The sequence below is a fragment of the Phyllostomus discolor genome, chromosome X (genome assembly GCF_004126475.2).
Source record: "Phyllostomus discolor isolate MPI-MPIP mPhyDis1 chromosome X, mPhyDis1.pri.v3, whole genome shotgun sequence".
NCBI classification, from domain to species: domain Eukaryota; kingdom Metazoa; phylum Chordata; class Mammalia; order Chiroptera; family Phyllostomidae; genus Phyllostomus; species Phyllostomus discolor.
Window position 1 is genome coordinate 45,200,736 of NC_050198.1, and position 72,089 is coordinate 45,272,824.

The 72,089-nt window shown below is 37.3% G+C and overlaps 1 long non-coding RNA gene across 1 annotated transcript; it reads left to right on the top strand.

The window, feature by feature from the left end:
- Nucleotides 1-25,045: 25,045 nt before the first annotated feature.
- LOC118498495 lies at nucleotides 25,046-48,919 on the top strand. The gene is made up of 3 exons (XR_004900978.1): nucleotides 25,046-25,187; nucleotides 40,240-40,246; nucleotides 48,909-48,919. It is a non-coding gene; the product is annotated as an uncharacterized LOC118498495 (long non-coding RNA).
- Nucleotides 48,920-72,089: the final 23,170 nt, after the last annotated feature.

Genomic DNA, 72,089 nt, shown 5'->3' on the forward strand with positions numbered 1-72,089 from the left:
TTCAAAAGTCAATGGCCATTTAGCATTCATTTTTATTATTGAGATGTAATTAATATATAACATGTGCAAGTTTAAGGTGTACAACATTTTGATTTGATATACATATATTACAAGAGGATTATCACCTTAATGTTAGTTAATACCCCCATTACATCACGTAATTAACATTCCATTTTTGTGGTGAGAATATTTAATATCTACTCTCTAAGCAACTTTGAAATATATAACACAGTATTGTTAACTATAGTTACAAAGTATATAGTCACGAACATGTATAGTTACAAAATGTACACAAGCAAAAAGAAAAAGATAAGAATTATCTGCAATTCTACCACCTAGAGAAATACTAGTAACATTTTAGTGCATATTCTTCTACAATTTTTCTATGCAAATACACAGAAAATAGAGTCACATGTGTTCTACTACAAAACCTGTTTAAATCTTTTCAAACTTGTTATTGGATATGTCTTTTTCAAACTTGGATATTGTTTATGTCTTTATATTTTCTTCTGCATTATGTTAATGGTTGGATAATATTTTATTATTTGAATGTACCAAAATTTAACTATCTTCCCAATGATAGATGTTCATATTGTTCATGGTTTTCTTTATTAAAAACAATTTTTGATGCAGTTATTTGATTATTTTCATAGTAATGAACTTCTAAAAGAGGAGCTACAAGGTGAAAATTATGTATATTTTAAATCATGTTATACTTCTTACCAACCTACTCTGATATAAGACCTAAAATTAGTGACCAATTTTATGTGCTACCAGCACAGCTGATAAAAATCAAGAGGACTTTGACAACTACAAGTTCCCTTCCCCACTCTGCTTCCATTGGTAAGATCCCCTAGCCAAATAACTCTCTTTATCACAGGGACCAAGTTCAGTTCATGCTTATCCATGAGCATGGGTTTCATCTCCTTGCCAACCCATGAAAGTATTCAAAGGAGCAAATCACACCCTTCCATGGCAGCCTGGAGCACCCTACCCTCTGGACTGTACAAATTCTGCCTTCTACAGCCATGTTCACTCTGTTGCCAAGTGCTAACCTTGTGTGGCCTTGCATGGCATGCAGTGTCCTCCCCTCCTGGGATGTGAGTATAAGTAACTAATAAAATGCTGATAATTTCATCTGTCCAGTGTCAAGTGTTATATGCTTGTTTTATCCTAGGACAGGGATCCCTTCCTTATCAATGGGGTGAAGAGGAGGCAATTAAAATACCTAGGCTTCAGTAACATTTAATTTATTTTATGATGGTTTTCTGAAGAATTTGGGATCATGAAACCTATACACATCTTGTAAAATTCAGAATCCTATTTTCAGAAAAATGAACTGGTGATCAAACATACATATTTTGCATACAATTTCAGGGATCTTCTGAAGAACTCATTTGACTGTCCTCATGATTTCATCAATTTTTGAATGATAACAAATTGTGTAATTTTTCTTGCTTACTTTAAATATAAGTCTTATTCATTTTCCATGTGGAATATGCTTCCAGTTGCTTACATTCCAAGATTTTTTTGTAATATTGTTGCTACATATACTACTGTCAGATGGACTCAACATTAGATATGTGGAAATAACATTAGATATACAAAAAGAACATAGGACTTATAGCTCCTGTTATCCAATCAAAAGAATCTTGTTTGTATTGTTTTTTGAAAGACAGCACTAAAAGAAATTTGAAAGGCAACAGGCATTTCACTTTTTTGTGTGTATACTTTGTGTCAGGTCTTGTGCTGAGCATTTTATAAACGTTAGCACCTTTAATCTTTCAAGGAATGATAAATGTAGATTGTCTGCCACTTAGTAGGCATTCCATTAATTGAAAAACACTGAAGTGTAGTATGTTGTGTTTTGACAATAGGGAGAGCTGAACATGAATTTTGATTTTTCTACAGCATAACTTTAGGCAATTTACTTATCTGAGGTTCAATTATCTTATATGTACAATAGCAATAACAACAACAACAATAATAATACTTTCTATGCTATATGGGTATTAAAAGCCCTAATACATTAAGCATCTGGTTTAATGCACAGCATTAGTTAGGCCTCAATAAGTTTTTAATAATACCACCTCTCTTTTATAGATGTGGAAACAGGTCTAGAGAGGTAACTTGTCTGAATGTCACATAGTAACTTGTAAAGGTTATAGAACTGATATCAGGATATGAGTCAAGTGACAAATGATTGTACTCAGGTTGTAATTATTTTAATTTTCAGAATGTGCAAAATTTTCTATAATTTCTATTAGTATATCAACATTCATCAACATAATGGAAGCTTGGGGCTGGGGATTAAGGACATGATATCTGATGAGAAATAGCAGAACAGCTATAGCTGTAACATCTTGATAATGTTCAAGGAGCAAAGGCTCAATGAGAAACCACTCAGAAAATTTGAGTTAATAACTTTGCTGTCTGAGTTTCTGCTGTCGTGTTATACTCTGGTGGGGGCTGGAGGGTGGTCCGCTACAGCCATACAACCGTGCCTAAGGGGTATTTGCTGTAATTTCAGACACTGGTATTTTGTATATATTTTCTCATCTGAGTCCCACAACTAAAGAGGTATGCTTATCTCCATTTTACATATAGTGAAATTGAAGCTCTGGGAGGCTAAAGAACTTGGTCAAGACCACCAGTTAACTGAGAAGTAGAAGAGGCCAAAATGCAATCCAGAACTGGGTGACTGGTCTTACCTAAAATGGTTGGGGAGTAAGAGTATTACAATTAAGTAATAATTATAGCTACTACTATTATAATTACCAAGTATTGAGTGTTTAATGCATGATAGACATTGGGTTGGCAGTGGAAGTGAGGCATTTCATTATCTTCACTAGACATAGATGGAATTATTACCTACATAAGGAAGAAGAAACAGGTTCAAAGAGGCAAAGTATTGAGGTGGCCAAAATATTGATTTTTTCCCATAAAATAAAAGACATTTTTCATTTTCACCAATAACTTTATTGATTTAGACATTTTGAGTATATCGGCTATCTCCCATGTTGTAGAACATTGATTGTTCTCAATTAATGACTCAATTTCATTGCTATCAACTTTAACTCCTTTACCCGACCATGGAGTATCGTACAGTGAGAAATCTCCAGCGTGAAAATTCTCAAACCACTTTTGACACAGTTGATCTGTCATAGCATCTTCTCCATACACTGCAAAAATCTATTTTTTAGGTTTCAGTTGTGTTTTTACCGGTCTTGAAATGATAAAGCATAATATGCCACAAATGCTGTGTACTTTCTTCCATCTTCAATATTAAAATGGCTACACAAAAATTCACCGATTTGGCTTAGTTTTTAAAATGCACATTGATATGAGAGCTGTCACAATACAGTCTAACAAAATTGTTTCAAATGAAATTAAAGACAACAAAAAACTCACTACTAGAGATACCGTATGGGGAAAAAAAAAAGGAAATGTTTGGCCAGCTGAGTAACTTATTCGGCCAGGATCCCAGAGCCAGGAAGTAGCTGAGCTAGATTACAAATTCACATATTTTTACTCTAACAATTAAGTACAGGTGAAAACAGAGGTGATTTAGACTTGAATAGTAAGAAAATTTTCATTTAAAAGTTATTATTAAAATAAGTTTTATATAGCATCAGTGATTTAAAACAATGCAAACTTTACCCACTACTTAAACTAAATGCCCATTATAAATAAAGCTAAAGAATATTTACCATCTCATCTACTTTACCTAAAGAATGCTATAGAAATAATAGGCTATAAATGTATTTCAGTTTTATCTTTTTGCTATGAAGTATATAATTTATATACAGAGACATAAATATACAGAATTGTGAATACTTATAAACCACAATCTGTGTAACCAACAATGAAGCAAATAAAAAAAGAACATCTCAAAAATAAATAATGCAAGTACTGGTACCATTCAAATAAATAAATACATAAATAATAAACGCCATCACAGTGAGAGATATCACCAGCACATACATGCCTCAATGCCTCAAGAAACCCTTCTGACTATGGACTTTATACACACACACACACACACACACACACTTTAGACTTTTTCATGGCATTTGTCTGGATTTTTTTGACCTTTTTATATTCTAGATGAGTCCTTTACTGAGTATACATATTGCAAATATCTCTTTATATTTTATAGTTTGTCTGCTGTGTTTTTGTTGGACTGAAATTTTTCATTGTAAGGTAGCTTTATGGAAGAGTTCTATGGAACTTTAAATTTGGAAGAATTTATCATTTATTTATTTATGCTTAATATATTTTCTGTCTCTTTTAAGAAATATTTCCATACATGTTGTTCTTTTATGTTATATATGTATATGTGAGAAAGTTTTTTTTTAAGATTTTATTCATCCATTTTTAGAGAGGGAAGGGAGGGAGATAGAGAGAGAGAGAGAAACATAAATGTGCAGTTGCTGGGGGCCGTGGCCTGCAACCCAGGCATGTGCCCTGTCTGGGAATCAAACCTGCAACACTTTGGTTCACAGCCCGTGCTCAATCCACTGAGCTACGCCAGCCAGGGCTGAAAAAGTTTTATTCTTTTGCCTTTTCATGTGTAAGTTTGTAACCTACCTGGTTTTGATTATACAAGGGATGAAGTAGAGGTTTAATTCACTTTTTCCACGTAGATACACAATTACCCCAGCACCATTTACTGAAAAGATTATCCTTTCACTACCTTTACTATGATTCATTCCATTTTATTGGTGAGTAGCATTCAGTTGTATGGATGCACCGCAATTTGCTAATCACTGAGGGGTTTGGGGTAGTTCCAATTTTTGAAGATTATGAAATATGTTATATAAGCTTTCATGTACAGGATTTTGTGTGAACCAAAATTTTCATTCTTCAGAAGTGAGATCGATGGATTGGTCTTATGTAAGTATGTGATTAACTTTATAAGGAAGTGCCCAACATTTTTTTTCCCAAATGGCTGTATGATTTCGCATGTTCACTAGCAATGTAACAAAATTCCAGTTGGTTTGCAACCTCACCAGCATTTGGTAATGTCTTTTTTGAAAAATTATTGTTGTATGTTCTGTGTGTACTATCACTGAGATTTTTATCTTGCATTTGCCTAAAGGCGGATGAGGTTGAGCATCTTTTCTTGTGCTTATTTGCTATCTGTATAACTCATTTGGTTAAGGGTCTGTTAAACCTCTTATTTTTAAATTTTTGCTTTCATATTGTTGAGTTTTGAAAATTTTAGTGTGTATCTTTGATAGAATTCTCTATTGAACTATGTAATTTACACATATTTTCCCCAGTCTGTGGTTTGTCTTTTCATTCTTAGTTGTGTCTTCTGAAGACATAAAAAGTTTTTTTTTTAATTTTGAAGTCTAATTTACAGATGTTTTTGTGTATCATGCTTTTGTTGTCATATTTAAGAACTCTATGCGAACCCAAGGTCCCAGAGGCTTTTTCCTTCAGAATTTTTCTATTTTACATTTAAGTTCATAATCCATCTTGAGTTATTTTTTTAAATAAGTAGTGATAAAAAGAATGGGGCTCTTTTTGCAGACAAATATCCAATATTCCCTGTAGTATTTGTTGAAAAGACTATCTTTTCAATATCGAATTTGGTTTATTTATATATTCTCTATTCTGATTTTTTTTTTTAGTGTTCCATTTTAACATATCCATTTGCATTTTGGCTACATCTTTTTGTAATTTTTTAGTGGTTGCCATAGGAATTACAATGGGCCTAACTTTTCAAAGTCTACTTAGAGTTAATATTTTCCACTTCAAGTAAAATGTAAAAGTTTTACAATCATGTAGATCCTTTTGCCTTTCCCACTTTATGCTAAGTTTTCAGGGGTATTACATTTATATATATTGAAAACTAGACAGAACCAATTTTTGCTTTCAACATCATAGACATTTTAAATTAAAAGGAAAAAAGTATTATATTTACACAGATATTTATCACTTTGTTGCCTTTCCTTCATTCCTGAATTTTCAACTTTTACTCTAGTATAATTTCTCTACAGACTCCAGAAATTTCTTTAGTTCTAAGGCAGATATTGTAACAAATTCTTAGTCTTCTTTTATTTGAGAATATTTTTATTTCCCTTTAATTCCTGAAAGACATTTTTTTCTTGGTTACAGAATTCTGTGATGATACATTTTTAGTTTCTGCACTTTAAAGTGTTATTCCATTGTCTTCTGGCCTTCATAATTTCTGGTGGAAAAGTTTCATCATTTGAATTAGTATACCCCTACCCCTAATATATCAGTTATTTTCTAGCTATTTCAAGATTTTAGTCTTTGTGTTTTTTAAAAGATTTTATTTATTTATTTTTATACAGAGGAGACAGGAGTGAGGAAGAGAGAGAGAGAAATCAATGTGTGATTGTTTCTCATGCACCCCACACAGGGGTCCTAGCCTGCAACCTAGGCATGTGCCCTGACTAGGAATTGAACCAGTGACACGTTGGTTGGCAAGCCAGTGCTCAAACTGAGGTACACCAGCCGAGGTTAATCTTTGGTTTTTAGCAGTTTAATTATAACATGTTTTTGTATTTTTTTTTTACTTTCTCTTGCTTTGAATTAACTGAGATTTATGTAAATCTACATTTTTCTATTTTGTAAAATTTAGGATTTTGTTCAGGGATTTTTTTCTTCAAATATTTACCTACCAATTTCTTACTCTTCTTCTCATGGAATTCCAATGATATGAGCGCTAGGTCATTTGATATTGTTCTACAGGTTTTTTAGTCTCTTGGATATTTTTTCTCTTTTCCAGGTTGGATGATTTCTATTTGAAATATATATAAAATGCACACATGCATACTATTGGGAATACACTCTACACTCTTTGCACCACAGGATCCTACCTTTTTTCCACATTTTTTTTCTAGTGAGAAGTATTGGATTCTCCCATAGTTTCCACTGGTGTCATACTGTAACAGGGTGCAGCCAAGGGGGGTGCAAATAGGGATTTGTAATGGGGTCCAGAACTCGGTATCCAATAAATATTAGAAATATATGTATACATGATGTCCTCACATCCACAAGTCTGAGCTGGGGGATGGGACATATGGAGCAGGGCCATTGAGAGTTGTTTTGAACAGCAACAATTTTGCAGATAACCTCTAGAATGGTCATTTAATATATTTATAACCTTTAACTGGTTTCATAGTTTTTTTATTTATTTTTATTTTTATTTTTAAATTGTTGTTCGAGTACAGTTTTCTGCCTTTTAGCACATCCCAGCCCACCCCCACCCTCCCCCCTCCCTCCCATTTCCACCCCCCCTTGTTATTGTCCATGTGTCCTTTATACTTGTTCCTGTAAACCCTTCTTCCCCTTTTCCCCTGAAATTCCCTCCCCTCTCCCTTCTGATCACTGTCAGCCTGTTCTCAATTTCAGTGTCTTTGGTTATATTTTGCTTGCTTGTTTGTTTATTTTGTTGATTAGGTTCCTGTTAGAGGTGAGGTATCTTAAATAGCTGTGGCCAAGCTTTGAGCCAGGGGGATGGGAGTGACTTCAACCCATGATGTAACTGGGAGACAACTCCCCCTGGTTACAGAGACTGCATAAGAGCTTGGAGATGATTGGCTACACACCACAGGGCCACGCCTGCCTGGACTTTCTCTGGCAGCCCAGTAAAGCTGGAAAAATATAGGAATGCTGGCAGCTGTGGCCAATTGTGGGAGGAGTTGGAAATGATGTGGAAAAGGAAGATTGGAGCTGGGATTTAAACCCAGGCATGGCAGCCATGCAGCATATTTTTGAGACCATGTGGCTTGGGCAGAGAAGAACCACAGACTTCTATCTCTTTTTCTGAGATACAGTATCCCAGACTGGGTAAAGGGGGAAGGAAGGACTGTGCATTTGTGGGTATTCTAAAGGGCTTTGGGATCTCAATGAAGACATTAAGTCATTACTCTAAAATTTGTATAACTATTTAAATAAATAATCCCTTTTCTTTTCACTGATTTCTGGCGTTGAGAGATGTCTTTCCCTGGTGGTGGGCAAAGTAAACCTAGATGGGGTGAGGAACCCCCCAGAGCACAAGTGTGGGTCCATTCAGTAATAGTATATAATTCACCACACCATTGGCTTCCCTCCATTTGCCCAAGGGAAAAAGATGGTAAAAAATATGAACTATAAAATGACAACATACTCAAAACTATCAACAATTGAACCTAAAAACAAAATCAAATTAAGCAAACAGCTAGAATAGGAACAGAATCACAGGAATGGAGATCACATGGAAGGTTACCAGTGGGGAGAATAGGGGAAAAGGTGCAGAGAATAAGAAGCATAAATGGTCTGTACAAAATAGACATGAGTAGATTAAGAATAATATAGGAAATGGAGAAGTCAAAGAACTTATGTATATATGATCCAGGGACATGAACTAAGCAGGGCATGTGGTGGGAGGGGCTTGCAGGTCAGAGGGAAATAAAAGGGGGACAAATGGGACAACTTTAATAGCATAATCAATAAAATATATTTAAAAAAGAAAAAAACTTGAAAAAAGAGACTTTCCTCTTTTTCTGTTGGCTCATTTACTGAGTTTTATCACCAAAACATTAAGACTGAATTGAGACTTGTGCCTATCCACATACAGAATTATAAGATCCCTTCTCTAGACCTGTGTTCCCCTCACACTCCCTACCACACCGGCCTCTTTTCTTGGTCCTTTGACAAAAGGCAGACTTTCTCTCAGGTTTTTATCTGCCTTCTCCCAGTACAGTTCCATGACTGAGACATAATTTTTGTCAAAGCCAGAATATGAATGAGGAAATAAATCTGAGAATGTCAGTTCTGTATCAGTTGCTTTTGTAGATTTGAATCACCTCCCCAACCTGTCTTATATTCTTTACTTTTCAAAATCCTCTGCTAGCTTTTTTTTTTTCTCATCCAGGGTTTTTAGTTGTAATCAGTAGGAGAGATATGGTTTTGGGGCTTACTCCATTTTGGCTGGTATTGTTGTGATTTTGATTGTGTGTGTCTTAAATATCTACATCAGTTTGTGGAGAACTGACATTTTAAAAATACTGACCCTTCAAATTCTTGACCATAACATATATCTTCATTTATTTATATCTTCTAAATGTCTAAAAATGTTATAATCTTCCCCATTAAAGATGTTGTGCACCGATGTGTTCAATTTATTACTAGGTTAATGATATTTTATGTTATTGTTCATGGTACTTTAAAAAAATCTTTTTTAAAAGTTAGATAAGCACACTTAATTATTTCATTTTAATACTCTATTGAGGAAAATTTGTAAAATTATTTTTAATGACTGTTGCAATTTATCAAGTAGCTTTTCTGCATCTATCAATGTGCTGTTTTGTATTTCTCTTCTAACCTATTAATGTTGCAAATTATATTTCTCATTATTCAATGTTAAACCAGCCTTGAATTCCTAAAATAAACCTAACTTGTGCAAAAAGTATAATTACTTTAATTTCTTCTTAGACTTGGTTTAGGGTTATTAAGACTGGTTTATAATTTTCCTTTTTAAAATCATATTTTCAGGTTTGCATATCAAAATTATATTAACTTCATAAAATGAGTTAGGGAGTGTAACTTTACCATCTGTATTATATTTTCTGGAATAGCTGGGCAAGATTGAAATTTTTCTTCCTTTATTGATTAACAGAACTTGATAACTGAAAATTGGAAATTGACAATGAAGTTGCTACTACTATTTAATATGTGCATGCATTCAAATGAATGTGCGATAGTTATAGGACTATTCATATGTTCTAGTACTTCTTAAAATGCTTGTTAATGTAAAAAAATTCAGGATCTTGATAATTTTGTCTCATTTTCAGACATATTGGAATAAAGTTATTCTTAGTAACATCTATTTGTCATATCATATTTGCAGTCATGTCCTCTTTTAATTTCTTACATTTAGTAATGTGCTTTTTCTTTTAATCATTCTCACCATAATATTGTACATTTTGTTCATTTTCTTTCAAGAACTAACTTTTGGTCTTTTTATCCTCTGTATTTTGTGTTTAATTTTTATTTTGTTATTAATGCTTCCATTGTTTTGAGGGTATTATTTTGCTTTCTTACTTAATCTTACTTATTTTCAAATCATCTTCTTTTCTAACATATGTTGTTAGGCAATATAGTTTTTCCTATGTACCAATTGAACTGCATACCATGAGTCATGTTTTAAATATTTTATTTATTTATTTTTAGAGAGGGGAAGGGTGAGAGAAAGAGAGGGAGAGAAACATTACTGTGTAGTTGCCTCTTGAGTACTCACTACTGGGTACCTGGCCGACAACCAGGCATGTGCACTGACTGTGAATTAAACTGGTGACCCTTTGGTTCACAGTTCAGCAATCAATCCACTGAGCCACACCAGCCAGGGCATACCATGAGCCATGAAATGAAGTATTGTTAATGCAGGGTAATTCCAAAATATTTTAAATTTCCATTATCATTTATTCTTTGAATATAGATTGTTTTTTAAAAGATTTTATTTATTTATTTTTAGAGAGGGAAGGGAGGGAAAAAGAGAGTGAGAAACATCAATGTGTGGTTGCTGGGGGCTGTAGCCTGCAACCCAGGCATGTGCCCTGACTGGGAATTGAACCTGTGACACTTTGGTTCGCAGCCTGCACTCAATCCACTGAGCTATGCCAGCCAGATAGATTATGTTTTTTAAAACTTTTATTTTATTCTATTACCTTCCCCCCCACTTTTCCCTCCTCTGCCCAGCCCACACTGCACTCCCGCATTCAATTCCCACACTGTCATCCATGTCCATAGGTCAGATATATATATTCTTTCAATAGCCCCTTCCCCTTCTTTCCATTATTATCTCCCTCACCACTCCCCTCTTGCTTCTGTCCACTTCCTCCTTGTTCCCATGACACTGGTTTCATTATGCTTGTTAGTTTATTTTGTTCATTAGGTGAGATCATATGGTATTTATCTTTCACCAACTGGCTTATTTCACTCAGCATAATATTATCTAGTTCTGTCTATGCTGTTATGAAAGGTAGGAGTTGCCTCATACTTTCTGATGTGTAATATTCCATTGTGTAAATGTACCATAGTTTTTTGATTCATTCATTTACTGATGGGCACTTAGGTTGTTTCCAGCACTTGACTATTATAAATAGTGCTGCTATGCACATAGGGGTGCATACTTTCTTTTAAATTGGTGTTTTGGGATTCTTAGGGCATATTTCCAGCAGTTGAATCACTGGGTAAAAAGACAGTTCCATTTTTAGTTTTTTGAGGCAATTCATACTGTTTTCCACAGTGGTTGCACCAGTCTGCATTGTCACCAAATATGCACTAGGGTTCCTTTTCCTTCACATCTTCACCAGCATTTCTTTGTTGATTTATTAATGATGGACATTCTGACTGGTGTGAGGTGGAATCATATTGTGGTTTTAATTTGCATCTCTCTGATGGCTAGTAATATTGAGTATCTTTTCATATGTCTGTATGACATCTGTATGTCCTCCTTAGATAAATGTTTATTCAGGTCATTTGCCCATTTTTTAGTTAGATTATTTGTCTTCCTGGTGTGGTGTTGTACTAGTTCTTTTACTATTTTGGAGATCAAACCCTTGTCTGAGGTGTCATTGACAAATATGTTCTCCCATATGGTCCATTCCCTTTTTATTTTGATGATGGTTTCTGGTGCAGAAATTTTCTAATTTGATACAGTATCGTTTGTTTATTCTTTCTTTTATTTTCCTTGCCTATATTGGCAAGAATATTGTTACATGAGATATCTGAAGTTTTACTGCCATGACTTTTAAGGTGTCACAACTTATATTTAAGTACTTTATTGATTTTGAGTTATTCTGGTGTATGGTTTAAATTGGTATTGTAGTTTCATTTTTTTTTTTTTTGCATGTAGCTGTCCAGATCTCACAACACAATTTGTTGAAGAGGTTATTTTTACTTCACTGTATGCTCATATTCCCTTTCTCAAATGTTAATTGACCATAGAGACGTGGGTTTATTTTGGGCACTCTGTTCTGTTCCATTGATCTACATGTGTGTTGTTATGCCAGTACTAGACTGTTTTTAATTCAGTGTACTGGTAGTATTTTTTGATATCAGGTATTGTGCATCCCTCCAACTTTGTTTCTCTTTCTGAAGATTGCTGAAGCAATTCATGGTTGGTTTTGTTCCATATAAATTTTTGAAATATTTGTTCTATATCTGTGAAAAATTCCATTAGTGTTTTAATAAGAATTGTAGATTGCTTTGGATAGTCTGATTATTATAATGATGATAATTTTTCCAATCCATGAACACAGTGTATCTTTTTCAATTTCTCCATTTATTTGTATCTTCCTCAATTCCTTTATTCAGTGTTCTAGTTTCCCTAGTATAGGTCTTTTACTTTCTTTGTTAAGTTTATTCCTAGGTACTTTATTTTTCTTTTTGCTATAGTAAATGAGGTATTTTCCCTAGCTTCTCTTTCTGATATTTCATTGTTGGTGCACAAAAATGCCCTCAATTTCTGAAAATTGACTATCCTGCTATGTTGCCAAATGTACTTATTATGTCAAATAGTTTTTTGGTGGCAGATATGCAGGGTATTCTATGTAAACTGCCATGTCATCTGCAAGTAATGAGTTTTATTTTTCCCTCCAATTTGGGTACTTTTTATTTCTTTTCCTCATCTAATTGTGCTGGCTAGAACTTTCAGTACTATGATGAGTAAGAGTAGTTAAAAGCAGACACCCTTCTCTTGTTTCTAATATTAAGGAAAAAGCTGACTTCTAGCCAAGATGGAGGCATAGGGAGACAAACTGTACAACCAAAAGAAGGACAACAACAAATTTAAAAACAATAAACAACAAGAACTGACAAAAATTGAACTATATAGAAGTTCGAAAACCAAGGGGTTAAAGAAGAAACATTCATCCAGACCAGCAGGAGGTATGGAGATGGACAGCCAGGCAGAGAGGACTCATGTCAAGGCAGTAACTGGAGGTCTGGGGTGGGCAAGGTGGTGGCTTGTGGATATGGCAAGGTGGTAGCTGGCAGGCTGGGTGGTCCCACATTCGCTTGTGGGAAAAACCAGGAGGAATAACCAGGGAGTAGGACAGACCACACAACCCAGGGTTCCAGCACAGGGAAATGAAGCCTCAAAGCCTCTGATTGAAAACACCTGTGGGGGTTGACGCAGCAGCAGGAGAAACTCCCAGCCTCGCAGGAGAGTTCATTGGAGAGACCAACAGAGCTCTAGAACATACACAAGCCCACCTACCCAGGAATCAGCACCAGAAGGGCCCAATTTGAATGTGGGTAGCAGGGGAAGTGACTGAAAACTGGCAGAGAGAGGAGCAAGCACCATTGTTCCCTCTCAGACTCCTCCCCCATATACAGCATCACAATGCAGCTACAGGGGTTGCCCCACCATGGTGAACACCTATGGCTCTGCCCCTTACTCTGTAACAGGTGTATCAAGACAAAAAAATGCCCAAAAAAGAACATGTCAAAGCTCCAGAAAAAAGACAACCAAGTGATGAAGAGATAGCCAACTTATCAGATGCACAGTTCGAAACACTGGTGATCAGGATGCTCACAGAATTGGTTGAATATGGTTTCAAATTAGATGAAAAATGAAGGCTATGCTAAGTGAAATAAAGGAAAATGTACAGGGAACCAACAGTGACAGGAAGGAAACAGGGACTCAAATCAATGGTGTGGACCAGAACAAAGAAACATTCAACCAGAACAGAATGAAGAAATAAGAATTCAAAAAAAAAAAAAAAAACTGAAGGGAAGGTTAGGAACCTCCAGGAGATCTTTAAACATTCCAACAGCTGAATCATAGGGGTACCAGAAGGAGAAGAGAAAGAGCAAGAAATTGAAATCTTATTTGAACAAACAAAGAAGGAGAACTTCCCCAATCTGGCAAAGAAAATAGACTTCCAGGAAGTCCGGGAAGCCCAGAGAGTCCCAAAGAAGTTGGACACAAAGAATAACACACCAAGGCACATCATAATTACATTGCCCAAGATGAAAGATAAGGACAGAATCTTAAAAGCAGCAAGAGAAAAGGAGAGAGTTACCTAAAAAGGAGTTCCCATAAGACTGTCAGCTGATTTCTGATAAGAAACGTTGTAGGCAAGAAGAGGATGGAAAGAAGTATTACAAGTCATGAAAGTCAAGGACCTACATCCAAGATTACTCTACCCAGCAACACTATCATTTAGAATGGAAGGGCAGATAAAGTGCTTCCCAGATACGGTCAAGCTAAAGGAGTTTATCAGCACCAAGCCCTTATTATATGAAATGTTAAAGGGACTTATCTAAGAAAAAGATCAAAACTATGAAGAGTAAAATGACAACAAACTCACAGTTATTAACAAGGGAAACTAAAACAAACAAAACAAACTAAGCAAACAACTAGAATAGGAACAGAATTACAGAAATGGAGATCACATGGAGGGTTATCAGCAAAAGAGTGAGAGGGGGAAAAGGTACAGAGAATAAATAGCATAGATGGTAGGTAGAAAATAGACAGGGGGAGGGTAAGAATAGTATGGGAAAAGTAGAAGCCAAAGAACTTATATGTGTGACACATGGACATGAACTAAAGGGAGGGAATGGGTGGGAGTGGGTGTGCAGAGTGGGAGTGGGTGTGCAGGGTGGAGGGGTATAAATGGGGGGAAATGGGGCAACTGTAATGGCATAATCAATGAAATATTAAAAAATTAATAAATAAATTAAAAAAGGAAAAACATTTTGTTTTTTGCCCATTGAGTATGATGATGCCTCTAGGTTTCTCTTATATGGCCTATATTATGCTGAGGTACGTTCCCACATTTCCACTTTTCTGAGTTTTATCACAAATGGGTGTTGTATTTTACCAAGTGCTTTTTCAGCATCTATTGATATGATTATGTGATTTTCCCCTTCATTTGTTTATGTGGTGTATTACATTTTTTATTTGCAAATATTGTACCATCCTTGCATTTCTTGGATGACTCCCACTTGATCATGTTGTATTATCTTTTTAATGTATTGATAGATCCAAATTGCCAATATTTTGTTGAGGATGTTGGCTTCTACATTCATTCAATAATATTGGCCTATAGTTTTCTTTCTTTATTGTTTCTTTTTCTGGTTTTGGATTTAGGGCAATACTGATCTCATAAAAATAGTTTGGCATTCTTCCTTCTTCTTGAATTTTTGTAATAGTTTGAGAAGTATATTAGTTAGTTCTTTAAATGTTTGTTAAAATCACACCCCTGGCTTGTGTCGTTCAGTGAATTGAGATCCAATCTGAGACCAAACGGTCACCAGTTTGATTCCCAGTCAGGGCACATGCATGTAGTGCAGGCCAGGCCCCCAGTAGGGGTGCTCAGTGGGCAACCACACATTGATGTTTCTCTGTCTTTTTCTCCCTCCTTTCCCATTTATATAAAAATAAATAAAATCTTTTAATTTTTCCTGTGAAACCCTCTAGTACAGGTTTTTGTGTTCCAGGAGTGTTTTGATTACTGCTTCAATTTCACTAGCTGTTATTAGTCTGTTCAGGATTTCTGATTCTTCTTGATTCAGTTTTGGAAAATTGTATGTTTCTAGAAATGTGTCCTTTTTATCCAGGTTGTCCAATTTCTTGGCATATATTTGTTCACACCATACTTTGTATTTGTGTGGTATTGGTTGTAACTTCTCTTTCATGTCTGATGTTTGGTTCCTCTCTCCTTTTTTTCCCAATGAGTCTGGTTAAAGGTTATCAATTTTGTTCATATTTTCAAAGAACCATCTCCTGCATTCATTGATCCTTTGAATTGTCCCTTAGTCTCTCTGTCATTTAATTCTGCTCTGATGATTATGTTCTTCCTTCTATTCACTCTGCCCTTTGTTGTTCTTCTAGTTCTCATTGATGTAGAGTTAGGTTCTTTCTTTTTTTTATATATATATTTTTCTATCTTCTTTCAGTAGGCCTGTATTTCTATGAACATCCCTCTCAGGACTGCTTTCACTGTGTTTTACAGGTTTTGGACTGTTTTGTGTTATTTTTCATTTGTTTCCAGATACTTTTCGATTTCTTCCTTGATCTCATTATTAACTCGTGCATTGTTTAATAGCATGCCATTCAATCTCCATGAGTTTGTGGGTTTTTTTTTTTTTTTTTTCATTTTTGCTGGGAACTTCCCTGTCTAGTTTCAGGAGCTGTAACCTCCCCAATGGCTAAGGCTGAGTGAGTGACCTTGGGACCATAAGCCACTAAGGAGACAAAGCTTATCTCTCTGGCAGGGATGCTGCCTCTGCTCCTTTTACTTTACCCAGCCTGCCACCCAATGCTTGATCGGTTAGCCAATGATGGGTAAGACTCTTCAAGGGAGAGGTGACCTAAGACAGGCATGATCATGGAGGGGGGGCCCAGGGAAGTACTTGGGGGGCTATAGCAAAAGAGGGTGATAGACCCTTGCCCCTTGGCTTTGACATAACCTGAGTCCTCATTCTGTCTGTAAGAAGTCTCCTAATCTCTTGGCTGCCTTACTTCCCCTGCCTGACTTAAGCCTGAAACAATGACTTAAGTATAAAACAATGCTGGAGGTGGGTGCAGCCTTGTGCTGGAAAGGATGGGTTCCCTAGGGCAATCAGGCCTAAGAAAGAATGCATAAAATCCTATGAAACCTACTTCACTAATACCCTCAATTTAAACAATAAGTGATCAAGCAGGAAATGAGTTTTTTCCCCAAAGTTTTATGGTCCTGTAACTATCTGACCCTGACTCAGAATAAGCCCTCAAAGTTCTTTGATTGTTATCTATTGTTTAATCATTTCTGCCTGACAATGATTGATGAACTTTATTCCAGTGCAAATTTAACAAAATAGAAGCTTGTCGAGGCAAGGGTTGGGACACTCTCCTCTTGAAAGAGTGGCTGAGGCACTTTGAGGTACTCTCCTTTTGATATAGTGGCTGTGCCATCCTTTTCCTCCACAGGACTCAGTAATCTCTGTGAATTTGTCATCTCATCCACAATGTCGTGGACCCCACAAGCTGGGTTCCACATCAACTTTTTCCTTGGGGTTTGTTTCTAGTTTCAGGCCCTTGTGGTCTGAGAAGATGCTTCCTATGATTTCAATTTTCTTGAATTTGTTGAGGCTTGTTTTGTTTCCTATTAGGTGGTCTATCTTTGAAAATGTTCCTCGTGAACTTCCGGCAAGATGGAGGAATAGGTGGACGCACCGTGCCTCCTCGCACAACCAAGATTAGAAAACCAATAATTTACAACAATAATTTACTATCAGAATAACACCCAGATCCGGCAGAGGATTTATCTGAATGGAAGTCGGGCAGCCAAGAAGTTGAAGTAGACGCGTTCACCCGGACTGGTAGGAGAAGACGAGCCGGCGGGTGCGGGGCTGGTTCGGGTCGGTGGCGCGCGGAGGTCGGGGGAAGGTTTGGCGCGAAATCGGCGCAAAAGCCATCCGGCGCGCAAGAAGACAGCGGTGATCCCTGAGTACGCAAGCTGCGGCTGGCAGACCCAGAGGGGTAGCGATTGTGGACCAGGGCAGAACTCGCGGCCCAGAAGCCCAGACAAGGGTCTGAGTCCAGGGGAATGGAACTACCGCCATTGTTTTCTCCCGCCCCGCCCCCACATATAACGTCACAATCTAGCGACTGGGGTGCCCAGCCCCGGTGAGCACCTAAGGCTCTGCCCCCCACCGTAACAAGAGCAACCAGACCAGAAAAAAAAAAATAAGGAGAGACAGGGGGAAAAAACAAAAAACAAAAAACTATGTTTTCAACAGAGCAGATCAGTCCCCCAGGACTCATCCTTTTGAGCGACCAAGAACTAGCCAATCTATCAGATGTGCAGTTCAAAACACTGGTGATCAGAAAGCTCACGGAACTGGTTGATTTTGGATGAAATTTAGATGAAAGAATGCAGAGTACCATAAAACAGATGCAGGAAGACACGCGGAGGAGAGCCAATAGTGAAAGGAAGGAATATGAGTCTCAAAACAATACAGTGGACCAGAAGGAAGATAGAATCAACCAAGCAGGAAAGCATGATGAAATAAGAATTCAAAAAATTGAGGAAAAGATTAAGAGCATCCAAGACACCTTTAAACATTCCAATATCCGAATTATAGGGGTACCAGAATTGGAAGGGGAAAAGCAACAGATTGAGCACATATTTGAACAAATAATAAAGGAGAACTTCCCCAATATGGCAAAGGGAACAGTCTTCCAAGAAATCCAAGAAGCTCAGAGAGCCCCAAAGAAGCTGGACCCAAGAAGAAACACACCAAGGCACATCATAATTACATTAGCCAAGGTAAAAACGAAGGAGAGAATCCTAGAAGCAGCAAGAGGTAAGGGGACAGTAACCTACAAAGGAGTTCCCATCAGACTGTCAGCTGATTTCTCCAAAGAGACCTTACAGGCAAGAAGGGGCTGGAAAGAAATATTCCAAGTCATGAAAGACAAGGGCCTACAACCCAGATTGCTCTATCCAGCAAAGCTTTCATTTAGAATGGAAGGACAGATAAAGTGCTTCTCAGATAAGGTCAAGTTAAAGGAGTTCATCATCACCAAGCCCTTATTTTATGAAATGCTAAAGGGACTTATCTAAGAAAAGAAGATAAAGAAAAAACATGTATAGTAAAAGGACAGCAAACTCACAATTATTAACAACCACACCTAAAGCAAAACCAAAAGAAACTAAGTAAACAATTAGAACAGGAACAGAACCACAGAAATGGAGGGCACATGGAGGGTTAGCAGCAGGGGGGTGGGAGGAGGAGAGAGGGGGAAAAGGTATAGAGAGTAAGTAGCATAGAATGTAGGTTGAAAATAGATAGGGGGAGGGCAAGAATAGTATGGGAAATGTAGAAACTAAAGAACTGATAAGTATGACACATGGACATGAACTAAAGGGGGAAATGTGGGTGGGAGGGGGGTACAGGGTGGAGGGGAGAGAAGGGGGGAAATGGGACAACTGTAATAGCATAATCAATAAAATATATTAAAAAACAAAAAAAACAAAAAAAAACAAAAAAAAAGAAAACTAAATAAAACCAGTTATCATAGATTCCACAAAAAAAAAAAAAAAAAAAAAAAAAAGAAAAAAGAAAGAAAGAAAATGTTCCTCATGCATTTGAAAAGAATGTGTATTTTGCTTCTTGGGGTGAAAGTTTCTGTACATATCAATTAAGTCCATTTGATCTAGAGTATCATTCAATGCTACAATATCTTTGTTGATCCTTTGTTTCGAACACCTATCCATTCTTGACATTGGGTTGTTAAAATCCCTATGAAGACTGTGTTGCTGTAGATATCTTTCTTGAAGTCCTCTGAGATTTTCTTTATACATTCAGGTTCTCCTATCTTTGGTGCTATATGTTTATAAGGGTAATATTCTGTTGTTGGGTCACTCCCTGAAATATTATGTAGTGACCTTCTTCATCTCTTCTTACAGCCTTTGTTTTGAAGTTTATTTTGTCTGATATAAGTATTGCTACCCTAGATTTTTTTTTCATGTTCCTTTGTTTGTAATATATTTTTCCACCCCTTCACTTTCAGTCTGTGTAGATTTTTTGTTCTGGGACGAGTCTCTTGTAGACAGCATATATACTGGTTCTGTTTTCTATCTGTTCTGCTACCCTACATCTTTTGATTGGAGCATTTAATTCATTTACATTGAAGGCTAATATCGATGGGTACTTCCTTATTCATTACCATTTTCCCCCCTTGTACATGTTCTCTCTCTCTCTCTCTCTCTCTCTCTCTCTCTCTCTCTCTCTCTCTCTCTCTCTCCTCTTTCTTCATCTTCTTATAGCAGCCCCTTTAACATCTCTTGCGCTGCTGGTTTGGTGGAGATGTTCTCTCATAGCATTTTTTTTTTCGTCTGGGGAGCTCCTTATTTCACCTTCCATTTTAACTGAGAGCCCTTCTGGGTAGATTAGTCTTGGTTGTTAGCCTTTGCTTTCATTCTTGTAATTTTTTTGCTATTCCTTTCTGGCATATAATATTTCTTTCCAGAAATCAGCTAATAGCCTTATTGGAGTTCCCTTGCATGTTATTAGCTGTTTCTCCCTTGCTGACTTTAAGATTCTCTCTTTGTCTTTAAATTTTGCCAGTTTAATTATGATGTATCTTGGAGTGGGATTGTTTTGGTGTATCTTGATTGGGGCCCTCTGTGTTTCCTGAATCTGTGTAACATGTTCCATCAGCAAGTTAGGGAAATTTTCTGTCCTTACTTTTTCTTTTTTAAAAGTTGTTGAAGTACATTTGTCTCCATTTTCACCCCACCATACCCCCTCCCCCACCTATCCCCATCACCTACCCTCAGGTTCACCCCCTTTGGCTTTGTCCATGTGTCCTTCAGGCAAGTTTCTTGATGCCCCCCATTATCCTCTATTAACCCTCTCCCTCATCCTCTGTGATTACTGACAGATTGTTCTTTATTTCAATGTCTCTGGCTGTATTTGCTTGCTTGTTTGTTTTGTTGATTAGGTTCCGTTGTAGGTGAGATCATATGGTACTTCTCTTCCACCACTTGTTTTGTTTCACTTACTTTTTCAAACAGTTTTTCCATCCCTTGCTCCTCTTTTTCTCCTTCTGGTGTCTCTATGATATGAAAATTACTACATTTAATGTAATCTTTCAGGTCTTTTCAAATATCTTCATTGTTGTTGAGTCTTTTTTTCATTTTGTCTGGATCTTTTTTTACCTTGTCCTCCAAATCACTAATTCAATCCTCTGCTTCATCTAGCCTCCTTTTAACTCCATCTAGTGTATTCTTCATTTCAGATGTTGTATTCTTCATTTCCTCCTTATTCATGGTTTCTATGTCCTTTTTCTTTTTTTTAAAGATTTTACTTATTTATTTTTAGAGAGGGAAGGGAGGGAGAAAGAGAGAGAGAGAAACATCAATGTGTGGTTGCTGGGGGTCATGGCCTGCAACCCAGGCATGTACCCTGACTGGGAATTGAACCTGCAACACTTTGGTTTGCAGCCCACGCTCAATCCACTGAGCTACACCAGACAGGTCTATGTCCTTTTTCATGCAGATGTTGTTACCAGTAAGTTTCTGTAGCTTCCATAGAGTTCCTTTCAGTTGTCACTGAGCTCCTTGAACATCCTTTTAACCATTATTTTGAACTCTATGTCAGATAGATCACTTGCCTCAATTTCATTTAGCACTCTTTCTGGGAATTCCTTCTTCCTTTTTGCTTGTATGGTCTTTTTCCTTCCATTTCAGGTTACTGTTCTTATTTCTGCATATTAGATTGATCCATTTGACTTCCTGTGTTCATGGGGTGGCCTTCTCTTCTAGGAGGCCTATGAAATTCAGTGGTGTAGTGTTCTTGATCTCTTGAAGAGATGCTTGGATGCTTTGGGGATGCCCATTACACCATTAATGTGAGATCTCTTATTGTAATTGGGTTTGGTTGGTCTTGAGTCATTCTTTGCTGGATTTTTCCCTCTGGCTGGGTAACTGAGAGACACTGTCCACCACGTGTCTTATGTTTTTATGCAGGTGCTGCCCAAACAAAACAAAACAACTCAGTAAACAAAATCCAAACCCATAAAACTATCCCCCAACCACAACCACGATATCAACAACAAATGAACACATATTAATAATGGTGGAAAGAGATCAAAATTATTATAAGAAAGGAAAAAAAAATATGAGATGACAGAGAGAAAATTGATATTGAGAGGGTAGAGGGAGAAAAATAATAAGAGTAGGGAAGAGAAAGAAGGTGAAGGAAGGAAGAAAATAAAATTTACTTCATAAACAAGGAAGGGAAGAGGACAAAATAGAGTAAGAAAAGGGAAAAGTATAGTATAAGGTTTAATATTTTTAAGTGGTAAAACAATCAGAACAAAATTAAAAAAAAAAAGTTCATCACAGCAATATCAAGACCAGGAGCAAAGATTAATACGGGTTGATAAGGAATAAGAAGGAAAAAGAGAAAACATTTTATGAGATATATAAAGGAAAGAAGAGTGATTTTGAGAGGACAGAGGAAGAAGAAATAATAATAGTGAGGAATGAAGCCAGGCTAAGGGAGGGAAGAAGTAAAGATTAAAATGAAAAAAAAAAAGAAAAGTCAGGCAGGTGGCAAAATGGAGTAGGTGAGGGAAACAGTAAAATTTGAGATTTGGAATACAAAAATAGTGAATATCTAGGAATAAAATTGAAGAAATGCAACAACAACCACCATATTAACAACCAACAATTAAATTTTAATAAAGGTGGAGAAAGAATATGAATATTATAAGAACAAGAAAAAGAATATAAAATATCTAATGACAAGAAAAATAGTTTTCAGAGGCTGGAGGGAGGAGAAATAATAAGAGTGTAGAATGGCGACAAAATGTAGAAAGAGAAACAATAGAATTTAAAACATAAATAAGAAAAGGAAGGAAGAAGGCAAAATGAAGTAAAAGAAAGGAGGAGCAAAATATGAGATTTAAAATAAACTACAATAAAAATAGTGAAATAATAGTAACAAGCTTGAAGGAAAAGAGAAAAAAATGTTAAAGAGCTGTGAAGGAGAAAACAGAAATAATTAAGAAGACCAAGGTGGAGTTTGTCTCATCAGAGTCTACCATTTTTCACTGTGTTCTCTTTCTGGATCTTCCCCTGATAATGTCAGATGGTGTCCTAGTCTATACCTAGGCAGCCTGTTCAAGAGTGCAAGTGATTTACAGTCTGTGATTGTCACCTTCAGGCCTGGCTGCTCCCCACTCTTTTGCCCTGCCTGCTTTCCATCAATATCCTGACTAGCAGTAGTTCATTTACTGTCTGAGAACACTGCCAGTAACATCTCCACCCACCTCCAGAAGGAACCCCTGGCTCAATTGGGAGGGTGGGTGGAATCCCTGAATCACCCTTGGGGGGCACTCTTCAGTCTTCACTGAAGATGGTAGGAATGTTTCCCTGCCTCCTCATAACATGTCTTGCTCTGTCCTAGATTATTTCCAATAATATATGGTTTCTGGTGAATTAGCTGCCTGTTTCCTGCAAAAGGCCAACCTGTGTAAAAGAGGCAGTTCTTTCCTCCTTCGTATTGATGACAGCTCTACCTAAGAGGTGAGGCTGGGAAGAGTCCTGAACACCACTTTTTATACCTGTCTCTAATCTTTCCTCTCTGCTGGTTTCGATGGATCAGGGCCTGAAAAACCACAGTAGCACGTAGTGTCAGATAGAAGTTCAGAAAGGGCCCTTTCAGAGCCTCTCCTTTACTGTGCAGATACGCAATAAGCAGGGGGATCCTCAACCCGGCCTCACTGATCAGCAGAACCTGCAATCCTGAAGATGGAGGCTGGGCATGTCTGACTGTGAGGGGACCTGTCTGGCTGCAATGAAACCCAAGCATTCAATTCCTGGTCATCCAGTCCCCACCCTGCTGCTATAGTAGAAGTAGGAGACTGAGGCCTGCACTCTCTGGTATGGACAGTCCCCTGCTCACCAGCTATGCTGGGTTGTATCCCACAGTCCTTTTAGTGTGGCACTTTCTACTCTTCCTATTCAGCTTGACTCAGTGGGGCTGAACTGCACTTTCACTCTGTTTTCTTTGTTGGTAGAGCCACTGTGCATGTGCACACATGAGCACAGGCTCCTTGCCAAATCTCAAGTCACATCTTAGCTCCTTTTTAAAAAAGTCTTAATGTGGCCCTCTGACTGCAGCACAGAGCCCTTGCTGGTTCTGTGCATGTTCCACCTCTCCAAACAGTACCAAGTCTCTCTTGGTCAGGGCTGACCACAGCCTTCTTGTGCCCCTGACAGTTTTAAATAGAGCTTCTCTCTAGAACTCTCCCAGATGGTGCTGCAGCTATGGACATGCTGCTCTCTGTGTGTGTTTGGACTTGGTCTCCCAGTCTTTATATATCCTTCCAATTCTCTCCTGATTAGAGTTGGTGGTTTCCCTGAGTGGAACCAGGGCCCCACTCTAGGAGGAAAGGAATCAACCAAGCTTCATTTCCTAATTGATCTTTCCTTGCCTTCAGGTGCCTCACACAGGTATTACCCCTCAACTTATAAAATCTCTTACTGAACAGTGCAAAGCATCCTTTCTACTCCTTGGCTTCAAAAATTCACACCAGATGAGATTCCATTGATTGTTCAGGTCACTCATTAGAAGATAAGATGAAAATCCATTCTGGGGGCACAAGTGGGTGGCCTCAGCTTCCACCTACTTGGCCGCCATCTTCAGACTATGGATTGTTTAAAAGAATATTTCTCAATACTCTAATGTATGGAGGTTTTTCTATTTTTTTAAATAAAAACAATGATTTGTCTCTTTTTTTCTATGTAACTTTTTAAAAAAATTTTTCAAGTACTATTGTCTCCATTTTCTGGCCACCACATCCCCCCACCACACCCACTCCCACCTCCCACCCTCAATCTTTCCATCCTTTGGTTTGTCTATTGGTCTCTTAAACATGTTCTTTGATGACCCTTCCCCTTGTTCCCCCAATTTTATCTCTTAATTTGTCTTAATCTTATGTGCATAAGATTTCAGTGCTCTAAAATTTGCTGAGACTTGCTTTATGGTCCCCAATATCATACTATTTTTGGTAAAAAGGCTACATATTCTTGAAATGAATGAATATTTTATAGTTGTTTTCTACAGTGACATAAATATTTCTACTAGGTACTTTTTGTTTATAAGATTGTTAATGTGTTTCTATATTATTACCTGTTGATCTTCTATCAATTGCTGAGAGTTATGTGTTAAAATACATAAGTATAATTCTAGATCTTTCTAATTTTCCCTGTAGTTATGATAAATTTTGGTTTATGTATTTTTAGTTTGTTACTAGTTGTATACAGTTTCTGGATATTTCAACTTACTTGCTGTCTAAAACTTTTATTAGTAGTAAGAATCTTTATTTTTTTTAATGAATTTGCCTTAAAGTTTGACTAACAATATAGCTATTAATACAACTTTCTATTATTAGTGTATGGATGATACCTTTATCTGTCCTCGTGTTTTCAAACTTTTGATGCTTTAGATTTGTTTCTTGTAAGCCGACAATGCTGGTATTTTTTAATCCCAGAAAAGAAAATAATCCCAACAATTCCACTGCTGTGATTATTTCCTAAGAACCCTGAAACACCAATCCAAAAGAACCTATGCACCCCAATGTTGATAGCAGCACAATTTAGAATAGCCAAGTGCTGAAGCAACCTAAGTTCCCGTAAGTACATGAATGGATCAAACAAGTGTCATATATTTGCACAATGAATATTTTGCCACAGAAAGAAAGAAGGAGCTCCTACCCTTTGTGACAACATGGATGGGACTGGAGAACATTGTTCTAAGTGAAATAAGCCAGGCAGTGAAAGACAAATGCTATGTGATATCACCTTTATGTCAACCCTAATCAACAAAACCAACAAGCAAGCAAAATATAACTAAAAACATTGAAGTTAAAAACAATCGGACAGTAACCAGAGGGGAGATGGGAGGGGATAATGCAAGGAAAGGGTTTTTAGTAACAACTATAAAGGACTCATGGATAAAACCAAAGGGGGTTGGAATCAGGGGAGGGAAGTGAGGATGGCTGAGGTGAGATGGGAAGTGCTGGGGAGAAATGCAGACAACTGTACTTTTACAACAATACAATAATTTAAAAAGAAGAAATAATGGTTAAATATAGCATCAGTCTGGTAAAAACCCATGTATTACAAAAAGAAATGAGCAAATGATAAACTTGTGGGTGCAAACCAGGCCTCTTTGTAGACACAGTTAATTTATACTCGGTCACATAATTTTATCTGATGAGTTGGAAAACAAATCCCTGATTTGAGTTAATTTTGTTGAAAAGTTAAAGTGCTTTAATGGACATAAGACATATGATTTGAATATCAAAATTTTACTTTGATGAAATATCTCTATGTTTGATGATAAGCAGCTAATTGTTTTTATATAAATTTAAAATTAATTTTTCAGTAGACAGAAAACACTAATTTCTTTACAAAAGGAATCGGGTCAAATATGAAGACTTCTCTGTGTTGGGTTAATTTTGAACCCATTACATTATATGATTGGTGCATTCACTACTCAATATTGTTGTATAAATATGGTGTTTTTAGCAAACTCATTATTTTATGATGGCTTGAGGGGCCAAGTAAATCTGAATATGTAAATCAGATTTATGAGTTAATTATGTAATGAGATTTTAGGACTAATTAGGGAAGTAATAAAAAAGGCAATTAGTGTAAAATTTTTCATGTAAGATAGCTTCTTTAAAAGCCTTATGGGGGGGGGAGAAAGATGGTGGCATGGTAGGAGGGAGTGGATTTCCCTTCCTCCTATGCACGGGAGAGAAACTGGCCAATCTGCAGAGGAACAGAGCAAGGGGCCAACAATATGACAACATTTATGAAAATAGGACATCAAAAATTATAGTGGACATTGAAAAACCACACAGTAAGGAGACTGCTTCAGGATAAGAAGGGCTCAGGGATCAGCATGGGGAGCAGGGAGGTTGCAGGCCCCAGGACTGGTGCTCCCTGTTCTACCTCAGGGAACTTGGGAGAGAGCTGGGTCAACAGCTCCCCTCCTGTCCAAACAAGGATTGAGCAGCACCAGGGGAGGACTTGTTGCTTGAAGGCACAGAAAGGGGAGCCAGGTATGAGAGAAAATCACACAAGGGCTGTGAGCACCCACGCATTGCCCTGGGAAGAGTGAGTGCCCCAGGCTGTGCGACCAAGGATGGCCTGATTGTGCACCCGAACCCCCAACCTGGAGATAGTGTGAAAGACCCAGACCCCACCGCCCTGAACAAGGAAAGGGCACAGGTGCTTGAGGAACCTGGAGCCTGCTGCGGTAAACTCAGAGGAAGTGCTGGCCCCCTCAAGATCCCTGGAGCTTACAACATGAAGTGCATGCTCCCTCAGGATCACTGGGACTTACACAGTGAAGTGCACACTCCCTGGGGTTCCCCGGAGCTTATACCGAAGTGTGTGCCCCCTCAGGACCCCCGGGACTTACATTGTGAACCTGGAAAAGACTTGGGCACTCTGCAGGATCCCAGAGCCCAGGAATCCACTGTGGTGAGCTCTGGTGAACGTGCTTGGGAGCACTCAGACCCACAACCAGGGCCATGAAGAAAGGCACTGGATCACTCTGGGGAGAGTGCGCAGCTAGCCCTGGGGACAGTACTGGAGAGACTGACTGAATTCTGATTCGGAAGGGTGAAAAGCATTCCAATCGCCCCAACAAGAGGTTTTGTTGTTGTTGTGTTTTGTTTTGTTTTTGGTGTTGTTGTTTATTGTTTTTATCTTATTTTAAGTAACTTTTTATTTTTTAATCCTTACTATTTTTAAATCTCTCAATTTCTTTTGTTTCTCTTCCTTGCATCCTAGTGTTATTCCTTCCTTTTGAAATTTATCTCTCCTCCATTCCAACTTCTGCATCCCCCCCTTTTTTTTTGAACCTACAAGTTACTGCAAATTTGTATTATATTTTTTTCATTATTCTTACATTTTTAATTTTAATAGTATTTTGGTATTACTCTTCTTTCCGTAGGGTCTTCTTTGCTTGGCTGGTTATACTGTATCATTTGATAGGTTTCCCCTGTTACCTTATTAATAGTTTATTGCTAATTTACTGTCCTTCATTTGTGTTCCATTAGTACACTACTCAAGGTTCTATACTCCCTATTCTTGCTATGTAGATCCCTTAGATTCTGCCATATGATTATTGGTCTAATATCACTGTAAATAAGACCTATTCCATACAATTGTAAATATTATACAACACCCCTCCCAGATCTCAGCCCACTTCGAGGTTTCCCGAACTCTGTTATTCTAGTGGTAAACTCTATTCTCTTACACACTACTCATATTTACTATTCTTTACTCCCACCCTACCTCAGAATCTGACCTCACACAGCCTCAAAGCTTTCTAGATCCAACTCACAATCCTTTCATCACCAGTAAGAGTCTTATCTTCTTTCCATCTTTTCTAAAACGTGGCTAGTGGGGTGGAAGGTCATGGTTAACACTATAAGTAGCCAAAGGATCTCTTATCTCTTTCCTACTAGCTGCTACCCTAAATATCATAGAATACTGTCTTGCTATCTTAAAACATTTTGTCTTACTCCTTCAACTGATCACAAGAAAAAAAGAGTAGGGGGAAGCTGTGAACACCAGGATACATGAAAGAGACTGCACCACTGAATCTCACAGGTATTCTATGACAGAGCTTCACACCATAAACCCAGGGAACCAGAACAGATCAATTCAAGAAACAGAGGCTAACAAGAAGAGTCTCAGGAACAATGAGAAGACAAAGAAACAATCCCCAAATGAAGAGAAAGGAGGAAGCCTCAGAAAGAATGCTAAATGAAATAGAGGCAACTGAACTATCAGATATTGAGTTCAAAAGAATGATTATCAGGAAGCTCAGTGAGATCACAATGAGCTACCAGAAACTACAGGGAAGCTACAACAAACTCATTGAAAACTATATAAAATAAATAAGGAAATAGAAACTATCAACAAGGACCAAGAGAAAATGAAGAATACAATTTCTGAACTGAACAACACTGTAGAAGGAAAGAAAAGCAGGATCGAAGACGCAGAAGATTGGATCAGTGAATTGGAGGACAAAGTTGGAAAAAAAAAAAAAAACACCCAGAAAGAGCAAGAAAAAAAAAGTCTCAGAAAGAATGAAGAGGGATAAACAGGAATACAAGACAATATGAAACGTAATAATATCCGTATAATAGGGGTATCAGAAGAGGAGGAGAAGAGCAAGGGATAGAAAACCAATTTCCAAAAGTAATGATGGAAAACTTCCCTAATTTGATGAGAGAAAAAGTCACACAAATCCAGGAAACAGAGAGTCCCAATCAAGAGGAACCAAAAGAGGCCCACCTCAAGACACATCATAATTAAAATGGCAAAATTTCAAGACAAAGAGAGAATCTTAAAGGCAAGGGAGAAACAGGAAGTACCATACAAGGGAGCCTCAATAAGGCTAGCAACTAACTTCTCAATGGAAACACTACAAGCCAGAAGAGAATGGAAAGAAATGTTCCAAGTAATGAGAATCAGAGGTCTGCAACCAAGGCTACTTTACCCAGAAAGGCTCTCAATCAAGATAGAAGGTCAAATAAGGAGCTTCCCAGACAAAAGAAGTCTAAAAGAATACACCTCCACAAAGCCAGCTTTGCAAGAGATGCTAAAGGGACAGCTTTAAGGATAGGAAGGAAGGGAGGGAGAGAGAGAGAGAGAGACATATGTACATAAATGACAATGAATAAGTACCTATCAAAAATAACTTTAAACATAAATGGATTAAATGTTCCAATTAAAAGACATAGAATAGCTGAGTGGATAAAAAAAAAAAAAAACATGACCCACACATATGCTGCCTACAAGAGACCCACCTCAGTTTAAAAGACCTACACAGGCTGAAGGTGAAGGGCTGGAAACAAATTTTCCAAGCAAATGGACAGGGAAAAAAAGCCAGGGTACCAATACTCATATCAGACAAAACAGACTTCCAAAAAAGGTCCATAAAGAGAGATCCAGAAGGTCACTTCATAATACTCAAGGGAAGAATCCACCAAGAAGACATAAATATTGTAAATATCTATGCACCCAACATAGGAGCACCGAAATACATAAAGAAAATCTTAGAGGACTTCAAGAAAGATATTGACAGCAACACAATTATAGTGGGGGATTTTAACACCCCACGGTAAAAAATGGACAGATCTTTCAAACAAAATACCAATAAAGACACTGAGGTACTGAAGAATACTCTAGATGAAATAGACTTAACTGATATATACAGAGCCCTCCATCCCGAAGAAGCTAAATACACATTCATTTCAAATGTACATGGCAAATTTTCAAAGATAGACTACATGATAGGACACAAAACAAGCCTCAACAATTTCAAAAAAAATTGAAATTATACCAAGCATTTTCTCGGATCACAAGGGACTGAAACTAGAAACCAACCCCAGGGAGAAAAACCCAAAACACTCAAAATCATGGAGATTAAATAGCATGCTAATAAACAATAAATGGGTCAAGAATAAAATTAGGGAAGGAATCAAAAGGTTTCTGGAAATAAATGAAAATGAACTCACAACAACTGAAAACCTATGGGACACAGGAAAGACAGTCCTGCGAGGGAAGTACATAGCTATACAGGCCTCCCTAGAAAAGATAGAAATATTTCAAACAAACCACCTAACCCTACATCGATAAGAACTCGAGGAACAACAACAAAGACAGCCCAGAGCAAGTAGAAGGAAGGAAATAACCAAGATCAGAACAGAATTAAATGACATAGAGACTAAAAGCACAATTCTAAGGATTAATCAATCCAGGGGCTGGTTCTTTGAAAAGATAAGCAAAATTGGCAAGCCTTTAAGCAGACTCATCAAAACAAAAAGATAGAAGACCTAAATAAACACAATCAGAAATGAAAGAGGAGAGATTACAACTGATACCACAGAAATAGAAAGGATTGTAAGAAATTACTATGAAGAAGTGTATGCCAAGAAATTTGAAAACCTAGGTGAAATGGACAAATTTCTAGAAAAATATAATCTTCCAAAACTCAATGAAAAAGAAGCAGAAAGCCTGAACAGATGAATATCAGCAAAGGAAATGGAGGCAGTAATCAAAAAACTCCCGACAAACAAAAGCCCTGGACCAGATGGTTTCACAGGAGAATTCTACAAAGCATTTAGGGAAGAGCTAACACCTATCCTTCACAGACTATTTCAAAAAACTCCAAAAATATGGAAGACTCCCAAACACTTTTTATGAGGCCAACATCATCCTAATTCCAAAACCAGATAAAGACACAACAGGCCAATATCACTGATGAACATAGATGCTAAAATTCTCAACAAAATATTGGCAATCTGCATCCAACAATACATTAAAAAGATCATACACCATGACCAAGTGGGATTCATTCCAAAAATGCAAGGATGGTACAATATTTGCAAATCAGTAAAATGTCACACATCACATAAACAAAAGCAAAGAGAAAAATCACATGATCATATGAATAGATGCAGAAAAAGCATGTGATAAAATACAGCACCCATTCATGATAAAAACACTCATCAAAGTGGGAATAGAGGGAGCATTCCTCAACATAATAAAGGCCATATGAGAGACCTACAGCCAACATCATACTCAATGGCCAAAAATTAAAATCTTTTCCACTAAGATCAGGAACAAGACAAGGCTGTCTACTTTCACCACTTCTACTCAACATAGTACTGGAAGTTTTAGCCACAGCAATCAGACAAGAAAAAGAAATAAAAGGCATTCAAATTGGAAAGGAGGGAACAAAACTGTCACTGTTTGCAGATGACATGATAGTGTACATACAAAATCCTTATAGACTCAGGCAAAAAGCTACTTGACTTAATGAATGAATTTGGCAAAACAGAGAGATACAAAGTCAGTATCCAGGAATCAAAGGCATTTCTGTGCACCATCAATGAAACAGCAGAAGCAGAAATCAAGAAAAAAAATCCCATTTGAAATAGCAAAAAAATAAATAAATAAATAAAATGCCTAGGAATAAACCTAACCAAAGAGGTAAAAGGCTTGTATTCAGAAAACCACATAACAGTGAGGAAAGGAATCAAGGAAGGCACAAACAAATGGAAACATATACTGTGTTCATGGATGAGAAGAATTAACATCATCGAAATGTCCATACTACCCAAAGCAATTTATACATTCAATGCAATACCTGTTAAAGTACCAATGCCTTATTTCTCAGATGTAGAACAAACGCTTCAACAATTTATATGGAAGCATAAATGACCCCAAATATCTGCTGCAATTTTGAGAAAGAAGAGTAAAGTAGGAGGGATCACAATACCTGACACTAAACTACACTACAAGGCCACTGTAATCAAAACAGCCTGGTACTGGTATAAAAACAGGCACATGGACCAATGGAACGGAATAGAGAGCCCAGAAATAAACCCAAGTGTCTATGGTCAATTACTTTTTGACAAAGGGGGCACCAACATAAAATGGAGTAAAAATAGCCCCTTCAACAAATGGTTTTGGGAGAACTGGACAGCTACGTGTAAAAAAAATGAAACTCAAGCACCAACTTACACCTTATACAAAAATAAATTCAAGGTGGGTAAAAGACTTAAATAGAAACTGTGACACCATTAAAGTCCTAGAGGAGAACGTAGATAGGAAAATCTCAGATATTTCTCGCAGAAACTTTTTTACTGACATGTTCCCTAGAACAAGGGACATAAAGAAAAGAATAAACAAATGAGATCTCATCAAAATGAAAAGCTTCTGCATGGCTAAAGAAAACCGTATTAAAATAAACAGAGAACCAACTGAATAGGAAAACATATTTGCCAATGATACCTCAGACAAGGGTTTAATCTCCAAAATATATATAGAACTTACAGGACTCCACTCCAAGAAGACAAGGAACCCAGTTAAAAAATGGACAAGGGACTTGAACAGACACTTCTCCAAGGAGGACACACAGAGGACCCAGAGACACAAGAAAAGATGCTCAGTATCACTAGCTATCAGAGAGATGCAAATTAAAACCACAATGAGATACCACTTCACACCAGTCAGAATGGCTATCATAAACATATCAACAACCAAGTGTTGGAGAGGTTGTGGAGGAAAGGGGACTCTGGTGTATGTTGGTGGGATTGAAGAGTCGTACTGCCACTGTGGAAAACAGTATGGACTTTTCTAAGAAAACTAAAAATGGATCTTCCTTTTGACCCAGCAATTCCACTGCTAGGATTATATCCTAAGAACCCTGAAACACCAATCCAAAAGAATCTTTGCACCCCAGTGTTCGTAGCAGCACAATTAACAATAGCTAAGTGCTGGAAGCAACCTAGGTGCCCATCAGTAAATGAATGGATCAAAAAACTATGGTATATTTACACAATGGAAGTCTATGTAGCAGAAAGAAAGAAGGAGCTCCTACCCTTTGCAACAGAATGGATGGAGCTGGGAAGCATTATGGTAAGCAAACTATGCCAGGGAGTGAAAGACAAATACCATATGATCTCACCTTTAACAGAAACCTAATCGACAAAACAAAGAAACAAGCATAATATAACCAAAGACACTGAAATAGAGAGCAGGCTGACAGTGACCAGAGGGGAGAGAAGAGGGAATTTCAGGGGAGAATGGGAAGGGTTTATATGAACAAATATAAAGGACATATGGACAAAAACTAGGAGGGGTGGAAATGGGAGGCAGGTGGGGAGGGATGGGTAGGTGGGCTGGAATGAGAATAAAAGGCAGAAAACTATACTTGAACAATGACTAAAATTAAAAAAAAGACATCTATTTATTTATTTATTTAGTATTACCTGTATGATTTATTAATGCACAAAGTAATAGAAAATAGTATGGTTCTAATTTTCAAGAATGACTCCTCATGGAAGCCCAAATTATGGATTGCCAGAACTGAAAAGATGATGAAAATGAGGATCAGAAATTGATGTTAAATCTAGTTTCCTGTTCTGTACACAATTAATATTTTCCTGTGTAAGATGGGAGAGGGAAATCAGATATTGCCTAGACTTGGCATCTCTAACACTATTTTTTTTTCACAAATAATAAGCTAGTAAGTATTAGGGCAAGATTTCAAGTGAGAAACATTCCTTAAAATTTTTTGTGCAAATAAGTGAATCCACTCTAAGTCTGAGAAGTTTCTTTTATTCACACACAAGAGCCAGAACACTATAGCATCATGCTCAGGTAAAATAAGAATGCTTTTGACTGCAAACAATAACATAGACATTTTTTCTGATAGTAACTAGTGACATTTATAATGCAGATCTCTAGCATTTATGAATTGAATATGTGTCTTCTGTGAAATATTGACTGTGGGAGTGGGGAACGTAGGCTGGGTGGGGAAGGACAAAGGGTAAAGTTGGGACAACTGTAATAGAATAACAATAAAAATTAAAAAAAATAAAATCTCTTTTCTTGAGAACATTCAAATATTATACGGCATATCAAGCCATTTCTCACTTATATTGCTATGCATAAATTTACCTAACTAGCTCCATTCATGTTTTTTTTTTATTTCTTTGATTGAATGAATGTTCATTGTGTCATTGCCTTAAATACCACATCACAGATCATAGAGACTCTTTCTGATGCCCAATCACATGAAATTAATACACCTCTTTTAGGTATGAATTGGAGACTTCAGGATCAGGATGAGCCAACCTAGGTGATCTAGGGCAAAATTGGACATTTGCTCTTACTTAAGTATAGAGAACTGGTCCACATTGCAATGGTGAATGTAGCTCAGCCATGGTTTGGAAAACCAACAGGCATGAGGTGGCACACAGGAGCCAGGCCCACAGACTGACTTTCCCATGGGGAACCAGGCCTGCATTATATCTAGGCTGCTTTGAGGCTTGCTTTTGCTAAAACTCCCTCACCCTGAGTTAAGACAGCAGGTGTTTAATGTATATCTTTGAAGCAACTCCCCAAAGTCTGTGCTAAGCCATCCCAAGGATGGAGTGTAATCAAATCAATCACTCTTATCATTACCTTGCATTTGCAACATTATTTTTGTTGTTATCTGTAAAAATTAATCACTCAAAGTAAACTTTAACATAATGAATGAGAGCCTTCTTTGATGTAATGCTATTAGAAAGCAGTGAAAGCCTGTCCAGGCAACAGTTGGGGCACTCTCTCACTCAGAGAGTGGCCATGCTATCCCTTTTCTCCACCGGACTTCTGCAGCTCATGTGAATTTGTTTGTTGCATCCACAACACCGAGGACACCACTGGCTGGAGTCCACGTCATCTGGTGCCCCAGAACAGGGACCTGTGGCTGTGGGCCATCATTGTGGACAACACACCAACTTGGTCAGAGTGTGTGCATCAGCTCAGGCAAGGGCAGAAACCATTGAGTGCTTTTTGGAAAGGTCATAGAGTGTGTTGGCTTTCAGAGAAAAAGGGATTTCTTCCAAGGTCACCCTCTTTTGCAGCCGTTTTGCATCTGTACCCTCTTTAGTAAGCATGAGACTTGCTCTCTCCCAAGGATTTGCCACAACTTGTGGGCACAGTTCAAGCAGTCAAAAGCCACTAGGGTGCTCACTGCTAGAAGACATCCATGAAAGGATAAGCTAGAACATGGACCTGGACAGAACACTAGGTTTCCCACAAGTTGCAAGCAAAACTCCACACAATGAGAGGCACACTGTAAAAACACAAGCCCATCCCTGTGGCACAATCCCCAACTAGGTTTAGGCTTGGGAGAAAGAGCAAAGACTTAACCACTTAATCACTTAAAGTGATTAAAGTGATTATCTTTTCCCATCAGTCAAATAGCAAAAGATACTCCTGACTTCTTTGCTAACAGAAAGCATGAGAGGCGTGATTTGTATGGCTCAATGGGTTGGGTGTCATCCTGCAAAAAGAAAGGTCCCCAGTTTGTTCCTGGTCAGGGCACATACCTGTGTTGCAGGCCAGGCCCCCATTTGGGTTGGTGGCCTGCAAGAGGCAACCAATTAATGTTTGTCTCACACATTGATGTTTCTCTCCCTTTTTCCCTCCATTCCCCTCTCTCTAAAATATAAATAAATAAAATCTTTTAATAAATTAAAAAAAAAAAAGAAAGCATGAGAAGCAAGGTACCTACTTATGGATCTGGGGTGGAAAATGAGGCTAGTTATTCCTGCAGGAAAAGTAATATGTGGGCATTTAAAACACTTTATGTTGAACAATGAAGTGGGAAAACATTAAAACTCATGTATGTTGCACCTGTTATTCATCTGCTGCATCTATTCTAATTTGCTTGCTAAGTCCTGATTAGTTAGGTAGTAGACAAAACAAAAGAAAGCAAAACAAAAACCTAGACCAGGGTAAAGGGTTAATTAAGCTGATTTGACTTTCATACTGAAACCAGACCATGTTAAATGTCCTAAAATATTTTTGAGCTGTCATTTAAATACTACCAATTTATTCTGCAAGTAAACATATGGCCCCTTCTCAAGGGTTTCATTGCTAGTTAAAAATTTCCTTGTTAGCTAGCTGTGATTCATGTCAAATTGAACAAACTGGAAGACAATAATTTTTTAAAAATGCAATTTAAATTTTAATTAAGTTGAATACATGCTTATTATCAAACCTTTTAAATACATATACAAACAATAAATATGAGATTTTATAACCTAGAGGAAATTGTATGTTTGTGCATTTTCAGAATTTTATTTCTGTGTATGTGACTATGTGTGTGTACATGTTCTTTACATGTTTGGGATAATAATGCATATACAGTTTTATTTCTTGCTTTCTCTCACTTAACTTTATATTATATATATTTCACCATATCACTAAAGGAACATGCTATAATTTAATTATTTCCCTGTTATTGGATATTTATGCTTTTGTAATCTTTCAATATTATTAATATATAATTTATTTATTAATTAGCTATCTAATTTTTCTTTCTGATTATTTAGCTCTATAGATGGAATTATTGGGCCAAAAGATTTTTTTAAAGATTTTATTTATTTATTTTTTAGAGAGGGAAGGGAGGGAGAAAGAGAGAGAGAGAAACATCAGTGTACGGTTGCTGGGGGCTGTAGCCTGCAACCCAGGCATGTGCCCTGACTGGGAATCGAACCTGAGATGCTTTGGTTCACAGCCCGTGCTCAATCCACTGAGCTATACCAGCCAGGGTGGGCCAAAGGTTTTAGTGCATTTTAAAATAACCACTGTTGGAACATATTGCTGAAATACCATATAGCAATAATACTGTAATGATTTGTACCCCCATCACTAGGATATTATGGTAACTACTTCTTTACTCTCTCAATTCCCATAGAGCATCACTGTCTAGCTAGCAGAAATATAAAGTAAGCCATACCCACAATTTAAAATTTCCTACAAAAAATGGTAGCTATGCAAGGAGATCACATATTAGCTTGATTGTAGTAATCATTTCACTATGGATAGGTATATCACATCAGCTTGCAGACAATAAATTATATATAATTTATACTATAAAATAATACAAATTTTTAGTAACTGCATTAAAAGAGTAAAAATAAATGGGTAAATTAATTTTAATAGTGTATTTTATTAACCTAATGCATCCCAAATTTATCGTTTGAACATTTAACAGAAATTTATTGCAATATTTTACGTCTTTTGTGTACTAAGTCTTTGAATTGTATTGTATATTTTACACTTTACAGCATATCTCAATTTTGATTAGCCACATTTTAACTGGCTAGTCATTACCATAATGGAAGGCAAGTCATGAATACAGGTAAACCTTTTTTGTTGTGCTTTGCTGTGTTAGACTTCACAGGTGTCACATTTCTGCAAACTGAAGGCAAGGTCTCCACCAGCAAAAATATTATTATTTGATTATAATACTCGATTGTGGTGATCTGGAACAAAACCCACAATATCTCAGAGATATTGTGTATTACATTAATATATATATATATATATATATATATATATATACCCAGTTTGGTAGGTGGAAAAATGACATAGCTATTTTGGTGAAATGCAGTTCCAATTACTAATAAAGCTAAATATTTCCTCACATTGTGTATTTGGGGAAATATTAATGATGTAAGTTTTTATGAGTTATTTATATATTTGATATGCTATTCACTTTTATATGATAGCTGTATGAAATATTTTTCTATTCATTTGGTATTTTTCTCTGTTTTTAGTACTGAATTTTAAAATTTTTATCTAATTATTTTTTATTTTTTAAATTAACATATTTATTTATTTTTCCAAAATTTTAAAAATTATTTTTCATATTTTAATTTTTGTTCAAGTATAGTTGTTTCCTTTTTCACCCCACCACTTCCCTCCACTGAGCCATCCCTACCTCCTAACCTTTAGCCTACACCCCTTTGGTATTGTCCATGTGTCCTTTATACATCGACCTGAAAATCCTTCCCACATTTCCCCACATTATCTCCTCCCACTTTCCCTCAGGTTACTGTTAGTTCATTCTTAATTTCAATGTCTCTGGTTATATTTTTCTTGCTTGTCAGTATTGTTGGTGAAGTTTCAGTTAAAGGTGAGATCATATGGTATTTGTTTTTCACCACCTTACTTATTTCACTTAACATAATGCTCTCCAGTTCCATCTGTGCTGTCACAAAGGGTAGGAGCTCCTTCTTTCTGCTGTCTAGTATTCCATTGTATGAATGAACCATAGTTTTTTGACTCATTCATTTACTCATGGGCACTTAGGTTGCTTCCAGCACTTGGCTATTGTAAGTAAGTTGTGCTGCAATAAACAATGGGGTGCATAGGTTCTTTTGAACTGGTGTTTCAGGGTACTTAGGGTTTAATCCCAGGAGTGGAATTGACAGATCGGAAGGCAGTTCCATTTTTCGTTTTCTGAGGAAATTCCATACTGTTTTCCACAGCGGCCGCACCAGTCTGAATTCCCACTAACAGTGCACTAGAATTCCCTTTTCTCCACATCCTTTCCAACACTTGTTTTTTGCTGATTTGTTTTTGATGGCCATTCTGACAGGTGTGAAGTGGTATCTCATTGTGATTTTAATTTGCATCTTTCTGATAGCTAGTGAAGCTAAGAATCCTTTCATATGACTCTGGGCCCTTTGTATATCTTCCTTGGAGAAGTGTCTGTGCAAGTCCTCTGCCCATTTGTTAATAGGGTTTTTGTCTTCTTGGAGTGAAGTTGTGTGAGTTCTTTATATATTTTGGAGATCAAACCCTTGTCCAAGGCATCATTTGCACATATGTTTTCCCATGTAGTTGATTCTCTTTTCATTTTAATGCTGTTTTCTGTAGCTCTGCAGAAACTCTTTAATTTGATAACGTCTCAGTTTTTTATTAATTTCTTTAGGTTCCTTGCTTTATGGGACATACCAGTGAAAATACTCTTGCATGGAATATGTCTATGTTCTCCGATGCAGACCCTGGCTCATGTGTTGTGGTTGAGATGAGACAAATTCACACTGATTACTGAGTCCTTTGGAGGAAAAGGGACAGAGCACCTCAGAGCACCTTGGTCACTCTCTCAAAAGCAGAGCACACTGACCCTTGTTTTGATTAGCTTGTATTGCTTTTCTGGGCACATTACTATGTCCTCATTTACTATGCACAGCTTCACTTTAGGTGGATACCTTTTACAGAAAACAAAGGAAAGGATGTTGCTAATTACATAAGAAAAGAAAGATATTTGCAAATGTAAAGGGAAAAGTGGTTGAACTGGTTACACTCATCCTTGGAAGGTTTAGCATAGATTTTTAGGAAGGTACTTTAAAGATACACAGTAAACATTGCTGCCTCAATTCAGGTTGGAGTTTTAACAAAAAGCAAGTCTCAAAGTGGCCTAGATACAATGCAGGGCTGATTCCCCATGGGAGAAACTATCCATGGGCATGGGTCCTGTGTACTGGACCTTGCTTTCCACTGGCCTTTCTGAGGGGGAGCTGGTCCCATGCCATGCAAAATAGTCTCCTATAACTATAGGAGACTATGACTTGTATCATGTCATGAGTTATATTTAAGTCTTTTATGCACCTTGAATTTATTTTTGTGTATGGTGTAAGTTGAATTTCAGGTTTTGCATGTGGTTGTCTAGATCTCCCAGCACCATTTGTTGAAGAAGCATTTTTTACTTTGTTTTAATCTTCTGCCCCCTTTGTCAAATATTAATTGACCATAGAGACTTCAGTTTATTTCTGGGCTCTCTATTCTGTTCCATTGGTCTATGCATCTGTTCTTATGCCAGTAGCATACTGTTTTGATTACAGTGACCTTGTAATATAGTTTGATATCAGGTACTGTGATCCCTCCTAATTCATTCTTTCTGAAAGTTTCTACAGCTATTTGGGGTCATTTACAGTCGCATATAAATTTTTGATTTTTTTTTGTATATCTTGAAATATATCATTGGTATTTTAGTAGGGATTTCATTGAATGTATAAGTTACTTTGGTTATATGGACATTCTGAAGATGTTAATTCTTCTAATCCATGAGCATGGTACATGCTTTCATTTGTGTCTTCCTTAATTATTTCCTTCAGTGCTGTGTAGTTTTCTGAGTACAGGTCTTTCACCTCCTTTGTTAAGTTTATTCCTAGGTACTTTATCTTTCTTGTTGTATAGCAAATGGGATTTTTTTTCTGATTTCTGATTTTGATCATTCATTGTTGGTGTATAAAAGTGCCTTATATTCCTCTATATTGACTTTCAACCATGTTGTTTTGCCAAATTTGCTTATTAGGTCAAGTAGTTTTTTTGTGTGTGAAATCTATAGGATTTTCTATATACACTATCATGTCATGTGCAAACAATGATAGTTTTGCCTCTGCCTTTCCAATTTGGATGCCTTGTATTTCCCTTTATTGTCTGATCACTGTGACAAGGACTTCCAAAACTATGTTGAAGGGAAGTGGTGTAGTAGACATCCTTGTTTTGTTTCTCATGTTAGTGGGGAAGTTTTCAGATTTGAACGGTTGATTATGATGATGGCTGTAGGTTTCCCGTACATGGCCTTTATTATGTTGAGGAATGCTCCCTCTAGTCCCACTTTGCTGAGTGTTTTTTTTTTTTTTTATCATAAATGGGTGCTCTATCTTATTAAATATTTTTTCCTCATCTATTGATACAATCATGAGATTTTTGTCTTTCCTTTGATTATGTGAGGTATTATGTTTATTGATATGAGGATAGTATACCATCCCTGCATTACTGTAATGAATCCCACTTGATTATGGTGTATTTTCTTTTAACACATTGGTGGATATGGTTTCCCAGTATATTGTTTAGGTCTATGTTCATCAGTGATATTGGCCTGTGGTTTTCCTTCTTTGTTGTGTCTCTATCTGGATTTGAAATTACAATGATTCTACCTTCATAAAAAGAGTTTGGGAGTCTTTCTTCATTTTGGATATTTTGGAATAGTTTGAGAAAGATAGGGTTTAGCTCTTCCTTAAAAGTTTTGTAAAATTCCCTGTTTCCCTGTGAAACCATCTGGCCTAGGGCCTTTTCATGCCAAGGGTTTCTTGATTACTGCTTCAATTGCATCAGTCTGTTCAGGCTATCTACTTCTTTTTCATTCAGCTTCAGAATATTATGTTTTTTTCTGAATATTTGTCTATTTCACCTAGGGTTATAAATTTCTTTGCATATAGTCATTCATAGCAAATTCTTTCAATCCTTTATATTTCTGTGGTATCAGTTGTAATCTCTCCTCTTTCATTTCTGATTGTGTTTATTTGGGCCCCTCTCTTTTTTTCTTGATGAATCTACTTAAAGGCTTGTTGCTTGTGTTTATCTTTAAAAAAAAAACAACCAGCTCCTGGATTTATTGATCCTTTGGATTATTCTTTTAGTCTCTATGTCTTTAAAACCTGCTCTGATCTTGGTTATTGCTATCCTTCTACTGGTTCTGGGTTTTGTTTGTTGTTGTTCCTCCAGTTCTTGTAGATATGGGGTTAGGTTGTTTATTTGAAATGTTTCTATCTTTTTAAGGTAGGCTTGTATCACTATGAACTTCCCTCACAGGACTGCCTTTGCTATGTTTCACTAGGTTTGGACTGTTCTGCGTTTATTTTCATTTTTTTCTGGAAGCTTTTTGATTTCTTCCCTGATCTCATTCTTAACCCATTCACTGTTTAATAGCATGCTATTCAATCTCCATTAGTTTGAGTATTTTTGAGTTTTTACTTTGAGGTTGGTTTTTAGTTTCAGTCCCTTGTGGTGTGAGAAAATGCTTGATATGATTTCAATTTTCTTGAATGTTGAGGCTCGTTGTGTGTTTTATTATGTGGTCTATCTTTGAAAATGTCCCATGTGCATTTGAAAAGAATGTGTATTTTGCTTCTTTAGGATGATGTTTTCTATATATATATCTGTGAAGTCCATGTGATCTAGGATATTGTTCAATGCTTTGATATCTTTGTTGATTTTTTTTTTTTAGGAAGATCTATCAATTTTGACAGTGGGGTATTAAAATCCCCTAGTGTTCAATGTGTTGCTCTCTATATCTTTCTTGAAATCTTCCAAGATTTGCTTTATGCATTTGGGTGTCCCTATCTTGGGTTAATATATGTTTACAATGTTTATGTCTTCTTGATGGATTCTTCCCTTGAGTATTATGAAGTGTCCTTCAGTGTCTCCTTTTATGACTTTTGTCTTGAAGTCTATTGTGTCTGATGTAAGTATTGCTACTCCAGATTTTTATTCCTGTCCATTTGTTTGGATTTTTTTTCAAGCTTTCACTTTCAGTGTGTGTAGGTCTTGTATCTGAGGTGGGTCTCTTGTAGACAACATATGTATGGGCCATGGTTTATTATCCACTCCGCTATTCTATGTCTTTTGATTGGAGTATTTATTCTATTAACATTTAAGATTATTATTGATAGGTATTGATTCATTTCCCCCCTTGGTACTGGTGTTTCTCTCTCTCTCTCTTACTCTTTTCCTTTCTCTTTTTAGCACTCCCTTTACCATATTTTGCAATGCCGGTTCATTGGGAGTGTATTCTTTCTTCATTCTTTTGTCTGGGAAGCTCCTTATTTCACCTTTCATTTTTTTGTGAGCCTCACTGGGTATAGTCATGTTGTTTGCGGGCCTTTGCTTTTCCTTACTTGGAATTATTTTTTGCCATTCTCTCCTGGTCTGCAGTGTGTCTGTTGAGAAACAGGGTGCTAGTCTTATCAGATCTCCCTTGTATGTTACTTCTGGTGTCTCCCTTGCTGCTTTTAAGATTCTCTCTTTGTCTTTAAAACTTCACATTTTAGTTATGATGTATTTTTGAATCAGCCTCTTTGTTTTCATCTTGATTGGGACCCTCTGTGCTTCTTTCATTTGCATGGTTTTTCCCCACTCCAGGTTTAGAAAGTTTTCAGTCATTATTTTTTCAAACAGGGTTTCTATTCCTTGCTCCTTTTCTTCTCCTTCTGGCACCCTTATGATTCAAATGTTGTTGTTTTTCATGTTGTTTTGCATTTCCTTTAAGCTATCTTCACATTTTTGAGTCAGCTGCTCTGATCCTTTTTTGTGCAGCTGCTCTACCTGAGTGTTTCTTTCTACCTTGTCTTTCAATTCACTAATTCTGTCCTCTGCTTCATACAGCCACTTGTTACTCATTCTAGTGTGTTTTCTTTTTACTTCAGAAATTGTATTCTTCACTTCTTCCTGGTTCTTGTTCATAGTTTTATTTCCTTTTTCATATTGTTGTAGTTTTCTGTGAGTTCCTTGAGCATCCTTGTAATCATTTTTGGAATTCTTTTCTGGTAGTTTGCTTGCCTCTGTTTCATTTAGGTCTTTAGTTGGAAGTCTTTCATTCCTTTTGATTGCAGGTTATTTCTTTGTCTCCCCACTTTAGGTGACTGTTTTTCTTTGTTCCTGCACTTCTTGATTTGCTTGTTTGCTAGCTGTCTTTGTGGGGTTATCTTCTATGATAGCAGTTGTATGGGATTCAGTGGTGTGATCTCTTTGATCTCCTTGTCTGGATTTTCTAATATTACCCTTTCTTCTTCTTTTTTTTTTTTTGTGGGCTCTCTTGTTGTACTTGGGTGTTACCTGTTGGTGGCTCCCTTGTTGGTGGATTGTGTCCTCCAGTGGGTTTACTGTTGTGAACAATTTCCACCTTATTTTGTATTTTATCAGTAGCAGGGCAAAAGCAAAATGAATTAAGATAGCAGGACAGTATTCTATGGGATTTAACGTACCAACAAGTAGGGGACAGATAGGAGATCCATTGGAGAAGTACAATGATAACCATGGTATTTGACCTAACTAGCTACTTTTTATAAAAGGTGAAAAAGAGATAGGACTCTTGTTAGAGGGGGAGAGGATTGTGAGCTAAATCCAGAAAACAGAACCCTTGTGCAAGCTTAGATGATGAGATATAGTGAGAGTAGAGGATAGAAACTAGCCGTAGTGTGCAAGAGAATAGTGTTAACAATAACAGTAATAAAGCTCAGGAAGATTGTGAAATGGACCAATAAGAGAGATAGGTGCTATGTAGTATTTACAATAATATGGAACACAATTATTTTAAATAATACTGAAACAACAATCATATGACCATAAATATATGGTCTGATTAAAAGTAATAGAAAGTAAAAGACCAAGAGAAGTGTATTATTAAAATATGAGTGATGTGAAAGAAGAAAAATTAAAATGCAATATGAAAGAGAGACAAGGAAAGCCAGTCAAACAACGCAATCAATCAAAACAAACAAACAAAAAAAAACTACACAGAAAAAAGGGAAATAAAAAATAATATTCAACTAAAGCAATAAAAATATCAAAATAATAATAAATATAAACAATAACATGTAAGTTCTATAGGATAGAATAGTGAAATTTGTCTCAGTTTTTCAGTTGTTGGCATTACTTTGTGATCCCTCTCTGGATTTGTCTGTGGTCCTTTCATAGCTCCAGGTCTTATTATCTCACACTTGGGAAAAGGAAAAAAAAAAAAGTCTTCTGCTGACTTTAAACCTGCCAAGGGGTTCTGGTGGTTTTCCTGCATTCCACAGGCAGAGCAGGGCTGGGCTTTGCTTTTCTCCCTTCCTGTGGTTTTGGGAGGATGGGGACCTGGTTTTGGCAGCAATATTCACAGTTGCCCAGACTCCAGCCCAGGTCCTCCATGTGCTGCCAGGTCCCCACTCTCCATCTGCACCAGGCTAGTGCTTTTAATCCACCATGTTTTTCCACCCACGTGGTGCCTTGATTAGGAGCAACTCCCACACCACCTCCTCCCTCTTCGCTTGTGTGGGTGCTGTGCACTCTCAAAGTCCCTTCACGGCAGTTGTGCCCCTCTTCCTCCCTCTTCACTGGCCCACATGTTGCATGAGACTTCCTTAAATAGCTGCTGAGAGCCTTTTTTTTTTTTTAGTAAATTCCTCTTGCTTGTGCCCACTGTTCTTAACAAGCACCTGGCTTTTCACAGAGCCCAACTCCCTGACCAGTCTGGAGACTATCCAGGTGAGGATCTGTCATGGCCCAACTCTTCTCCCTTCTCCTGGTGCCACCTGGCTCCCCAATTTCTGTGGTAATGTCCTAGCCAGCAACCACAGTCCCAGCATCAGAACACCGCCTGTGTGCATCTCCCACTGCATCTTTATTCCCCCAATGACTTCAAGCATCTAAGTCTCTCCTAGTGCAGGTCTGCCTTCCATGCTCTAGTACGGGAGGGAGGTGCAGAGTTGTAATTGCTTATCCAGCTCTCCTCCAAAGCTCCTGTGGCAGTTGCCAGCCCTGGTGTCAGGCACCAGGCCAGGAACCACAGCAGAATTGGTCCCAGTGCAGGTCTGAGGGACCTTAACATCCATATACAATCTTCTCACCCTCAGTTTTTCAACGTCTTTTACAGTTTTGGCTTCTGAACTTCATACAAGCTTCGATTGGACTGGCTGTTCATTCTGTTCTTTGGAACATCAGTTAGTTGTCCCAAGTGGGTATACAAGCAAGTAGGTTCAGCTCCCACCTACTGAGAGGGGACTGAAGACTTGGAAAATTTTAGCTTAAGGTAAAAAGTTATAAGTGTAGCAAGTAATGTGTATGTTTTTTTTTAAGATTTTATTTATTTATTTTTAGAGAGGGGAGGGAGGGAGGGGGGAGAGAGAGAGAGAGAGAGAGAGAGAGAGAGAGAGAGAAACATCATGTGCGGTTGATGGGGGTTATGGCCTGCAACCCAGGCATGTACCCTGGCTGGGAATCGAACCTGGGACACTTTGGTTCCCAGCCCGCGCTCAATCCACTGAGCTACGCCAGCCAGGGCGTAATGTGTATGTTAAGGCTTTTGTTTCAGAAACTACAGATAAGGCCCATCCTAGCTTCTGGGAAAACAGCTGACCTCCTGGGGCATTGCTAGAAGATTACTGCCTGGGGATATCTGGACCTTTTGTGTTCCAGGAAGATACAGGTCACCACCATTCCTGGAAACAGCTAACTGCTTAGAACAAGAATGTTGCAACTTCGTTCACCTAATCCCCCCTGAATTCCAAAGCCCTCAGTGCACCTGGTTTATTCCCTGTTATAAAAAATTTGACCAGAAAAGAGAAGGGAAGATGGTCTGTTAGAGTGTGAACCCACCATCTTCTCAGATCACTGGCCATCTGAATAAAGTGCCCATAAAAGATTCAATCACTGTCATTGCTTATTGGATTTGGTAGTGACAGGCAGCCTGAACACTGGTGTCTTTTCTGGTTACACTACCTCCCCATCACCTTCAGTCCAAATTTTATGTGATTATGCTGCTGCCTGGGCTATGCCCTGCCCCCACCACTGCAGCCACATCACTCACTTAGCTGGCTCACTAAGAGGAAGAAGGAGGCACCCCCCACAGAGGGGAGCAGCAGGGCTCAGGGAGTTAGCAATCCCGAGAAAGACAACTCAGTGGGAGAGCCAAAGTACCCTGAGGAGACTCTGAGAGTGCCTACCACCTAGGACAGATAAGAGCAAGAAGGTGGTATGTGAGTTGATCCTAACTGGTGCATCTTAAGGACAGCAAAACGGGTGGATTGAAAGTGCAGGCCTGGTGCAGAAGGGCACTGGAGGCCTGACAGTGAACAGAGGACCTAGGCTGGAGCCTGGACAACTGTGAAGAGTGTGGTGGCCCAGATCTGGCCCTCATCCTCCCAAAACCATAAAAAAAAGGATAAAAGCAAAACCCAACTCCCCTAGGCCTGCTATAGCCAGAAAGAGCAGAAGAACTAACTCCCTTGGTCAGTTTAAAGCCAGCAGGAGGCTTTTCTTTCATTTTTTTCTTCCTTTTCCCCAAGTCAGATATGACTTGAAGCTGTGAAAGGATCAGAGTCAGGCCCAAAGTGGGAACACAAGGATAATTCTAGCAACTGTGAAACTGAGACAAATTTCACTTTGGTATTCCAGAGAAATTGTATGTTATTGTGTATTTGTATTATTATTTTTCTTTTTATTTTATTAGTATTTTTTTAATTTCTTTTCTATTTAGTTTTCTTTGTTTAATTCCATTGTTTGACTGATTTTCCTTGTTCTCTCTTTCATAGTGTATTTTAGTTATTTTTATTTTTATTTATTTTAAGTATATTTTATTGATTATGCTATTACAATTTTCCCAGTTTTTCTCCCTTCATCCTCCTTCCACCCTGCATGCCTGAACCCTCCAACATTCCCCCCTCCTTAGTTCATGGCCATGGATTGCACATATAAGTTCTTTGAATTCTCTGTTTCTTATTTCATTTTTTACTTCTTCCTGTCTATTTTGTACTTAACAATTATGTTTCTTATTCCCTGTACTTGTGTCCCCATCCCCCTCCCCACGGAAAACCCTCCATTTGATGTCCCTTTCTATGATTCTGTTCCTGTTCTAGTTGTTTGCTTAGTTTTTGTTTTTGTTGTCTTTCTCTTATTTTAGGTTCATTTGTTGGTAGTTGTGAGTTTGATGTAATTTTACTGTTCATAGATTTTGATCTTCTTCAATTTCTTAGATAAGTTTCTTTAACATTTTATATAATAAGGGTTTGGTGATGATGAACTCCTTTAACTTTACTTTTTCTGGGAAGCACTTTATTTGCCCTTCCATTCTAAATTATAACTTTGCTGGATAGAGTAATCTTGGATGTAGGTCCTTCCCTTTCATGACTTCAAATACTTTTCAGCCTCTTCTTGCCTGTAAGGTTCCTTTTGTGAATCAGATCATAGTCTTATGAGCACTCTATTGTAGGTAACTCTCCTTTTCTCTTGCTACTTTTAAGATTCTCTCTTTATCTTTAATCTTGGGTAATTTAATGATGATGTGCCTTGGTGTGTTCCTGTTTGGGCCAAACTTCTTTGGTGCTCTCCGAGCTTCTTGGACTTCCTGGTAGTCTACTTCCTTCACCAGATTGGGAAAGTTTTCATTCATTATTTGTTAAAATAAGATTTCAATTTCTTGCTCTTTTTCTTCTCTTTCTGGCACTTCTATAATTCAGATATCAGAACATTTAAAGTTGTCCCAGAGCTTCCTAAGCCTCTCTTCATTTTTTCTAATTCTTGTTTCTTCATTGTGTCTAGTTAGGATGTTTATTTCTTTCTTTTGTTCCACATAATTGATTTGAGTCCTAGTTTCCTTCCTGTCACTGTTGGTTCCCTGAATATTTTTGTTTTATTTCACTTTGGATATCCTTAATTTGATCTTTCCTTTTTTGGCCAAGCTCAATCAGTTCTCTGAGCATTTTGATTACCAAGGCTTTGAACTCTCCATCAGATAAGCTGACTATCTCCTTACCGCTTAGCTCCTTTATGGAGTTTTGCTCTGTTCTTTCACTGGGCTCCATTTCATTGTCTTGGTGCACCTGTTAAGTTGTAAGGGAGTGGGTTCTTAGGTATTCGCCAGGACAGGGCAACCCTCCTTGCTGCAAGGCAGCACTGTCTGTGGGGGAGGGGCCAGGGAGGGAAAAATTAAGCTCACCTGCTTGGCTCTAGACCCACTTTCCCATGATCCCTTGTGTGAGACTGGGAGTTTCTCCCACCAAGGAAATCCCTGCCATAGTCCACAGTCAGCTCTGAGTCTCAGTTTCCTGTTTGGCCAGCCCCACTTACAAGATCTGCCACCTCACCATCAGTTCTCTCAGCCAGCTTCTCCTGTACGGTCCACCACCTTTCCCTGGGTTCCCTCAGTCTGCAAGTCTTACCAGTCTGGTTAGTCTGGTTGACTATTTCTTTAATTCTTTGGTTGTTGGAGTTCCACACACTTTGATTTTCTGGCACTTCTGGCCGTTTATTGATTTTATATTGGCTGTTATCCTTCTCTTGGTTGTTCAAGGAAGCAAAGGGTTTCTGGCTATGCTTCTATCCTGGCTACCCTATGATAGTGAAGCACTTCATAGGGTATTTTTCATTTTCCTTTTTTCACTTCACTTCTCTTCCAATAGCACAATACTCTAGGTCATGTACTTCCTATTCTTGTTATTCAGATCACAGACATTCAGACATATGATTGTTGTTCCAGTATTATTGTAAATAATTGTCCCATGCAATTGTAAATACTATGCAGTATCCCCCCCAGATCTTAGCCCATTTCACTATCTTCTGGAACTTTATTGCTGTTGCTGTTAACTCTATTCTCTTGCACACTACACCTATTTTCTATACTTTACTCTCACTATATCTCACAATTTGCCCTTCCATAAGCTCACTGTTTTCTAGATTCAACTCACAATCCTTCCCTACTCTAAAAGAGTCTTATCTTTTCCCCACCCTATTTAGAAGGTGGTAGTTGGGTGAAATATTACTGTTAACACTATACATATACAAAAGATCTCCTAGTGCTTCTCTATGGGTTTGTACTTTAAATCCCATAGAATACACTCTCACAGTATTAATCCATTAAGCCTTCCCCCTCCAACTAATCACATAAAAGAGTAGGTGGGAGTTGTGAACACCAGTATAACCACTGGAAGGGAGAACTCATCAATAAAGGCACAACCAAGAAAAAAAAAGGAAGAAGGTGAAGGAGAATTGGAGACCACACTAATCTCTACCCAGGACCAATCTGGAAGTACAACTAAATGGTAGAGAAATTACTCAGAACTAACAACTGAACAAAGCAATAGAGAAGCCTGAAAAACCTTGGACAGACAGAAGAACCAACTTCAACACAACCTGTCAGTACCTGCACAACAGAATACAAGATGTAGTGGGTGGAGTGACCCTCAGTTAACCAGCTGGTGGGAAGGACACATGGAAGAAAGATCCAACAACAATCAAAACTCAAAGGCATCCAAAGAGCCAACATAAATAACTCAAGAGCAGCAAGTATAGGAGATCAAGGAGACTGTACCACTGCGTTTCACAGGTATTCTACCACAGAAGTTCATACCATAAACCCAGGGAGTCAGAACAATTCAATTTAAGAAGCAGAGGCTAACAAGAAGAGTCTCAAGACCAATGAAAAGAAAAAGAAACAATCCCCAAATGAAAGGAGAAGAGGAAGCCTCAGAAAGAATGCTAAATGAAACAAAAGCAAGTCAACTATCAGATATTGAGTTCAACAATGGATATAAGGGAGCTCAAAGAGTTCTCAGAGAATTATCAAAAACTACATGGAAACTACAATGAACTCACTGTAAACTATAATAACATGAAAAAGGAAATAGAAACTATCAACAAGGGACAAGAGAAAATGATGAATACAATTTCTGAATTGAAGAACATAATACAAGGAATCAAAACCAGGCTCTATGAAGCAGAAGATCGAATCAACGAGCTGGAGGAGAACATAGAAAAAAAAACACCCAGAAAGAACAATAAAAGAAAAAAAAAAGACTCAGAAAGAATTCAGAGGGGTTAAGGGAACTGCAGGACTAAATAAAATGTAATAATATCCATATAATAGGGATACCAGAAGGAGAAGAAGAAGAGCAAGGGATAGAAAACCTGTTTGAAAGAGTAATTATGGAAAACATCCCTAATATGATGAAAGAAAAAGTGACACTAATCCAGGAAACACAGAGAGTCCCAATTAAGAGGAACCCAAACAGACCCAGTTTAAGACACATCATAATTAAAATAGCAAAGTTCAAAGACAAAGGATCTTAAAAGCAGCAAAGGAGAAACAGGGAGTAACATACAAGGGAGCCCTGATAAAGGTAGCAGCTGACTTCTCAATGGAAACACTCCAAGCCAGAGTTGATTGGCAAGGAATATTCCAAGTGATGAAAACCACAGGCCTGAAACCAAGACTGTTATCTCCACCAAGGCTCTCAATTAAAATGGAAGACCAAATAAGTACTTTCCCAGACAAAAGAAGAATCAAAGAATACCCCTCCTAAAAAACCATCATTGTAAGAGGTGCTAAAGGGTCTTCTTTAGGAAAAGCAAAAACAAAAAGAGAGAGATAAAGACCACAGGTACAAAACAATGGCAATGAATTAGTAACTATCAATAATAACCTTAATACCGTGTTCATGGATTGGAAGAATTAACATCATCAAAATGTCCATGCTACCCAAAGCAATTTACAGATTCAATGTAATACCTATTAAAGTGCCAGTGGCATATTTCACAGACATAGAACAAACATTTCCAAAACTTATATCGAACTATAAACAATCCTGAATAGCTACTGCAATTTTGAGAAAGAAAAGCAAAATAGGAGGGATCACAATACCTGGTACCAAACTGTATTACAAGGCCAGTGTAATCAAAACAGGTGGTATGGGCATAAAAACAGGCACATGGACCAATGGAACAGAACAGAGAGCCCAGAAATAAACCCAAGTCTCTACAGTCAATTAACATTTGACAAAGGGGGCAGCAACATAAAGTGGAGTAAAAACAGTCTCTTCAACAAATGGTGTTGGGAGGCCTGGACAGCTACACGCAAAAAAAAAAAAAAAAAAAAAAAAAAAAAGAAACCCGAGTACCAACTTAAGCCATACACAAAAATAAATTCAAGGTTGATAAAAGACGCAAATATAAGTCATGTCACCATTAAAGTCCTAGAGGAGAACATAGGCAGGAAAATCTCAGATATTTCATGCAGAAACTTTTTTACTGACATGTCCCCTAGGACAAGGGACATAATGGAAAGAATAAACAAATGGGCTGTCTTCAAAATAAAAAGCTTCTGCACAGCTAAAGAAAACTGTATTAAAATAAAAAGAAAACCAATTGTATGGGGAAACATATTTGCCAATGATACCTCAGACAAGGGTTTAATCTCCAAAATATATAAAGAACTTACAGAACTCCACTCTAAGAAGACAAGGAACCCAATTAAAAAATGGGCAAAGGACTTGAACAGACACTTCTCCTAGGAGGACATACACAGGATCCAGAGACACATGAAAAGATTCTCAGTATCGCTAGTTATCAGAGACATGTAAATTAAAACCACAATGAGATACCACTTCACACAAGTCAGAATGGCCATCGTAAACAAAGCAAAAAACAAGTGTTGGAGAGGTTGTGGAGAAAAAGGGGAACGTAGTGCACTGTTGGTGGGATTGCAAACTGGTACAACCACTACAGAAAACAGTATGGAATTTTCTCAGAAAACTAAAAATGGAGCTGCCTTTTGACCCAGCAATTCCACTGCTAGGATTATATCCTAAGAACCCTGAAACACCATTCATAAGAACCTATGCACCCCAATGTTCATAGCAACACAATTTACAATAGCTAGGTGCTGGAAGCAACCTAGATGCCCATCAGTAAATGAATGGATCAAAAAAACTATGGTACATTTACACAATGGGATTCTATGCAGCAGAAAGAAAGAAGGGACTCCTACCTTTTACAACAGCATGGATGCAACTGGAAAGCCTTATGCTAAGCAAAATAAGCCAGTCAGTGAAAGAAAAATACCATATGATCTCACCTTTAACAGGTACCTAAGCAACAAAACAAAGAAACAAGCAAAATATAACCAAAGATATTAAATGGAGAACAGAGTGACAGTGTTCAGAGGGGAGGGGGGAAGAGAGGGAGTTTCAGGGGAAAACGGGAAGGGTTTACAGGAACAAGTATAAAAGACACATGGATAAAAACTAGGGGTCGGTGGAGATGGGAGGGTGGAGGGGAGGGCTGGGTGGGTGGGCTGCGATGGGAGTAAAAGATAGGAAATTGTACTGCAATAACAATTAAAATAAAAACAGCTTGATAAAAAAAAATTCTAAGCAACCCAAACATTCATCAACTATAGAATAGGTAGGTAGGTAGATAGATAGATAGATAGATAGATATATTAACCTTAAAAGTAAGTAGATCAATGTTCCAATCAAAAGACATAGAATAGCTGAATGGATAAGAAAATGGGATCCACAAATATGCTTCCAACAACAGACCCATCTTAGAACAACAACAAAAAAAGACCTACAGAGACTGAAAATGAAAGGCTGGAAACCAATATTCTAAGCAAATGGACAGGAAAACAAAAAGACAGGGTAACAATACTCATATCAGACAAAAGATACTTCAAAACAAGGGCCAAAAAAGAGACCCAGAAAGTTACTTCATAATAGTCAAGGGAGAAATCCACCAAGAAGACATAAACATTGTAAATATATATGCACCAAACAGAGAACCACCCAGATACATAAAGAAAATCTTGGAGGACTTCAAGAAAGTTATTGACAGCAACAAAATTACACTAGGAGATTTTAACACCCCACTGTCAAAAATTGATAAATTTTCAAAACAAAATATCAACAAATATATTGTGGCACTGAACAATGTCCTAGATCAAATGAATTTAACTGATATATACTGAGCCTTTCATCCCAAAGAAGCAAAATAGACATTCTTTTCAAATGCACATGGAATATTTTCAGAGATAAACCACATGACAGGGCATAAAACAGGCTTCAACAAATTCATGAAAATTCAAATGACATCAAGCATTTTCTCTGACCACAAGTGACTGAATCTAGAAACAAGCCTCAAGGAAAAAAAAAACAAAAACAAAACTCAAAAACACTCAAATTAATGGAGACTGAATAGCAGACTATTAAACCATGAGTGGGTCAATAATGAGATCAAGAGAAAAATCAAAACGTTTCTGGAAACAAATGAAAATGAACTCACAACAACCCAAAACTCATGGGACACAACAAAGGCTGTTCTGAGAGGGAATTTCCTTGCAATACAGGCCTACCTGAAAAAGATAGAATCGGTACAACCACTATGGAAAGCAGTTTGGAACTTCCTCAGAAAACTAAAAATGGATCTGCCTTTTGACCCAGCAATTCCACTGCTGGGACTCTATCCTAAGAATACTAAAACACCAATTCAAAAGAACCTATGCATCCCAATGTTCATAGCAGCACAATTCACAATAGCTAGGTGCTGGAAGCAACCTAGATGCCCATCAGTAAATGAATGGACCAAAAAACTATGGTACATTTACACAATGGAATTCTATGCAGCAGAAAGAAAGAAGGAGCTCATACCCTTTGCAACAGCATGGATGGAACTGGAAAGCATTATGCTAAGCGAAACAAGCCAGGCAGTGAAAGATAAATACCACATGATATCACCTTTAACAGGAATCTAAACAACAAAACAAAACAAAAAAAAAACTAGCAAAATATAACCAAAGACACTGAAATAGGGGATAGTCTGACAGTGACCAGAGGGGAGAGAAGAGGGAATATCAGGGGGGAATGGGTAGGGTTTACAGGAACAAATTTGGAGGACACATGGACAAAAACTAGGGGTGGAGGGTAATGGGGGGAAGGGGGGAGGGCTGGGTGGGTGGGCTGGGATGGGAGTATGGGGGAGAAAACTGTACTTGAACAATGATTAAAATAAAAAAAAAAGATAGAATCATTTCAAATGAATAACCTAACCCTAAACTTACAAGAAATCAAGGAGCAACAACTAAGACAGCTCAGCAGAAGTAGACAGAAGGAATTAACCAAGATCAGAGCATAATTAAATGACATAAAGACTAAAAACACAATTCTAAGTGTCAATAAATCCAGGAGCTGGTTCTTTGAAAAGGAAAACACAATCGACAAGCCTTTAAGCAGACTGATCAACAAAAAATTGAGAGGACTCAAATAGGCACAATCAGAAATGAAAGGGGGGAGATTACAACTGATACTGCAGAAATACAAAACATTGTAAGAAATAACTACAAAAAAGTATATGCAATGAAATTTGAACACCTAGGTGAAATGGACAAATTGCTGGAGAAATATAATCTCCCAAAAATGAATGAAGAAAAAGTAGAAAGCCTAAACAGATCAATAACAGATAACAAAATTAAAGAATAAATAATAATAAAAAAAGACCTCCTGGCACACAAATGCCCTAAACCAGATTGTTTCATGAAGAATTTTGCAAAAGATTTAAAGAAGAGGGAACCCCATTCTTCACAGACTATTCAAAAAAATCCAAGAAGATGGAATACTCCCAAACTCTTTTTTATGAAGCCATCATCATCCTAAATCCAAAACCAGATAAAGACACAACAAAGAAAGAAAACTTCAGGCCAATATCACTGATGAACATAGATGGTAAAATCCTCAATAAAATGTTGGTAAACAGGATCCAGCAATACATTTAAAAAATCATACCCCATGATCAAGTGGGATTCATCCCAGGGATGCAAGGATAGTACAATATTCAAAAATCAATAAACGTGATACATCACATAAACAATGAAAGACAAACTCACATGAGCTTAGCAATAGATGTGGAATAAGCATTTGATAAGTTAAAACACCTATTTTTGATAAAAACACTCAGCAAAGTGGTAATAGAGGGAGCATTCCTCAATATAATAAAGGCCATGCATGAGAAACCTATAGCCAACATCATACTCAGTGGGCAAAATCTAAAATCATTCCCACTAAGATCAGGAACAAAGCAAGGATGTCCGTCCATTTTCACCACTCCTATTCAACATATTATTGGAAGTCCTAGTTACAACAATCAGACAAGAAAAAGAAAAGGCATCCAAATTGGAAAGGAAGAAGCAAAACTGTCATTGTTTCCAGATGACATGATAGTTTACATAAAAAATCCTATAGACTGCACCAAAAATTACTCAACCTAATAAATGAATTTGGCAAAACAGCAAGATACAAAGTCAATATTCAGAAATCAAAAACATTTTTGTACACCAAAAATGAAATATCAGAAGCAGAAATAAGGGGAAAATCCCATTTGATATAGCAACAAGAAAAATAAAGTACCTAGGAAGAAACCCTAACCAAGGAAATAAAATACCTGTACTCAGAAAACTACATAACACTGAAGAGAGAAATTAAAGAAGATACAAACAAATGGAAGCATGTACCATGTTCGTGGGTTGGAAGAACTAATATCATCAAAATGTCTATACTAACCAAAGCAATTTAAAGATTCAATGCAATACCTATTAAACTATCAATGACATAATTCACATATATAAAATAAACATTTCAAAAATTTGTATGGATCCATAAATGACCACCCCATAGCTGCAGCGATTTTGAGAAAGAAGGACAAAGTAGGAGGAATCACCATACCTGACATCACACTATATTACAAGACCACAGTAATCAAAACAGTCTGGTACTGGTATAAGAACAGGCACATAGGTCAATGGAACAGAATAGAGCCCAGAAATAAACTCAAGTCTCTATGGTCAATTCAACAAAGGAGCAGAAGAGCATAAAATGGAGTAAAAATAGCCTCTTCAACAAATGGAGTACAAAGAGCTGGACAGCTACATGCAAGAAAATGAAACTTGACCTCAAACTTATGCCACACATAAAAATGAATCAAGGTGTTTAAAAACTTAAATGTAAGCCCTGACACCATAAATGTCCCAGAGGAACACATAGGTAGGAAAACCTCAAATATTCCACACAGCAATATTTTTACCAATATGTCCCCTTAGAGCAAGGGACATAAAGGATAGAAAAACAAATGGGACCTCATTAAATTAAAAAGCTTCTGCATGGCTAAAAAAAACAGCATTAAAATGAAAAGAGAACCAAGTATAATGGAAAACAGATTTGAAAATGATATCTTGGACAAGTGTTTGATCGTCAAAATCTATAAAAAACACACATGTCTCCACTCCAAGAAGTCAAACAACCCAATTAAAAAATGGACAAAAGACTTGAGCAGATACTTCTTCAAGGAGGACATACAGAGGGCCCAGAGACATTTAAAAAGATGCATAGCATCACTAGCCATCAGATAGGTACAAATTAAAACCACAAGGAGATAACATTTCACAGTGGTAAGAATATCCATCATATACAAATCAACAAACAACAGGTGTGAGAGAGGATGTGGAGAAAAGGGAACCATAGTGTACTGTTGGGTGGAATGCAGACTGGTGCAGCCACTGTGGAAAACAGTATGGAATTTCTTCAGAAAACTAAAAATGGAACTGCCTTTTGACTCAGAAATTCCACTGCTGGGGTTATATCCTAAGAACTCTGAAACTTCAATCCAAAAAAACCTATGCACCCCAATGTTCATAGTAGCACAATTTACAATAGCTAAATGCCGGAAACTGATGGGAACCATTAGTAAATGAATGGATCAGAAGAACAATGGTACATTTACAGAATGGAATACTATGCAGCAGAAAGAAAGAAGGGGCTTCTACTCTTTGTGACAGCATGGATGGAATTGAAGAGCAAATAAGTCAGACAGTGAAAGAGAAATACCATATGATCTTACCTTTAACTGGAACCTAATCAAAACCAAACAAGGAAGCAAAATATAACCAGAAACATTGAAATTAAGAATAATCTGATAGTAACCAGAGGGAAGTATGAGGGGATAATGTGGGGAAAGGGGGAGGGTTTTCTGGAAGAAGTATAATGGACTCATGGACAAAACCAAGGGGTGTGGAATCAGCAGAGAGAGGTGGGCATGGCTGGTTTGGAGAGGGGGTGGTGGGTGGTAAATGAAGATAACTGTACTTGAACAACAATGCAACAATTAAAAACAAAAATCACAAATTTTTGTGTAATTAAATTTATGTAATTTTTTTCTTTGTGATTTTTTCATTGGTCCTATATTTTGGTAGATCTTTCTAATCAAGATGAGTTATATATTCACTTATGCTAGTTCCAGCTTTTTTTTTTCTGATGTTCACTCCTTTATCTATCTGGATTTCATTTTGTTCCATATAATGGGGTAAGGATGAAAAGTTAGTTTTGTTTGTCCCCAAATAGCTAATATCCATAATACTATTTATTGCATAATTCATCTCTTTCTCTTTAAATTGAGAGAATTCCTTCACAGTATGCTAAAGTTATCTGTTATTAGGGGCCATTTCAGGCCTTCTGACATTTCCCCTTGATATTTTTTTGTTATTACTCAAATAATTTAATTATTATAGCTTAATAATATATTTTAACATTTTTCAGGGTAAGTTTTTTCTTTATATTGTTTTCTGTTACTTCATACTTACTCATGTTTGATTTCTCTTTCAGATAAAATTTATCATATTGTTTTAAAGTTCCAAACAATTGTGTTCATATTTTTTTCATTGGTATTACTATTAGAAATATTTTAAAATGAACAATATCCTGGTAACTATTGCTATATTTCTAACAGACACTCTTTCCATTCAAATTTACATTTTGTTTCCCCATTATTCAAATAATTACACTTCTCAGCAATGTTTTCTTGTTTTCATATAATTTCCTTTTGTTTGCTTTTAATGCACTTAGCAGGTCTTTCAGATTTTCTAATTAGTTATTTCATGTACATAGGAATATATTAATTGCGGTATACTTATCTTGTACCTAAACATTGTATGTAACTTCTGTTATTTGGGATGAAGCTATTTTGTGAAAAGAAACATTTATGGGGAAGAAACGCTACGAGGGACTTAACATTAGTTAATAAAAGATTTGAGAGATATATTATTAGGCTTTAAATCAAGGATCAGTGATTATATATATGGTTTTCCACCTCTGAACTCTGAGTAAATGTTCTGAGTTACCAGGCATTTCATTTTTAAACTTCCTCTTCTAATCACAAGCTTTCCTACATTCCTTTTCCCTTCCCCTCTGCCCCTGCTTCTCTGAGTTGCTGAGTTTTGTCTCTTAGTAGTCCCAGCTGCCTTTTTATTTCACTGACTACTTCATTTATGAAGGCTGGTTTTTCCTGCTATAGCAGCCATGTGTGTGTTCTTCCTGTGTCTTTTCATCACCTGATTCTACTTAGACTAAATTCAACAGACAGAATTTGGCAATGGTTCAATTGTCCAACCTATATTTTTTCTGCCTCAGCAAAAGGACCTGATCATAAAGGGGACATGGGGGGTTGCTGGTCTGCATTAAGCCCAAAACATCTCTCTCCTGTCCTGCCTCCTCAGCAACAGTTCTCCCATCATTTTTTCCTAGTCCGCTTTGCCTTCTCTCACACCTCTGTCTGGCATTCTAAATGGTTCTCTCAGTATAAGATGGGTATACCAAATCCTTCCACTTCTGTTACAGTAGTCAAGCAAGTCTTCAGCTAACACTATTTTAAATATTTTTCTCTAGTATAAAGTTTTTTAAAACATAATTTATTTTGAACAGTTAAGCAACAATCTTTTCATGAGTGACCTCATTAAATTCTGCTTTCTCTCAGCTGTAGGGCCTGTATATGACAGTTGATTCCAAGTTGAGTAAATTTACCTTGGAAAAATGTATTCTGCACCATTTTGGTACAGTTGGTAGTAAATTTAAAGAGTAAATTATATTTATTGAAAATACAGTATACGAATATACTTAATGGTACATTACACAATGACTTCCAGATAAATTTGTACTGACATTTTGTGAGAAAACAACATTTAGTAACAGAGGCATGGTTCCACTCCATTTTTATTGTAATTCCTTACATGACTTTTGGATTTTATTAAGCATCCACTCTGTCTCATGAGAATATGTTAGGAGTTTGGACAGTGGGAAATATATTATTTTGGAAATGGTGTGTAATCCCAGAGGTTTTGTCATTGTCATCCAAAAGTATTAATATTGTCCCTGCTTCTATGTGAATGTACATGTACACAATCGCATGGGCAATTCAAATCTAAAACTAAGGATGACATTTCATACTGTTTTCCACAGTGGCTGCACCAGTCTGCATTCCCACAAACAATGTACTAGGGTTCCCTTTTCTCCACAACCTCGTCAGCACTTATTGTTTGTTTATTTGTTTATGATGGCCATTCTGAAAGGTGTGAAGTGGTATTTCATTGTGGTTTTAATTTGCATCTCTCTGATGGCTAGTGATGCTGAGCATCCTTTCATATGTCTGTGAGACCTCTATTGGTGGGGGGAAAGTGGTGGGGGGAAAATGGAGACAACTGTATTTGAACAATAAGTAAATAAAACTAAGATGAAATGACATTTTAACACATTCATAACAAAGCAGTAACACTTTTTTCTGTTTTTTTTTTTTTTATTGGAGTCTCTGTTAATTTACCAAATACTAACACTGATGTGGCATTGTGCCTATTTGATTTAAACAACTGGTCTTGACTTTTATTCCATGAAGAGTGCTTAAATGCTTAAAAATTAACACAGATTGGTTTGTCTATGCTTTCTCTATTGGGACTCAAACATGAGATTTTCTCACCTGTAGTAGAACTATATGTAGAATACCGCATTGTGACAAATTATCTTTACTGTAGCAAACAGCCCAGTCTAGAAGTAAATTACATAGCAGCCTGTATATTCTCCATGCAAAGGAAACTCACCCTTTTTTATTTCACCCATAATTTACACTATGATGCAGTGATTCCATGGAGTCACCAGACTTTAAAAAGAACAGACGAGACAAAATATTCCTTTGCTAGTTCTAATTGTTACATAATGTATAAAGGGAGACATGTTGCTGTACATTTCATTTTCTTTGTATTGTAGTTAATGAAAAAGATAACATTTTTAAGAAGAGTTTCAAAGTCTGAAATATAAAGGTGCCTTTGTTGGGAGAACTGAAGATATACCTTAAATCTAGATAAATTCAATATTGTGTTACAGAGAATCCAAGTATATTTATAAAAGTATGAATTATTATTTCAGTTGGTACATTTACAAATATGTTGTCTGCTTTTAACCCTCAAAAGCTAGTGGCATGTGTCAGAAACTTTACCCAAATAGTACAATATCTTGTACTATTAAACTTTAACTTCAAAAATAACTGGTATTTTTTAGGATTGTTCAGTGAAATTATATGGATCACAATTATATGGTTGCATGGCATCCAGGGGCTTTCTATTGGTTATGCAGTGGCATGTCAGCTTCCACTAAAATCATGCTATATTTTCCAGTAAGAATTTTTAGTACATAATACAGTCATATGCAAACAAAAGAAAAATATTTCAATAAACAATAAGACTTGAGGCCCTGGCTGGCATAGCTCAGTGGACTGAGTGCGGGCTGCGAACCAAAGTGTCGCAGGTTCAATTCCTAGTCAGGGTACATGCCTGGGTTGCAGGCCATGACCCCCAGCACCCGCGCATTGATGTTTCTCAGTCTCTCTCTCTCTTTCTCCCTCCCTTCCCTCTCTAAAATAAATAAATAGAATCTTTAAAAAAAAGTAAGAATTTAAAAAAAAAACAATAAGACTTGGAGAGTCATAAAAGGGTGTTTGGGGGAGGTGGGATTTAAGGAAAAGAAAAGCAGAATTGGAATTGGAGAACAGGAATAAGAGCATTTAAATGGATACTGAAGTTAATTTGGATAACCAATGGGTAAGATGTGTCAGGGAGCAGTGTATAAATACTGTGGTTGGTAACCCATTTAGTTGGTTGACTTTCAGTTATTGAAGTTATTTCACAGTTGCTTATAACAGTATTATGTACACAAACTTGGATTTGGTTTTAAAAGCTTTCTTTTTTTCTCCCTTTACATGACATCAAAAAATACTTACATGACATCAAAAAATACAATACTTGTAGTTCAGCTGTTTTAAGGCCATTGTAGCCTTTTGGGGGTAGGGGGCAAGTGACAATGATGACTACCAGGTTCCCATTCTGAAACAATTTTCCTGCAAGAGGAACCTGGGGAACATAATTTGGACTCAGCAGTTTAACTTTTATATTGTGGTTATCTGGTTTTATGTGCCAGAGGTTCAGAGAATGTCAATGAGGGAAGATATTTTAGAAGTTGGCTATTCTAGAAGAGAGAATATTGTGGTGAAGTAGGTGAAAGTTGAGCCCACTTGCTCATGCACCCAACTGGGACACTTAGTTGATCTTCTGAAAGACAAAGTGAACAGCCAACAGAATCTTAGCTGATATGAAGTTTGGAGGCAAAGTGTGCTGAGGATGCTTCAAAACAGGCAGTAAGAAGGTTTTACAGCTGGACAGGGAATGCCCCTGGGTGTGGCGCCAGGAACCGTGACTGCCATGGTGGTAACATTGGAGGAGAGCTAGGTCAATGATAACAGCCTAGTGGCTCCCTCCCCTCCCAGGGCAGGTAAATTGCAGACCCACGCCAGGAGAAACTTGAATACCTAAAATCACTGGGTGGGGGAAAAGGCACACAGACAACTGGTGGTATACCTAAGCCAGGGTGGCGGTTGCTGTCCTGGAGGGACAGTGCCAGAGAGTGGATAGGGGATCCTGGAGACTGCTGGGTCTGGGAGAAGAGGTGGGCTGGAAATGACCATGACTGATATAGACTCTGGACTTGCCAGAGAGTTGGATTGTGTGGAAAGAGTCAGTAGCTCCCAGCAGAGGCAGCACTCAAAGAGAATTTTTTTAAATGGAGAACTGAGGTGCACTGTGCAGGGACCTCACATGCACAGTGGCTCAGTCAACAAAGATGGAGGAGTGTGGGCACGATTTCCTCCCACTCAGTACACCCCATGGATTGATCAAAGTGGTGCAAAGTGAGGTGGCTTATCAGTGTCAACCTGGTCCAACTGCAAAGAGTGGAGAGTACAGCCCTCCAGAGATCTGAGGATATGGGCTGGAAACTGGGCACCTGTGTTTATTGTAGCCCAGGCAGAGCCCCCATTTTTGTTGAACCACAGGAAAAGGAAAATGGAGCCTAACCCCCTCACTGCCTGCAGGAGCCTGGAAGACCTGCAAAAATTGCTGAGAAAAATTAACAATCAGCAGGTGGCTTTTTTTTTTCCAACAGTAAGAACCTAAGACCTAGAGCTGAGAGAAAATCAGGGACAAATCCAGAAAGAAGTCAGAAGGTAAACACCAGCAGCTGAGACAAATTTCACCTTGCTCTTCATCAGAATTGCATGTTTGTTTTTATTTCTCTTCTTCTCATTTATTTAGTTTTTTCTTTATTATTTCCTCTCCTTTTCACATTGCATTTTAACTTCTTTCACTTCACTCATATTCTAAATAACTCGCTACTCTTGGTCTTTTACTTTTTATTTTTTTATTCAGACTATATATATATATATATAATCATAGTATTGTTATCCCAAACCCCACACAGCACCCTTCCCTGGTCTTAATCCATTTTGCCATCTTCCTGAGCTTTATTACTGTTGTTGTAAACTTCATTTTCTCTTACACTATGCCATATTCCCATCCCTTTAAGTCACTATTTCTCTCCCATCTAACCATATATAATGTGTTTTTTGTAACTCAGCTCACATTCTTTTCCCCTGTTATGAGATTCTTATATCTTTTCCACCTTTTATAAATAGTGGCTAGTTGTATGATATACCAGGGTTATTGCTGTACTTCTCCAGCAGAACTCCTATTTGTTCATTATTTATTTGTACTTTAAATCCCATAGAATACTCTTCCTTGCCTTACTCCATTTGGTCTTCCCACTGCCCCTGTTGAGTTGAATGAGGAATTTTATTTCATTTTTTATCTTTTTTATCCTTCTCCCAACCTGGGCTTTTGTCCTTACCCCTATTAGTTAGCTTCTCCCATCTTTTCAAAATAATTTTTCTTTATGTAGTCACCTCATATTCACTTTTTGCTTGTGTACAGTATTCTTACTCCTGTCCCACCTTTATTAAAATTTATTCAGCTGTCATAGCTATCAATGCTGCTGTGATTTTTCTGCAATTTTGCTCTTGTTGTCCCAATACCTCTACAATTTTGCTTCAAACCTCATAGTATCCTCTTCCCTTCTCTTACCCCATTGATCCCATTGCCCTTTCATGTTTTACTTACCTTTTATTTTGTTCTCTCCCTTGCTTTGCCTAGGTTCTATCCCAACTCTTATCAATTCTCCTCCCTCTTATCATTCAATAACATTTTCCCCTCTTTTAGTCATCTCATATTGCCTGTGTAACATCTTATAATATCCATAATATATCTTTAATTTTAGTAATACTTGCATAATTACAGTTGATATTTCTGATGTGGTAGGGGGTCCTTTTTGCTGGCATAGGTTTGGTTGTCTGGTAATACTGCTTTGTTAACCTAAACCTCTACAACAGCATACAAGACAAGGGACAGTTGTGACTACCAGTAAGCTCACTAGAAGGGAGAACCCACCAACAGAGAAACCACTAAAAAGTAAAGCTCCAATACAATAAGAGAGATTACACAAAAGGATGAAAGGGCAATCTTGAACATCCAGACAAAGAAATCAAAGAGACTGCACCACTGAGTCACAGAGAACTCCTACCAGAGAAGTCTGCCCCAAGAAGACAACAGGCAAAGAAGAACATGCTGAAATGCAGAAACAAACAAAAAGAGGCCCCTAAAATGAGGAGACAAAGAGAGAAACCCCAAATCAAAGGGAATGGAAGAATCCCCAGTAAAAGAGCTAAATGAAATTGAGGCAATCAAACTATTAGCCATAGAATTCAAAAGAATGCTTATAAAACTGCTCAAGGAAATCAATGACAACTATAAATAACTGAGTGGGAAATAAAACAGCATGAAAAAGAAATAGAAACTATAAACAAGAACCAGGAAGAAATGAAGAATATAATATCTGAAATAAAAAAAATACACTAGAAAGAATTATAAGGAGGATGAATGAAGCAGAGTACTGAGTTATTGAGCTGGAAGACAAGATAGAAGAAATACCCAAATAGAGTACCAGCATGAGAAAAGATGCAAAAAGTATGAGGATAGCTTAAGGGAACTTCAGGATAGCATGATGCACAGCAATAGTTGATTCATAGGAATACCAGGAGACAAAAAAGAGAAGGGGATAGAAATCCTGTTTGAAAAAAAAATGATGACAGAAAATTCTACTAACATGGAGAGGGGACAAGCCATGAAGTCCAGGAATCAAGATGAATTAAAAGAGGCCTACTCCAAGATATATCATAATTAAAATGCCAAATTTTAAAGACAAAGAAAGAATCTTAAAGGCAGCAAAGGAGAAACAGGAAGTAACATACAAGGGAGCTCTGATAACTAGCAGGACATTTCCCCAGAGAAACATTACAGCCAGAAAGGAATGGCAACAACTATGCCAAGTAGAGAAAAGCAAAGCCCTACAATCAAGGCTACTCTACCCATCAGGATTTCAATTAAAATGGAAGGCAAAATAAGGAGTTTCCCAGAAAAAAAAAAAAGAGGTTAAGAGAATACGACTCCATCAAACTAGCATTGCAATACACGCTAAAGGGACATTTTTAAGAAGGTGAAGGTATAAAGTGAGAGAGACAGGAACATAGCTACAAAAGAAAAAAAATGGCAATGGATATATACCTTTCAGTAGTAATATTGAATGTAAATGACTTAAAGACTCAATCAAAAGATATAAGGTAGCTAAATGGATAAAGAAACATGACCTACATATATGTTGTCTACATGGGACCCACCTCAGAACAAAAGACCTATACAGATTGAAACTGAACGGTTAAAAAAATATTATAAGCAAATGGATAGGAAAAAATAGCCACAGCAGCAGTAGTTATATCAGACAAAATAAATATCAAAACAAAGTGCAAAGAAAAGACAAAGAAAATCATTTCATAATTCTAAAGGGAAATCCATCAGGAAGCTATAAACATTGTAAACATATATGCACTCAACATAGGAGCACCCAGATACGTAAGGGAAATCCTGGCGGGCTTCAAGAAAGATATCAACAGCAACACACTCATTGTATGGTATTTTTAACACCCCACTGTCAAAAATGGACAGATCTTCCAAACAAAGAATCAACAAATACATTGTGGCACTGAAAGGCACGCTGGATCAAATGAGCTTAACTGATATATACAGAACCTTTTACCACAGAGAAGCAAAATGTATGTTCTTTTCAAATGCACATGGAACATTTTCAAACATAGACCACATAATAGGACATGAAAAAGCCTCTAAAAATTAAGAAAAATTGAAACTATATCAAGCATTTTCTCATATCACAATGGCTTGAAACTAGAAAGCAAACTCAAGGAAAAAAACTAAAAAAAAGTCAAATATACAGAGACCAAATAACTTATTATTAAACGATGAATGGGCAAACAATAAGATTAAGGAAGAAATCAAAAGGTTTCTGGAAACAAATGAAAATGAACACACAACAACCAAAAACCTATGGGACACAATGAAGACAGTTCTGAGAGGGAAGTTCATAGCAGTACAGGCCTACCCAAAAAGAACATAAGCAAATTTAAATTAAATGACCCAATGCTACATCTACAAAAACTTGAGGAACAACAGCAAACAAAGCCCAGAGAGAGTAGAAGGAAGAAAATAATCAATATCAGAGCACAATTAAGTGGCATAGACTCTAAAAGAACAATCCAATAGAACAATAAATCCAGGAGTTGCTTCTTTGAAAGTTAAATGAAATCAACAGACATTTAACCAGATTTATTAATACAAAAAGAGAGATGAACCAAATAAATAAAATCAGAATTGAAAGAAGAGATATTACAACCAATACCACAGAAATACAAGGAATCATAAAAATTAATATAGAAAAATATGTGCCAAGAAATTAGAAGAGCCAGATGAAGTGGACAAATTTCTAGAAACATATAATACTCCAAAACTGAGTCAAGAAGAAGTAGAGAGCCTGAATACAGTGATATGAGCTAGTGAAACTGAAGCATTAATCAAAAAACTTCATTCACACAAAAGACCTGGGTCAGATAGATTCACAGGAGAATTTTACCAAATATTTAGAAGAGAGCTAGGGCTGATTCTTCTAAAACTACTAAAAAACCCAAGAAGATGGAAAACTCCCAAACACTTTGTATGGGCCCAGTAATATTCTAATTAAAAAACCATATAAAAACACAAGAAAGAAAGAAAACTAAAAGCCAATATCGCTGATGAACATGGATGCTAAAATCCTCAACAAACTACTGGAAAACCACATCCAGCAACACATTAAAAAAGAACATACACCTGGATCAAATGGGATTCATCCCAGGGATGCAAGGATGGTTCAAAATTCACAAATTATTAACCATAATATATCACATAAACAAAAGGAAAAGCAAAAATTATGTGATCATATCAATAGATGCAGAAAAAAAAAACACTTCATAAGGTACAACACTTATTGATGACAGAAACATTCAGTAAAGTTGGAAAAGTGGGACCATACATAAACATAATAAAAGTCCTGTATGAGAAATATCCAGCCAACATCATACTCAATGTGAAAACAGTAAAAGCTTTCCCCCTGAGGTCAGACATTAGACAAGGGTGTTCTCTCTCACCACTTCTCTTCAACATTGTATTGGAATTTCCAGCCCCAGTAATCAGACAAGAAAAAAAATATAAGGCATCCTAATTGGAAAGGAGGACATAAATCTGTCATTGTTTTCAAATGACATCATACTGAACATAGAAAACCCTATAGACTGCACCAAAAACTACTCAATCTAATAAATGAATTTTGAAAAATGGTGGGATGCAAAGTGAATATTCAGGAATTAAAGGCATTTTTTGTACACCAACAATGAAATATCAGAAAAAGAAATTAGGAAAAATCCCATTTACTATAACAAGAAAAATAAAATACTTAGGAATAAACTTAAACAAGGAGGTAAAACACCTGTGCTCAGAACACTATACAACACTGAAGAAAGAAATTAAGGAAGACACAATTAAATGGAAACATATGCTACGTTCATGGATTGGAAGAATTAATATCATTAAAATGTCTATACTACCCAAAGCAATACATAGATTCAACACAATCCCTATTAAAATACCAATGATGTATTTCATAGATATAGAACAAAGGACATATGGACAAAACTGAGGGGCAGAATGAAAGCAAGGGAGGGAGGTGGGTTTGGCTGGGGTTGCAGGGAGTGTGGGGAGAAAATGCAGACAACTGTAATTGAACAATAAAGTAATTAAAAATATTTCAAATAACAACAAAAAATATAAATATTTCAAAAACTTACATGGAACCATAAATGACCCAGAATAGCCATGACAATTTTGAGAAGGAAGAACAAAATAGGATGTATCAGAATACCTGATATCAGAATATATTACAAGGCCACTCTAATCCAAACAGTTTGGTAGTGGCATAAGAACAGACACATAGACCAATGAAATAGAATAGAGCCCAGAAACAAACCCATGTGAATATGGTCAGTTAATATTTGAAAAAGAGGGCAGGAACTTAAAATGGAATAAAAATAGCCTCTTCAATAAATGGTGTTGGGAAATCTGGATAGGTACATAAAAAAAATGAAACTTGACCATGAACCTACACCATAACCCAAACAAAATTCATGATGGGGAAAAGAGTTAAATATAAGTCATGACACCCTAGGAGTCCCAGAGGAAAACATGGGCAGGAAAATTTGAGATATCCCATGCAGTAATGTTTTCATGGATACATCTCCTAGGGCAAGGGATATAAAGAAAAAAATAAACAAATAGACTTCATCGAACTAAAAAGCTGCATTGCTAAAGAAAACATCAAAAAATGGAAAGGGAACCAACTGTATGGTAAAACATATTTGGCAAGGATACCTCAGACAAGGGTTTGATCTCCAATATATATAATAAACTCACATGACTCCACACCAGAAAGGCAAGCAATTCAATTTAAAAAAAGGGCAAAGGACCTGAACAGACTCTTTTCCAAGGAGGACATACACAAGATGGCCCACAGACACATGAAAAAATGCTCAACATCACTAGTCATGAGAGAGATGAAAATTAAAACCACAATGAGATACTTCTCCATACCGGTCTGAATGGCCAGCATAAATGAGATACCTCCCCACACTAGTCAGAATGGCCATCATAACCAAATCAACAAGCAACAGGTGCTGGTGAGGTTGCAGAGAAAAGTGAATTCTAGTATATGTTGGTGGGAGTGCAGACTGGTGCAGCCACTGTGGAAAACAGTGGAATCTCCTAAAAAAACTAAAGTTGTAACTGCCTTTTGAACCAGCATTCCCACAGCTGGGGCTTTACACTAAGAATCCTGAAACAGTAATTCAAAAGATCCTATGCACTCCAATGCCATATCAACATTGCTTAAAACAGCCAAGTGCTGGAAGCACCCTGCCCACTCCTCAGTAAATGAATAGATTAAAAAAAAAAAAAAAGCTGTGGTATATTTACACAATGGGATACTTTGCAGCAGAAAGAAAGGAGTTCCTACCTTTTGCAACAGCATGGGTGGAATTGGAGAACATTATGCTAATTGAAACAAGCCAGACAGTGAAAGACAAATACCATACGTTGTCACCTATAAGTGGAACCTAATCAACAAAACAAACAAGCAAGCAAAATATAACCAGAAACATTGAAATAAGAAACAAACTGACAGTAACCACATGAGAAGTGGGAGAGGGATAATGGGGGAAATAAGGGAAGGTCCATAGAGGAACATCTATAAAAGACACATGGACAAAACCAAAGGGAGTGGGTTCAAGGGTGGGAGCTGTGTATGAGCGGTTCTGTGGTCTGTGGTGGGGTGAAAATGGAAACAGCTGTACTTGTTTCCATTTCAACAATGAATAAAAAATAAAAAAAAAAACTTTGGTACGCTTACACAACAGAATACTACACAGCAGAAAGAAAGAAGGAATTCTTACCCTTCACAACAGCATCGATGGAACTGGATAGCATTATGTTAAGTGAAATAAGCTGGGTGGTGAAAGACAAATATCATATGGTCTCACATATAAGTGGAAGCTAATCAACAAAACAAACAAATGAGAAAAATAAAACCAGAGACTTGTAAATAAATAACAAACTGACAGTGACCAGAGGGGAGGAGAGAGGGTGATAACAGGGGAAAGAATGGTAAAGGGCAAGCAAAGGAGCACAAATAGAGGAATCATGGGCATAGACAAGGAGGGATTTTCTGCTGGAGTGGGGTTGGATGTGGGAGGGGTGAGCAATGGGAAATGATGAGAAAACTGAATCTGGACCACAAGAAATTAAAAAAAAAACCAAAAGAAGTGGCTATTCTTTTTACTTATGAATGCACGATTCTACTTATGAATGCACCAAGGACCACATGTGGTGAGGCCTTGGCTTTGTCATTTATATACCTAGCTCTTCCTCCTAGACTGTATTTTGGGGTATAGCCGTATTTCTCCCCACTAGATGGGGAGTAACTTGGGGATACATAGTAAGTTTTACTTATCTTTATTTTCTTGTGGCATCTTATGCAGCATTTCCATAAAGTAGACACTCATTAAATATTTTTGAATTAATATAGTTAAAAGAATTTGTAGTAGAGATGAATTGTATAGTTCACTAAACTCAGACATTAAAACACTGTAATGATTTTTGTGTAACCCAGTTTTGTCTCTATTTTGAATTCTTTCTCAGCTCCAAATAGGAAAACTTAACTTTGCCAATTCAAGGTCAATTTTTATAACCTCAGGTTTTGCAGGTTTGGGAATGAACATATAGTCAATTTACAGTTATTTTCCTTGCCTTCTCTCTACAATGGCACTTAGGTCAGATGTGCTCACTTAATTGTATCTAACACTTTCTATGCATACCTTCAGATCCTCTTACTATTTCAGCCACCAAAGATGAGACCACTTTGTCACTAGTTTTAGCACCTTTTGCCATAGTGGTGCTAAAAGGTGAGATGTTTTAGGAATCACCCAGAATCTGTGCATACACAGCGTAGGAATGGAGAGAAGTTAATGCCTAGTGTGGCAAAACTTTGACCCATATATCATGGGGGCTAGTTGACCATTGCTTCTCTATTTACATTAGATCAAGTGGCACTTGACCTTTTGCAGTGGCAAACAATAATTCTTTACTCTTCTATACCTCATCCTGGATTCCTGGTATCACACTCCCAAAGAGAATTTGTCAGGCTTTCTTTCCTGGGAATTTGAGCTAAGGCACAGTGGGGTGGATGTGAGTGCCTACAATGGCATCTACCCATGGGATTCTGCCATAAAATGTAATTATCCCTGTCTTGTTCTCAGTCATCCTTACCACTTAGCTGCTTCCAGATGAGATGTTTCCTCTCCTAAGTCACAATGGTTTGAAAATGTTTCTGAGAGTCTTTCCGCCACCCAGAGACACAGTTAGAAATATGATATAGAATCTTGTTAATCTTGATTCTAAAATTTATTGGGAAACCCATCACCTACTGCTCTTGACTGGCCTAACAGGTCTCACCAGTGCCTAGTGGCATGCACAATTACAGTAGCAGGCTGTATACCATCTAGGTTTGTGTAAGTACACTCTGATGTTTCCACAATGATGGAGTCACTTAATGATCCATTTCTCAGAACATATTCCTGTCATTAAGTGGCATATGACTGTATAAAATCCAGTAGTATATTGATAGAGTTGTGAAACTGTCACTAATTCTTACATATTGTCATTGTGACAAAAAGGAATCATATCTATTATTAGTCATTCCATGTTCTTTCTCCTACCAATTCCTGGCAAACACTAATCTATTGTCTGTTTCTATAGATTTGCCTATCCTGGTAATTTTATATTAACAAAGTCATACAATATGTGTCATATTGTGTCACATATTAGCTTCTTTCAGTTAGCATGTTTTCAACTTCTGTACACATTGTAACATTTAACAATATATTATGCCTTTTTTAAGCTTTATTGAGGCATAAGTGACAAATAAAATTATATATATTAAAAGTGTATAAGGTGGGGGCTGGAGAAGATGGCAGTGAAGTAGGAGAATTTATCTCACATCACCTCCCAGAACTAAACTGAAAATAAAAATGAATAAGGGAACAATCACCTGAAATAAACAACTAAAGATTACCTGAAGAGGAGATACTTAACCGAGGATGGGCAGAAACCACTACATGACCCATAGAAAGGACAAGGATGCGACAGGGGCTCGCATTGCTTGCTCAGGTGGTGGCTGTGGTGGCCATTGTGGCTGCAGGGCTGTGAGTGCTTCCCCTGGAAAGGAGTGAAGCTTGGAACTCATCCTGAGCTCCCAAGCACAGAGTGCCAGTGCTGGGATCACCTGCCCACACAGCATTCAGCAGTGAAAGGCCACAAATTTGGTTCCCACCCCTGTCAGTGGACAAAAATGGAATCTGCTGGAGACAAAGCCACCCTTTTTCCTTTCTTCTTTTCCTTGCTTTTATTCTAAGGGACCAACTCACAAGTTTTGCTTTCTCAGTCACTCACCTTTTGCTCAGGTGAAGGGAGGGCAGTATGGTCTGCAGTCATGCAAGGAAAGTCTGGAGTGGGAATCTGTGGGGAGAGGTGTGGGGGGAATGGCTGCTGGGTTCCTGGTGCTAGGATATAACACCATGATGCAGCAGCCATTTTTCTTGAGAACAGGAAACCCCTCCCAGGAG